Raw genomic sequence first — 72,089 nt, 5'->3', positions numbered from 1 at the left:
TCTGCTGAAACCTACAGGAGCGACAAGAGGGACGCTACTGAATCTCAACAAGCAAAACTTCACGGCCTGTGGCATCGGCTCTCGGCGTGGAGCTGACCGGAGCTCTGACCCTCTCTTTGAATCCACGTACGAATGCTGCCGTGCCGTGAGACAGGAGAGTAAGGATGCTGATGCAGCGGTGGAAAGCTCGTTCTTCCTGGCGTGTGGTGCCCACACGCACTGCAGTTGCGGGTTGTATTTCCAGCTGCTGGGCTGGCGTAGCTCTGCGGAGCTGCCTGCCTGCCTGCCTGCCTGCCTGCCTGCCTGCCTGCCTGCCTGCCTGGCTCTGCGGGGGCTCCCCCTCTGTCGAGAGCCTCGGGAGGGCTTTCCTCAGAGCTGGCCGTGCAAGACAGGCCAGGGGCAGGACAGGCATCCTCAGGGTTAAAACACACCCCTGAACAACTAGTCGGCAGCCACCTGCCTGCTGCCACCCGTGACTCCTAGGTAGCATCAGGTGGGGGCCTGCGGAGGTGGAGAACCGTGGCTGGGCTGCCATTAGCGGGCAAGGAAAAGCGAGCTGCAGCGTGGAAGGGAGAGAGGTTTGGGGCGCCACTCGCCAGGTATTGACATGTCGAGCCTGCGGGCGCAGCGGAGAAAATCAGGCTGCAGGAGAGTTCCCCCTGCACGAGGTCGTGGTCGTGGTCCTAAATGTGTGGTGCAAGTCTGCAAGGGTGCAGTTTCCTGCGTGAGCCGTGAGATGGCTGCGTACAGTGACCGAGAAAAAATTGTGGCTCTTGGTTTAAAACGCTCCCGTCTGTCCCGTGGGGATGAACAATCGTACTGATCTTGCAGCGCTGTTTGGTTATTTGGTGACTGGTGTCCCGGAGCTACTTGCTCTGTGATAACCATAGACTTTATCCATATGTATTTGAAGGGTCTGTAACGGATGGGGTTGTCCAAGGCTCGTCCCTCACCTCTCCAGCGATACCCTAAGTCTACATTAGCTGCTTTTTCTGGGTGTTATTGCCATGAAGGCACTAATCGTTTGAGAAATCCTACCAGGGCTACTGACATTAGTTTTAGATACTTGCCGGGTACGCTATACCTCGTGCACAAATGGGAAGGTATACTTCCTTTGGGGGAAACCACTGCTCTGAGAACGGGTTAAAATGCAAGAAGCAGAAGCGTAGTGCTAACTCTGTTCCAAAATCTGTGTACAAATGTTAATCGCATTTAGCGTATACGTGTACGGGTTTTGATCCTAGACAAGCTTAAGAATGTGCGTGCCATTACTGGATTCCTCAGTGAAGAACCATCTCTGCAGCCAAAACATTGCCCGTAACACGGTGATTAAATACTCTCCTGAAAGCCAGAAGGGTGCAGACTGAAGAGACAGGATTGAATCTGCATCCCCCTGTCCTGGTGAACTTCTGGGGGTTGCACTGCCTTAAGCATCCTCGGCTCGCGCAGAGCCGGAGAGCCAGGCATCTAGGTACAAACCTAAATGACTTGGAAGAACAAATCCGCAGGCCTTGACCTCGAAGGAACTTTTCCTCCTGAATCAGGTAAGCCTTTTTGCCAGCCATTTATAAATGAAGTGTGTACAAGTTTTCTGCAGATTTGGAACGTCTGAGTTGCATATTTGCGTGCTAAATTTAGACACACGAAACTAACTCTGGAAACCTAATAGCTAAATCTTTCTATGCGGTTGTGTAAAAGCCTCCCAACGCATCTCTGTTTACACACGTGCTTAATCTTCAGCATCTTTGGATGATGCTTTCAATGAAATGGATGACATTTTAGATCAGTTGAAGCCAAACGGGAGGGTTAGCACCCAGAGTCTTGCCCCGTGCAGAGACAAGTGTGAGTAAAAATAAACACAGTCTTACAGGCTGTTAATGAAAATGAGGGCAAGTAAGCAGAACCCGAATTGTACACTTTATTTGCCCGAAGTCCGAAAAAAAAGAATAAATGGAGATTTCTTGAAAAAACGTTGAATATTTCAGGGGTGTTTTTTGCTCTGCACGTGACTGCCTTAGAGATGATGCTGAGTCGAGCTGGCAATGTTTTCCGTACATCAGGTATTTCTTGGAGCGTGAGTAATGCCTGGCTTGGAAAGCATGCGTGCGCGTGCTCTGCCCGTTCGTTATTAAACACCGCCTCAAGCCGTGCTGGTCCCCCAATACACGCAGAGCGACAGTCACGCTTCTTTCCACCTAGACGGCCGCGGCACGGGAACAGAAAAGGGAGGCCTGGCTACTGTTCTGGTGACTACCTGCTGGCAGGTGGCAAGGTCCACGAGGTGCCTCGTGCATGGAGGTCCTGCAGCGCTGACCTGGCGTGCCTCCAGCCCAGATCTCAGGTCACTCCCGAAAACGGGCCCACGTGCCTCCGTCTTGCGCCGCTGAGCAAAGCGAGGCCCGAAGACCTGGAAAAACCTGAACGCAGAGCTTGCCTTCCGAGGCCCTTTCTGCCCGACGGAAGGCACAGAACTGGTGATAAGAGTGAAGAATTGCTTTCCTTTCTTTTCTTCCCAGCAAAAGGAGCGTCATAGTCGAGAGCTGGGCAAAAATGGTGGAGAAATACCCCAGAGGAAAATCGGGGGGGGGCGGGGGGAATTCCACCAAACTCATCCAATTCCAACGATACAGCCACATGCACAGCCGAAAGCTATTTGTGGCAGTTCATCAGGGTTCAGTGAATACCCTGTCGAAAAAACAGTCATACTGCCAGAGTTTTGCAATTGTTTTCCTTAATGGTGGCTTTGCGCCATAGGGGAGAGAATGCTTGGGGTGCCAGCTGGAAACAGGGCTCGCAGGGACAGGCAGGCTGCGTATCTCTCGCAGTTATTGAAGGAGGGCGCACAGGCAGCAGAAGTGGTTCATGAGCTGAGGAGCAGATGCAACTCCTCTTGTTACGCTGAGTCATTTTATTTGCAGAACAAAAGGTTATGCTTCCCAGGATTTTGAGTGTGACGTGGCTTGTTGTGGTTGGCAGCAGATGGGGATCAAGCACCTGAGAAATCTTGTCTAGGTAAGTGAAGCATTTAGAGAGCCAGCCAGGCTCTGTGCTTTGCACCTTCTCCCCCCCCGCCCCCGCCCCCAGTTCCTTCAATAAGCAGTTGGCAGGAAAACTAGCACTATTTGGACATGCCAGTGATATGGCAGGAGGAAATAGTTGTGTGTGTCAATAAGAACATTCCTTTCAGCTGGGAGTGTGGTATTACTGCCAGTTTACACACGGACAGCAGGGACACAGCCGTGTTCTCAGGCTCGCTCTCTTCCTAGAATTACAACCACACTTTTTACAAATTGTCTTCCCAGAAATATAGCGTGACAATTGTCTAGACTTGGGAAATAACCAGTAAATTCTGTGTTCCTACCGGGATTCGGCAGGCCTTCTGCCACCCCCTCGTGAGGTCAGGGGTACTGCCAGGCCACTCTGGCAGGGGTGACCAAGGGAAAAGCACGTGGGGACCGTGGGGATGCCATGGGCCTCTTACAGCATTCGTTGGCCATCTTGCCTCTTGCATCGCTCTTTATAGCTGTTGATAGTGCATATTAGCGGTTACCTGGTCTGGCTGGCTGTTTTAACTCCTGTTGGTAGAGATGAATGCGGCTGTAGGTGCCGTATTCAGCTTGCGTTGCGCACGGTGCAAGCAATGGAGAATCAGATCCCGTGGGACACAGTTGCAGCGGAGGACAGGCGCCAGAAACCGCCTGCCTGGATGCAAGCTCTGCTCCCTGGGGGCCTGCAGCCGCCTCTTCCCCGGGCCAGTGCCCCGCTCCGGCACTTTGAGTCTCAGCGGCTTTTCGCAAGAGGAGCAGGCAAAGGAAAACGCTCGGTCACAATATTGCAGTGCCCCTCCTTCCCCCAGCTTCTGCTGAAAAGCCAAATCAAAAGCGAAGTGTGAACGCTTCTTTTTTCCTTTTTTCCGCCTAAATACACACCTGTCTGGTTATCTTCGTTCTCTGTGACTGACGCTCACACGATGACCTCGGTGCCGCAGCCCCCCTTCTCTGCCTGTGCCCCCTGGAACCGGGACAGAACACCACCCCCCGCCTTCCCCCCCCAAAACGGCTGCACGGGGAACGGCGGGGGGGGGGACGGGGGACGGGGGACGGACGCGTTCGCCCTCGGGCTGCTGCGCGGCGCGCAACCTCCGCCAGGCGGCAGCATCCCCCCGCGCATCGCCCCGCGCATTTCCCCCCCCGCCCCCGCCCCCGCGCATCGCCCCCGCGCATCCCCCGCGCATCCCCTCCATATCCCCCCGCGCATCCCCCCATATCCCCCCGCGCATCCCCCCGCGCATTTCCCCCCCCCCCCGCATCCCCCGCGCGTCGCCCCCTGCGCATCCCCCCCCCCGCTGACTGCCACGGTGGCGAATGGTCTCGCTGGCCGGTACCCCGCAGGGTCCCCGTTTCTGGGTTGTAAAGGGACGATTTGTCCGGGATGGGTGCAGGGGACAAAGCCCGGCGTTTCCCGAAACGCCTGGCGCTGGCGTTGGGGGCACGACCCCGTGTCGATGCAGGGGATGGGAAGGATGTCACCACCAGCGCCTGTCCTGTGTCCTTCAATACACAGAAAATACGTCTTTGCTTTTCTCATCAGCCTCACCAGCAGCAGAAAGCTCAGTTTTTGAAAATTACAGTTTCAGAGAAAGCGTTAAAGAGGGCTGCTAAAAAAGAGGTACAAAAACTGGAGTGTTTGTGGAGACAGACTTGGGGGCACAGAGGCCAGTTCGTGGCAGCCGGCAGCAGGCACAGGCAGGGGTTGAGGCTTAACCACATCATGGTTTGTGGTGAGCTCGCCTGGCCAAGCTGGCTGCAGCTCAGCCTTTTTCTAATCAGTGTGTTCGCAGCCATAATTCAGTGTGTGTGGCCTTGAGAGGAATCTGTACCCACTATTGTACTTTTCTAAAGAAAAAAAAGATGAAAAAAATTGCTTGGAAACTCTTTTCTGCTTTAATTTTCCCCGTCCAGCACTCCTTGAGTCAAGTGATTTCATGGCATGCCTTGAAAAGGCTTCACACAGGCACAGGACACACCACCTGAAAAACGGGGTTTTCTCAGCTGGTCATTGCAGATGCCACACAAGCAAAGTCTGGTTTGTTGGAGGACATCATTTGTGCTCTGGCACTGTTTTGGACCCTTTTTTAATTAACTTCGAGGTAATTAAAAACACTTCATTTCTTCTCTGAGTCTCCTGCAGGGTATGTCAAATAAGAAGGAGGAGTTGAAGGACTAGGTGAAAATGAACAAGACTGAAAAAAAGTAAGCAAAAAGGGCACAAGCCCTACCTGTTCTTGTTCTCCTGTGGAGCAGCTATTAAGTGCTGAGTAACGTGGCTGGTATGTGAGGCAAAAGACGTACTGGTTTCGTCCTGGCTCTTTGAAGAATTGTTATCTGAAGGAATTCAACAAACCCTGGTTTAGGGTGGTTAAAACTTCTATTTGTCTTCTTAAAGAAATGAAGTCTTTCTAGTAATAATAGTGTATATATACACCAATCTTAAGTCTGTTAGTTATGATCATGAAATCCTGGGGCACTGATCTCATTTAGGTGCTACATTTTTGTAGATCTGTTTTACAGCTCTTGCAGTGGTTTGGTTACTTCTGCTTTAGAAAACCCCGAACTGAGATGTAGGAAGATTAAGGGAGTTTACTACAGATGACACAAGAAATCAGCTGGAGATCCCTGGACTCTACCTTCTTGACACTGTGTTAGCACCAGCTCGCAAGCCTTCCTTCCAGTAGACTTAAACCTTGGCTTTTTTTGTGCAGATTAGTTTCAAAATTTGTGGCAAAGCCTGTTCCATGTTTGTTCAACAGAACAAATAATCCTTATGTTTGTTTTACATATGTACAAAAACCCCCACCTTTTTTTTCATGTTTGCTTACGGGGCAAATGCCAGTGTTTTTATTTGGCCACACCGCTCAAGGCAGGAGCCCAAGCTAACCTTTTGTGTCTCTCCGTGGATTTCAGTGCAGGGGCACTGGGAATCCTCTTGGTCAGGCGTCTCCCCCTTGGCCTGGCTTCGGTCAGCCATTTCCTGTCCTCTGTTTCTGGTCCGTGTTTGTCTCGTGGAGAACATTTCCTGTCTTTTTGTTTCTCTAAGTGTAATAATGTTCCCTGGGTGATGGAGCATTTGCTTAATTGAATAATATTGCAGCTGAGAAGTGCTGGGGGTCATTTACCGCGGTGGGCTGCTGGAGGGCTGGAATTCAGTATATTTCCTCTTGCTTGTGTAATTCTATAGAAATGTCAAAGCAATTTCCTAGCGTACTGATTTCAGCTGGGATAGAGTTAATTTTCTTCCTAGTAGCTGGTACAGTGCTGTGGTTTGAATTTAGTGTGAGAATGATGTTGATAACACGCTGATGGTTTAGTTGTTGCTAAGTAGCGCTTCCTTAAGCCAAGGACTTTTCAGTTCCCCATGCTCTGCCAGCAAGCAGGTGTGCAAGGAGCTGGGAGGGAGCATGGCCGGGGCAGCTGACCCCAACTAGCCAAAGGGCTATTCCATACCATGGAACGTCATGCCCAGTATATAAACTGGGGGAGTTGGCTGGGGGGTGCAGATCACTGCTGGGGCATCGGTCAGCGGGTGGTGAGCAACTGCATTGTGCATCACTTGTCTTTTCTTGGGTTTGGGGTGGGGTGGGGTGTTATATTCCTTTTCATTACATCATTATTATTATTATTATTATTATTATTATTATTATTATTCTCAGTTAGTAGTGTATTTTATTTTACTTTAGTTATTGAAGTGTTCTTATCTCACCCCACGAGTTTTACCCTTTTTTTCCCCCCCTCCTCCCCACCGGGAGGGGAGGGGGGAAGCGGCTGCCTGGTGTTTGGCTGCTGTCCGGGGTGAAACCACGGCACCTAGTGACAGTGCTGCTGCTCTGCAGGGTGCTGGGAGGGGGTGCGAGCCTCTGCCGCTGCGTTGTCTTGCAGGCTTTCTGCACCCACCGTTTCTCGCCTTCAGCCCTGCCGATGCACATCGGCCGTGAGGTCAGCTGGGCTCTCTGAGCATAGAAGAAGAAAGGGGGCCCTAGGTTTTGTAGCAGGTAAATTGAACTGAGCAGGGTGAGGGGAAGGAAAACGTGAGAAAAATAAATGACACACACATCAAAGTAGTATTTCTTTTGACTTCTGTGCCAATAAATCTTTATATTTGTCTGTATTTCTGAGGGCAGCACAATTGTATGTAATACTGTTATGCAGTGTACATTTCTGAGAATTCTTGTAAAACAATCGAGTTGCACTACATTTTTTTTTCTGTTATGAGAAGCTGTGTTGCCCTGGTGTTATCACAGGCATCGTTTTGAGGAGAAACAAGGAGACACGGTCCCCTCCTCCTTTGCTTTGGAGCATAGAGAAGTTATTTGCAAATCAGTTTATAGTTGGAGCTGGGAGATCAAAGCTAAAAATAATCCTTATTTTCAAATGTATCCTCGCTTACGTTACTCAAGTAGAGAAGACTGGAAAACCCTCACAAAGCAGATCTGAAGTGTTTGCAAGATCACCTTCAGTGTCTGTAAATTGGTCTGATGTTGGGGCACCCTATCAATATACCCCGAAATCTGTGTTAATCTTTTTAACTGAAAAAAAGAAGTGGATATAAATGAGTAGGAACAAGGCTTGCACGTGTCAGTTCCGCCTGTCCGGGCTTTGAATAACGCTTGCTGCCAAATTTCATCCCGCTGGTGCTCGCCTGTTAAAAACAGACCCTGTTGTTCCGAGGACTTGCTGTCTGGCTAACCCACCTCCGGCTGCGTGCATCTCCGGCTCACCCAGACGTTTCCAAAGGACCTCCTTTCTGCAGCCGTGTCCCTTCTGCGGTCCTGGGACTGTCCAAATCCGGACCCGAGGCGGTGCTGTACGGTGCCTGCTCCAGAAAAGGGTGCAGGCAGATGGCAGAAGCAGCCTTGCCCGTGGCAGGTAAGGATCAGCAGCCCAGTGTCTCTCCCATTAGATGACGAGCCGGATGTTTGTTCTGCACGGCGGCTGCGGGATGTGCATTTTCCGGACAGATGTCCAGGTAACACTGCTGTCACCGATGCTGGGGCAGGGACAGCAGTGAGTAGGCGCTGAGAGAACATGCGAGGAATTTGCGAAATGCTTTAAAAGCTTTTGAAACATGAAGGCGGTTGTGTTGTTCTGTTTTGTTTTGTTTTGTCTCCCCCGTAGGCAGGCTCCACTCTTGTCAGGCACATCCACAAATCCCAGTCAGTGCTGAGGGTGTGCTAGGAAACCTTGCAGCCTCAGGCTCTGTTGACAGCATAATGCCACCGTGGTTTTGTTGCCAGTCTGATTAAACTCCTGAAAAAAGGGGTGGAAAAAACCCCCAGCATCAAGTAACTGGGTATGAAATGCCCATTTCCCTTACTGCATTTGTTGGGGTTTTTTTTTGCTGGTCCTTAATTATTGAAGCACCTGCAGAGTGATTTAAGGGAGTCCATCCCCTGGATGCTAAAGCATCCAAGCAGAAGGCAGTGATGCAAAGGAACACATCCAGCCTCATTGGGAAGCAAAATAGGAGATCTGCCTGTAAAGTGACTATTCCCTCTTTCTGAAAGGGAATGAGGAGCCTGGCTATCATCCTGGAAAACTCAGTGGACATAGATGCCAATTTATTTGAGTATGTCCTCAGATTGTTTGAACTTCATTGAAGTGCAGCTTTTGCAGGATTTTAATGCACTACCCTGCCTATGGTGAGAAAACTGTAGCCGTGCCCTGATGTTACTGTCCCTGGACCGTCGTGATGGGTGGCCAGGGACAGTCGCTCCCCTTGCTCCCGCCGTGCAGGCAGGGGAGGAGAGCCCGGCGTCTTTCAGTGCAGCACCCCTCAGGTACCACATCAGCGCAGACTCAGTGCCCAGCTCCCAGCTGTGATGAATCTGTGTTTGCCCCCCCCCCCCCGCCCCCAGCTTTTGATCATTCCCCCCCTTTTCCACTGCTGCTTATCTTGAAGGAAGCGCAGAGCTCGGTGGGGCGTCAGGAAAAGGGCTGAGACTAGTAGAATCTGCCTGATGTGTCAGAGAAATCCCGTTGCATCATCGCTGTGTGGCTCACAACAGGCTCTCTGCATAAAGAGTATGACTTCTTTTTTTTTATTATTTTAAATTTAATCTGAGTTTCAGGAATGACCTGTGCCTGAGACATTATCAGCGGGGAGGAGAAGGAAGCAAACCAGGTTTTTGGGGAAGCTGTCCACGGAGACACGACCTGCTGTTGTGCAACGAGGGGTTCCACCCGCTCCTGCTGCACAGCCCTCGTTAGTCAGAGCCCATCCTTCCCTGCCTCCACCGGCTTCTTTGATCCCTTGGAAAGAAAAACAAAAATTCCCCCAACTGGCTTCAGAGGTGGAGTTTCCTAAAAGAAAGCAAGGCTGAAGACTTCGGGTTGCTTTCATCCTCCTGTCAGTCTACGGGGTGATGTGAGTGCAAGGGACTCCAGCATCATCTCAAACGCCTCCCGCTTCCCGTGGTCCCTCCCCAGGGGTTCTTTCGCCCCAGCGCACGGTGGGATGTGCAGTCCGCCGAAATGCCTGCAGAGGGTTGCAGCACCCGCAGAGGAGAAGCTGTGTCCCCCCGAGGTCACACCTAGGAAACGTTTTCTGCTGGGGTCAGGCGCGATTCTGCTTTTTGACATGCGAGCAACACGGAGGCGCTTGGTGAGGGTTCGCTCTTTGCTTCCAGGCACAATAATCCTTCACAGGGCTGAGGCACAGGGTGTCCTCGGAGGCTATTTTGAAATGGTAAAGCATCGTCAAAAGGGAAGAAGGGGACGTGCTGTATCTTTTACAGAGAGATGATGTTCACACTGAGGATTTCATTGAGCTTTTTTTTTTTTAGTATTATAGAGATTTTTTTTGTGTGTTACAGCGATTTTAGTATTACAGAGAAAGTGACTTATTTTTAAGTATTTTTGAACGAAAAGGAAAGTTGTGCCTTACCAAGGTGATAAGCACTGTGTACGTACAGAAATTAGAAGCAACTCAGATTGTGCTGTTGCTTAAAGGCTGCAATTGCTGTAGAGATGGTGTGTCACTCAGCATCACAGTGATAAACATCTGTAACGTGCAGCTAATTAGGGAGTACAATCAGTGGCTGTGTCTTTCACTTTTAGCTGGAATCAGCAGGAAAATGTATGTTTGGCACAGTATGTGGTGAAGGTTGCAGGGGTTTAATCCCATTTCTCTTTGCTCCTCTATCGTGACTTGTCACAACAGAGGATACCCCTCCAGCAGCCCGTGTGGAGCGCATCAGGTTGGCCACAACTTTGTTTTAACAGCAGTTGTTTATGTAAATAGTCACTGAGATCTAGGAGTCAAGCTTAATCTGTAATTATCCTCGAACAACAGGGTACCCGCCTTTGCAGAAGAGGTACCGTATGCAGTAACCCGGCGGTTAATTACCGATGGGCTTTCCAAACCCCCATGCTCTCTCCCGTGAAGTTTCCTGGCGTGCAGGCGTCTCAGGGCTGGGCACTGCTGCCGGTTGCCACGGCTTGTGTTGACATTGACTTCCCCGCTTCCCGCTGGGGTTCCTCAGACGTGAAGAAGCAAAGCTGCAGTGCAAGAAGCGGTACAACGATTTCAGCGACTTCAGATTTCCTTTTGGCTGAGCCACCGCTCCGGCCGGAGCTGCGAGGCAGGCATCCCACCGGCGTCCTTGTTTTTCCCAGTCCTCTGCGCTTCCACATCTCGCTGCCTCGGGGTCGTCGTCCCCGCCGTGCCACACGCGACCTGCCGGGCACCGGCCTGGCGCAGCTGGCAGCGGCACGGCATGGCTGCCCGAAGCCTTGGGTGCCGGCAGCCACCTGGCACGGTGAGCATCGGTGCCTCTGGACGTGGCGGGAGCGGTGACTCAGTAGGCGACACAGTTCCCTCTGAGTCAGTCCCCAAACTATGATTCAGTTCCAGGGTATTAGGAAGCTGGAAAAACAAGGCATAGCTCAGAGATCCTGCTTTGGTCTTTGCGAGAGGCAAAGGCACTGAATTCCAGTCTTGGTTTATTTCTGATTCGCAGAACAAACTTCTGCCTAAAGTTGTCACGGAAATTCTGCGGGAATCTTTAAAGTTACTTTTCCTACAAATTTATACTCTGCTACATACGCCGAATAAAAATCTGATTTCTTCTGGACACACAAGATTGGGGCTGAGGTGTGAGGCAGGGAGAAGCTAACGGGTGAGCGCTACGTATTTTGTAAAGGCGAACTTACATTGGACTGAAGGTAGAGAAGACCAAACTGCAGCATTAATTTAAGGCACAGTATAGCAGGCGGCTCAGAAAGGACAACCGCATGCCTCTGAAGCTCTGCTCTTACACTACGTAATGCCGTGGCTCTGTTGAGGTTTGTACCCTGGATGCCATGGGAGGTGATGTACTCTTTATCAAAGTTTGCTTCCTATTTCAAGCCAAGCCAGGTCGCTGAGAAGCAAAAATTGTTTTGTTTTTAATGGTGCCGTAGTTCTGCGGGGCTCATTATCTATAAAGAAACAAGACAAAGCTATTGCCCCTGGGAGTTTACAGCATACTTGGGTCGTTAGATCTCCTTTCTCGAGCAGCGTGCAAACTGTAAGTATAGGAGGAGCACAGCATTAGGGCTAAGGTGGTGGCGTGAATCCTATTATCACTGCATCGTTAGGGCCGAAGCACCCGCTGTGAGGCTGGCATGTGATGCTGCAGCAACCTGAAGTGTTCGTGTTACCAACGGCATTGCTGTCTGATGTGTCTGTGCATAAACAGGAAGCGTTTTTTTGATCAGAAGAACCAAGCGCAATTAATAAATTAGGTGATTCAGTTCTTCCCTTTCGCCCGTGGCGGAGCTGCATCACGTCGTGAAGTGCTGCAGGTCATGACGCAGCTGAGGCAGGGCAAGGCGTGCAAATATTTTATCAGTGTGACTTTTATGTGTAGGAACTGTTGACAAGGATAAGCCATTTTTAATAATCACGGAAAAGCACCCTTGCCAAACGGCCCAGCAACACTCCTTTTGCCGCCCCCGCCTCTCCAGCCACCTCCACAGGGCAGGCTGAACTCCTCCCACGTTGTGCACCACAATTTGTGCCTCATTTTGGACTTTTTTTTGCCCAAGATTTTCTAAGGCCCGAGATTCACATGCAAGAAAGTTGCACTTGCTGTTCCTGAGGAGACAGCAATTTAATTCTCCATACACCCTATTGCCCTGCCAGTTCCAGCGCTTACTTACAGGGAGACCTTTGATGTAAAGTGCTTTCACGTAGCCCGGCCGCTGTCAGGTTGGATGTCAATGGGCAACTGGAGACCTGCGTGTTACGGGTGCAAGCAGTCATTCAGCTTTGAAATGTGAGCACACAGAGTTCGGGGAGATACAGCGAGATGCAGCTTGACCTCTGCTCAACAAACCGTGCTGTCCTTCTCCGAGAGAGCCTGACCTATTTTCTTTTTATATTGTGCCTTTTTGAAAAGCTCTGGCAGTCCTTTTTTGCAAGCACTGGGTCACTGACTCAAAACATTGTTGGTCTTAGAGGAAACTTTCTACGGGTAAGACGTTAGCCAGTTCTTATAGAAAATTTGAGATCCCAATGCTCTGGATCCAACGCCGCGTTTTGAACTGGAGAAATTTTGCCCTGACTATGGGGAAAAAGGCAGACCCAGCCTCACCAAATAGCTGTAGACTCCTCTTCTCTCTGCCAAAAGCAATCAGGGTCGGTGCAGAAGTACCTGCCTCCTCAGGAGGCACAGAGTATTGTCCAGAAAAAAGGGGCAGGCTGCTGAGCATCCCTCCCAGCACTTGTGCATGCTGTTACCACGCCAGACACGGCAGGAGCGAGGGTGAGGGCGCTGACTCAGCTATCCGACGTGGCGAGCTGTTCTTTAAGACTTGGAAAATACAGCGAATTTTGCATTGCAGATGTTCTTGCACACCTTGGTGCTTTGGGGATCCGGCAGAGATCAAAGCTGGTTTTGTAAGACTCCTGGCTCAGCCGCAGCCTGAACCTCCTGCAAATTCTTTCCACAAGACTGATCGTGACAGCAGATCTTTGGGTAGGAACAGGCTGATCTTTGCGATACCTGGGGAAAATGGAACCTTTTGATAGTCAGTGCTCAACTAATTCCTGATGAAGAACAATGATAAATGCTGTTACGGCGGTCTGCCACCCTACCCTGGAAAAACCTGCAAGGCTGCGCACGGCTGCCCTAATAAACACACAAAAAGGCTGGATTCTAGCGGGGAGCGTGTCAGTTCTCAGCAGTATGGTTCAGGAAAGCAAGCTACCCTAGTGTCACTCATGGGGGGGTGGCGGGGATTATTGCTGTGCATCTTTCTTGAACTCTTCCTGTGGCTATCTTAATTTCATTGCCCTTATTCCCTTTTTCCTCTGGTATTTTTGTCTCTTGCTATGCGCTTCTCAAAGTGCTTCATCCAGCAAAGCGGTGAATTGGACATCTCGTTGAATACTCCGTGGTACTACAATGAGCAGGGGGGGTTGTGTTTACAGGGGAGAAGGGACCCTTGCACTGGCACCAGCCCCTTGATAGAGGTTGTCTCCTCTGCACCCTTCTGCGTGCTGTGCGTGGATGCCTGGATGCTCACTGGTGTGCCACCAAAAGTACCTCCTCATAACTTTTTTTTTTTAATTGTTATTGTTTGTCTTCCACAGCTGAGGCAAGAGGGGAGGGAAAGGAAAAGTGTTATTAGCCACTTCTGACATACGAGGTAATCGGATTTGAAAAAAGTCAGGTTTGTGGGTGCTAGAATTAATGAAATCTGACTTCCTACTGATTTGTCTCTTGTGGCTGGTTATCATTGGAGCATCTAAGGAGGATGAAAGCTCCAATGAAAATTTTTCCTGTGGCTAAAGGAAATCATATGGGATTTTCCCCCCAGGTTTTCCCTCTGAAATGTCATGGGGCATGAGTGCGTCAGCGCACAGACGACAGCGGTTCTGTGAATGTCCCCAGTGATCTGTAGGAAGAAAATCATTTCTGAAACAATCGCCTTCAACAGGGGAGGGTCTCCCTGCACGATCAATTGCTCTTGTAGAGAAAGCATCAGCTTGGAAACAAGGGGAAGAAAAGAGATCGGGAAGAGGCATCATGTACAAAGGTCCTTGCAAGGTCTGTGCATTATGGCCCCTTCTCCTCCCCTAAAAAAATAGCAGAAGAAAGGGAAGATACCACTATAAATGTTGTTAAAATATGTTGACATTTTACAAAAATAAAGGCATTAAAAACACTCAAGTGCTTCAAAAGACACAGTTGTGGCGCAGGAGCAGCTCTGTGGCGGGGGTGCAGAAGGTGCTGCAGGCGCGTGTTCAGGGAGGTGGACATCAATTTGTATGAAAGAAAGAGATGCGCTTTGGATACAGGTGGAGCAGGGTCAGCTGGAGCCGTTCCAGGGCAGCCTGGACGTCCAGAGACGGCAGGGCTGGCCATTGGAAAGGGGTTTTGTGGCAGGTCAGCTCGCACGTCACGTTGCAGGGGGAAAGAAGCCAGGGACAGGTGAGATTATCTCCCTGCTTCCAGCCGGGGCATTGGCTCCTGCTGTGCTCAGTGTTTGCTTTGCATCAATAAGCGTCGGTCACCTCCACGGTGGTCAATATTTGCTTATCAAAGGCTTCCACTTTCTGTCATTTCAGAGGGATCCCTTCCTTCCCTTGGCTATGCACTCACAGAAGATGCCTGCATTAATATGGCTAACGCTTCGTTGATAACTCTTTGCTCTTAGCACTGTGGTGGGGATTTACGGAATTAATCAAGAAGCCCTATAAAAAAAACAAACCTGGAAGATACGGAGACGTTCTTTTTAGGAAGCAAAGCCACCTCATTTTAACTGAAATGCTAAGGAAGGAAAAAACAACTTCAGATTTTCTGTAATTAGTTGGGGATGGAGGGGAATTAAATTTAAGTAAAATCACTTCTCTGCTCAAGTCCGCCTCTTACTGTCAAACGCGATCCTATTTGCTTTCCATGGTATATATACACTTGTGACTCTCGGAGTTCACACTTGTTCATGAGGTTATTTCTCATAGCAGTGCCCCATGGAAGACTGGGAGGGAATCACAGCGATGGTCACCATCGGGAATGGTGCGGATACAACCTGCTCAAGTCCTTCCCTGCAATGCCAAGTTCATGAGGAGGACAGAAACAACCTGGGGCTGCGTTTGCTTAGGAAAACAACCTTGTCACCAAGAAAGACGCTGGGTGTCAGGTGCAACCTGAAGCCCCTCTGAGAGCATAACAATAATAATAATAACAATAATAATAATAATAATAATAATAATAATAGTAATAGAAAACCTAAAGAAACCGTCTTCAGCCTAAAAGCACAAAGACCAGTGTCTGGAGAAGGGGACCACCACAGTGCAAAGTCACCGCTTCTGGCTGGTGTTTGCAGCAGACCCAAGTGGGGTCAGCTCTCAGCATCCTCCACGACAGGCCCCGGGTGATGACAGCCTTTTAGCTTTTATTGGCTAGTTTAGTTAACATGCATTTTTATGTTAAGACATCATTGTTCCAGCTATACCTTAATTCTAACCATATGTGTTTCCACGGGGGAAGCAGCCTTGAGGAGTTTCAGAGCTCTGATCAAAAACGGCTGGCGGTTTCGGTCTGCTTTTCCTTGCCGAGTGCTTTACCTCAAAATGCCATAGTAGCAGAAACACTCAGGAATTGAGGTACGTTGTCTTGTCAGTCAAAGAAAACACACTGGGTAAGAACATGGCTCTATGCGCTTCATCATAACTGTAGCTTTTAACTCAAGCCCTCAGCTAATTCTCTTAATTAGTGTAGTCACAAAAAGATCAACGAGCAGGCACAATTCTAGCTGGCAGCACCAAAGCACAATGAACCTAAGCCCTCTTTGAATCATATAAAACTTTAGTATTGGTTGTGGGAATCCTTGTCCTCCTATTTTAACATTTCTCTTAGCAACACCTGGAATAAAACACTTGCAAAGGGCAAGGATATGATGTTTCCTTTTTTTTTTTCTTTTTTTTAATGTTGCTAGCACAATTTATGGATTTGCAGTGGGACTAGGATGGAAGGAAAAAAGAGGGGGAAACACCTCTAAACAGCAAAAAACCTCAAAAAAAAAATTCCTACTTCAAGTGTGCTTTGGGTGGCAGGTTGCTGATGTAAGAGGTTGTTGAGCAGAGCATCAGGAGAACAGAGGTGCAGTGCAGATCCTGTTGTTCACAGGAAAAGTTGGTTATTTAAGATGTGAATGGATACAGTGTGTGGTGAGTGAGAACTTCCTTTTTTATGAACAGTAATTGGCAGAAACTGGAGAAAAAATGCCGTATTTCTGGAAGGCACTTCTGATACCCTGCTCATAGGTGACTGTAGTGCATGGAAGGATTATGCATCTTTTCCTGTAGTCAGTCTGAGGCATCTGTTTAGGCAAGATGCTGGCTGATAGTCTCTGAAGATAGAAATCTCCTATTTAGTAACTAGTCTGCTTCCTCACAGCGCTTACCAATACAACTCCTACCCTTTTAGAAAGACCTAGATAAAAGATGAAAAGATGTCTGTTCACCATGTCTGTTCGGTTTCTGGCCCCATCACTGAGATTTGCTGCGTGAAGAGCTTGGCTGAGGCAGCGCTGGGTCCCTCTGAGCCATCTCCTTCCCTGCCATCATCCCAGCTGCCTAACACGCAGGTAGCTGCTCTGCTTTGCCTTTACCTCAGTATTTTTCACCCTTGTGCCCCGTAATTGTCAGTGCGTTGGATGCTCTGTGCACAATTTACAAGAAAGGGAGGATGAGAGGATCCCGTCCTCCTTCCCCTCTAGGGCAGGCTTTTGAGGAGAAGGGAAGACAGGCAGTGCCCCCGAGACCGTGGTCAGTGGCATCCCGTAGCCACCTTCTCAGACGCCCAAGCCCGAGTGTCTCTTGTTCGTGCTCTCTTCTACTCATGACAATTTTGGCTGGAGCCACCACACGGTCTGTCCTGTGCGTGACTTCCCGGTGCAGTGAGTTAGGGATGCTTCTGAAATGCTTTGTGGAGTGTTGCCTTGCCCGAGGACCTCGGTGCTTTGGGGGTCAACTTCTACAATTTGCTGTTTATCAATAGCTCATGTGTTTCCCTCATTTTCGTAGCACTAAAATTCCCACCGTCCTTCAGCTCTGGTCTCTGGCATGGAGGCTGAACCTCCTGTTGGGTGACCTGTGATTGCACGATACTTGGTCTCACCCTTCTGTTTTTGCAAACTTTAAAGAATTTCGTAACTCCAACAGGAGCGTGGCTATGGCCACAGCTAAGTTACTGGCACGAGCAAATGAACAGGTCATGTACAGTGCCTGTAGTAACCTGCTCCTTAGCTGGACGCAGTGGCATGGCATTTATAAGTGTGAGACATGAGCAACAGGCCACCCCGGCTGTACCACGATGCTGGTCTGGGATGCCAGCAAAACTTCTGAGCCAGGAAAGACACTTCCAGATGCAGTTGTGGTCCTTTTCTGCCAGACAGCTAGGAAGATGCTTTCACTGGGAAAGCACGCAGCAAGCCTGCTCTGAAACGCGACCATTGTTCCCACACATCACACCATTGTTTTGGCTGTCAATGGGCCTTGAAAGACGCTAGAAAGGACAACTTTGTCTGCATTGCTCCACAATTGTCTGCATTATCTGCATTTGCTCCTTACAGCACTGCAAGACATCCTAGGGGCCACCTAGCTTTTGCTTCTCGTGAAGCACTTGCTTTGTCCTTTCCTGATCTGCGAAATCGTCACTGGTTTCCAGTTCCCTGTTCTGCCCTTCTCATCCTGTGCTGGTTCTCCTAGCACTGTCCTGGGGGTGGAGGCGCTTTATGAACATCAGCCTCTCTGCATTTTTCATTGTCTGTCAGCCTTGTTCAGTGGTTTTGGAAGCAAGAGGCGTTTCAGCCAAGGACACTGTTAAGACTGTTTTATCTTATCTTCGCTGCCACCACTGTAAATCTGTGAGAACCTGCTCATCTTCTTTTTCCTAAAAGCTTGTCTGGTGAAATTATGGCCGTTTTGTGACAAAAGTGTCTGACTGCAAGTGATTTACTGCGGGAAGGGGTGGATGGATGGATGGTTGGTTAGAAATCACGCAGTGGATTGGCATTAAGTTTGCTGCAGATCACAGTGATAACAGCTGGCATCTTGTTTCTGGGGTTGTGACATGGTGTTCAGCCGTGAAGGGTTACCTGGGGATGGTTTGTGCCCATTTCACAGCAGTGGTAGCAGGGGAAGCTCTGCTAGTGGAGAGCAAGTAACACAGTGGTTAGCAGTCTCATATAGGAGAAGACCACAGTCTCTCTTAGAAAATGCTGCAGAAAGCGTTGTCAGCATGAAGGCAGGCGTATCAGCCAGTCCTGGTCTGCTCCAGAAGCCTCAGATTGCAAGACAGAGAACATAGACCCTTAAGGCAGCAACACTTCACCCAAGTATAGCGGGTTGTTTGGGGTGGAAGACTGACTTCTGGTCAAAGCTTTCTTTTTAAAAGGCTTGCAGTTATTCTTCCTCTCCAGGTCAGTATTTCTGGCTTTCCAGTGAAGACATGTCCTCGTAGAGTTTTTTACTGTGTAGGTTTAGTATTCAACGTTATTACTAGTAAAATGGCTGTTTTAAAAGCACGTATTTCATTAAGTCTTGAAGCTGTTCTTAGCCTGTGCACATGGCTGTCATATTCAGAAAGGAGAAGGAGGTTCAGGCTTAGTGAAGGAGGGAAAAAAAATCCTCCAGTACTGAGACCCTTCCCTTTTCTCAGTTCTGCTCTGCTCCCAGCTGCTCGTTCGAGCATAGCCGCCCGAGAAGAGCGGGGGGGATCGGTTCATCTCACCCCATCCCTGCTGAGCACCTGGAAGGTTGCTGAGCTGGGTGCACCCATGGCATCAGCAAAGGCTTGGACCGAGCGTGGCGTGCGGCTTTCTACAGAGGGGAATTACTCATCTGAGGTGTCTGCCCTTCGTAAGAGCAGCACAGCGGACAGCTTGCGGGATTGCATGACTCCGTCTCTGCACAGGCTGAGGAAGTGCGTAACGTGCAAGTGAGCTTTGATGCTTTTCTCCTCTACACAAAGCTGGAGCTGTGCACTCACGAGGATGCTTTGAGCAGGACAGAGCCTTCAACAGGGAGGGGGACCAGTAGAGCTGTGGTCTGCCGGACACCCGGCCGGCAGAGCTAAAAACGACGACTGAGCCTAACAAGGACATGGCTGCATCCTTCTTCATCTTGTGCAGGCTGCTGGCCCAGTCCCTTGTGGGTCAGGGAGGTAGACTTGGCTGGAGGAAAACCAGCCCTGATTTTGACTGTTGTGGCTGGCGGGAGAAGACTGGGTGTTTCTTAACCTAAAAGATTTTCCATGTGATCTGGAAATTTACCTGGGAGCTCCAAGGTGAAGATGAACGCGTGAAGTTCTCACTATTCTTTGCTCACGATAAAGACTCGGGGGCTGGCTATGGGCAGTAAGTGCACAATCAACAACTGCATAAATTCTTTTAAACGTCCAGCCATGCTCTGTTAACATGAAAAAATAGCTGGATGAGCCTGGACCACGACAGCCCCAACCTCTGTGAAGGGCAGAGAAGCTCCAGTTCATATGCGAGAAATTTCTAGAGACCGGGGTATCTTTTTATTTACGTACATGCCGCTATCTGCTTTTTCCTACACCGAAAATCATATCAGTGTCTTACCATCTAGCTGTTTCTGTGACACAGTAATTATTTTTCGAGCAGTGAGCTGAGGCAGTCGGAGCAGAACCAGAGCTGGCAGAGCCTGTGTTTATCAACCTGCCAGAAAATCCACGGTTTTACTGCCAGCTGTGCGTGCAACACACACAACCTGACAGCAACCCCAGGGTAAAGCTGAGGAGGGTCCTGCAACCCGCCTGTGGCTCCAAAACCAGCCTGGGACAAATAACACACCAGTGTGTTATCTGAGGAACTCCAGAGTGCTTCTCCTTGCCGGCCTTTTGCAACAACCGTACTCTGTCTCACCTCTCTGGCAAGAGGAACAGAGTTATTAAAGCAATGGTCAGCTGCGAGGCTGCCGGTCGCCTGCAGCAGCAGGTAGGGACCATTGTGTTCATAGGAGCAGCATCCCAACCAGCGCTGCAAGCTGTGATACTGTCCTGGTTTTGGCTGGGACAGAGTTAACTCTCTTCTTAGTAGCTGGTACAGTGCTGGGTTTTGTATTTCGTGTGAGAATGATGTTGATAACACGCTGATGGTTTAGTTGTTGCTAAGGAGCGCTTCCTTAAGCCAAGGACTCTTCAGGTTCCCATGCTCTGCCAGCAAGCAGGTGTACAAGAAGCTGGGAGGGAGCATGGCCAGGAGAGCTGACCCCAACTAGCCAAAGGGGTATTCCATACCATGGAACGTCATGCCCAGTATATAAACAGGGGGGAGTTGGCTGGGAGGGGCGGATCGCTGCTCGGGCATCAGTCAGCGGGTGGTGAGCAGCTGCATTGTGCATCACTTGTCTTTTCTTGGGTGTTATTTGGTTGTTTTGTTATATTCCTTTTCATTACTATTATTATTATTATATTTCATTATTATTATTGTTAGTATTATATTTTACTTTAGTCATTAAACCGTTCTCATCTCAACCCACGAGTTCTACCTTCTTTCCCGATTCTCCTCCCCATCCCACTGGGAGCCGGGGCGGGGAGTGAGGGAGCAGCTGCGTGGTGCTTGGCTGCTGGCTGGGGTTAAACCACAACAGATGCTCAATTCTGTTTTGCACCACAGGTTATCCCAGCCGTGGGCTGGTGGGGGACAGAGGAGCAGTGACAGGCTCCTGGCGATGCCAGCGGGGCTGCCGACCCCCCATCACCTCCCTCCTTCCAGGGACACTCTGCCCTGCCCCAGGTTCCAAGGATCTCGAGCAGCCTCCTGGCCTGCAGGGATGTTCCTGCTTTGTTCCCTAGCTGCTACCATGCATCAAGAGAGTTTGAAAGTTTGAAAAGTTTAATCATTAAAAAAAAAAAAACACCACTAAGCTCTTGATCACAGTTGTATCTTGCAGTGTGATTCCCAGTGAAGAATTCCACATTTTCTTAACGTTGCATTTTCAACCAGGCTTTAGAGGAGGCACTCAGGGAGATGCCTTTGGCACCTTGGGAGATGATGCAAGCCCACCCGTACATGTCGGTGGAAATGCCCAGCTGGCCATTAGCTCAGTGAAGGAGCAGGAGCAAGGACCTCTGCTCCGGGATGTGTGATCCGCACTGAGCTGGGCAGCTGGGCACGGCCGAGTTACAACCCTCGTACCGCTCCCAGCCCTCCGCTTTCTGCTGTGCTACTGATCCTTCTGCAAAAGGCTTTGTCTAAATGAAAATAAGAATACTTCTATACCTGTTCAACATCAAACTTTTGCATATAGCTTTCCGGAAGATGTAAACTTGCTCCAGGACTAGGGCTGAAATAGAAAACTGCATAGAAATACACATGCTAAAGGAGCACTTGGAGTTCAGGAGCTGGAAGTGTTAGATCCAAGCTATGCAGAGCCTACGTAATTATTTTTAACAGGGATGTACAGCATCCCCTTTCACCTTTCAGACAACTAGAACTGACTGGATTGGTGACTTTTTCACTGAAAATTTTAGAATTGTTTTCTGTTTTAGGGTTTAAGAGAGTGGCGGTTTCTTTTTTTCCTGTTTAGGGGGGCGTTGTTTTGTTTCTGGTTTGTTTTTTAGGGATCCAGATCGAAACGACAGCCAGAAATGCATGGGCCTATTAAGTACGTGGAAATCACACATCCTAAAGGCAGCTTATGGGCACAGTGCAACGTGAACCAGAATAAGGATATGTGCTTATAAAACATTTATCCATCAGTTTCATATTTATAACCAACAATTAGCTGTTGAGAGCGATGCAACCATCTTGTACCAACAGTTAGTGAGCAAGAGATAACCGATTTCTGTTGAAGAGAAGCCCTGGCGATTCAGCTAACAGCCAGACCCGAGACAGCACTGCCTGCTTCCTTCCCTGCGCGGTAGTGCACGTATCGGCCGTGGAAAAACCCTGTGGCCTGTGACGGTTTCCCAGACTCTTAAATTTGCTGGATATAGAAGTACTTTGCCAGGACTATGCCCTGTGCTTTGTAATAAAGCGGCACAGACAGGAGTCCAAAGCTTGGAAGAGTGAGAAAAAACAAGAAATGCAATTTAGCATGTGAACATTTTGCTCTTCTAGGTTAGAAATCGGTCCCAGCACCAGACGGCAAGGAAGACGGGTCACCTGCCAGCAGCATAGGAGAGGGAAGCGAAAGAGGCAGGATACTAAACTTGAGGCAAAAGGAGGGAGAGCAGTTAGAAACAGAGGACAACCTGCGGGGAAAATACCTACGTACGTCTGCTTTCAGCTCTAACTGAAGCAGCGCGCTCACTCAAACAGGCCGGCACAAATCAGCTCCTGTTCACCAGCAATCGTTTAATGCTGTCGTGGTTTAACCCCAGCCGGCAGCTAAGCACCACGCAGCTGCTCACTCACTGCCCCCCCACCCCTGGGATGGGGGAGAGAATCAGGAAAAAAACCTCGTGAGCTGAGATAAAGACAGTTTAATAGGACAGAAAGGAATGAAAAAAACAATGATAATGATAATAGTAATATGACAATAGTAATACTAAAAGAATTAAACTATACAAAGCAAGTGGTGCACAATGCAATTGCTCACCACTTGCCGACCAATGCCCAGTTAGTTCCCGAGCCGTGATCCACCCCTCCCAGCCAACTCCCCCAGTTTATATACTGGGCATGACGTCATATGGTATGGAATATCCCTTTGGCCAGTTTGGGTCAGCTGTCCTGGCGGTGTCCCCTCCCAGCTTCTTGTGCCCCCTCCAGCCTTCTTGCTGGCTGGGCATGAGAAGCTGAAAAATCCTTGACTTAGTATAAACACTACTTAGCAACAACTAAAAACATCAGCGTGTTATCAACATTCTTTTCCTACTAAATCCAAAACACAGCACTATACCAGCTACTAGAAAGAAAATTAACTCTGTCCTAGCCGAAACCAGGACAAATGCACGCCTTTCTCATTTCTCTGTCTGCACGTGGCAGCAGCACCCTTGCGTGCTCCGTAAATTAGCAGCAGGATGTTACCGCCGAGGCCGTGTCCCACCGATGGGCCACTTGCACATCAGCAGAATTCACCCTGTGCTCCCACAGTAAAGCCGCAGTCCCCACGGCAGCGGCCGTTGCGCTGCTTCGTTGCAGAGATGTCGGAGGGAGCCCAGACAAGGAAAGAGCAGTCTCAGGATTGCAAAGGTAAGATTTTATTGAGCTTAAATTGATGTAGAACGGAGGGGCAACAATGGCTCAAGTGTTCATTAATAAAACACCCCAGGATGTTTCACGTACAGAGTCTTAATACAGTTCGCATGGAAACAATTAAAAAAGTTGTAAAATACTCTCAAAGTCAGAAAGGGGGATTCACAGTCCTGTTTTAAGCCTTCATGTTCCCAAATATTCTCCTCCCTTGATCAATTTCATATCCTTCCCCAGAAGGTGGTCATGGAATTGCTGGCCACATCACTCCCCCATCAGGTACAGAAACAAATGGTAGTAAACTTACAAAAAGAACCATACTTCAAAGTAGCCATAGGTCTTTGCATGAATCAACATTTACGTATCTAGAAAGACTGGTTGTAACATCGCTATTTTAAAAAAACCTAACAAATGAGCAAAGTTACAATATCAACACTAACCCAATTTCTGTTTAAAACCTGTTGAAGTAAATTGCCTCCAACACTGGTCTACGTGTTTTACAAAACACTTCTAAAAGATTTGAATTTACTTTTTTTTTTTTGATAACTGACAAGGTGAACTGAAGACTTAAAAGCAGTCAAGTGAGTTGCTTCAAGTGACAGTTTAGAGCGTATCTACAATTTAAAAAAAAAAAAAAAAATTACTTCAGGCACAGTTTTGCTCCCTCAAACCGCAGCAAGATTGGAACCAATCCTCCTAACTTACGGTTTTTTTCAGCCAACTGGAAAGGGCTATTTCCTCCCTTTCAACCATGTGTGTATATATATTATCTTTTTTTTTTTTTTTTTTTATAAACTGTAGTGAGATTCACAGTTTCCACGAAGGAGACGTGCACCGTTGCCCCTTCTCTACATCAGTCCTTTACTTCAGATTTGTAGTAGCGTAACCCCAGCCAAGATGCCACCACGGGCAATGTGTGTTTCTCTGAGCAAGCAGGCCAGTTTTACAGGAAAGGCAACAATACAGTCAGAGGCCCTACTTCAACGGGCTTGCAACATCTGCTGAACAGGAGCGTCAACTCCAGGGCAACACGAGATAAGTAGCTATACAGCACTATTTTGCAATACATAGGCTGTCGGGTATACTCGCAAGGCTTCAGAAACGCTCAATGCAAATGGGCAAAACCTTCAGTTAAGGCCTTTACAGTAGCTTGTCAGGTCTGACGATGATATGCAGCGCTGGACCTCTGAAGTAGCACTAACCTCCAGCTGCAACATGCACACAGCCCGTAAACCAGAAGATGCATGCGAATACAGGTCAATGGTAAAAGGTGGTGGTGGGGAAATCAAAATAATAAAAAAAAAAAAAGAAAATCAATTAACTGCACTGGGTCTCAGTTATACAGCGACAGCACTACGCATGATCGCAACACATCAAGACAGTTGTAGCAGCATTGCGTGTCCCACAAGGGCCGTTCACGTCAGATCCAGGCACACCGTTCACATAAAGAGCACAGACCTGCCGTAAATGGGTCCCAGCGTCAGGAACTTCACATTATTTTAATCTGAACAGCCACTCTGTTTCTAGGTTGAAAGCTCACCACCCAGTGCAGCTGCAGCAGAACTGCAGTGAATTTAACAGCCCTTGCATTTATACCTGGGCATTACTGCCTGCGTACGCTCAGGACTGAATTCAGTCGTTAAACCCAGATGAACGCAGCTCTTAACGGGAAGCAAGGAGTCTTCTCTTCATTTTGCCATTTGAAATGCAGAGTTGGAAACAACTGTACTAATCCAAGGGACCCAAAGTCAACCTGGTCTCAGGTAGGTAGCACAAATATCACTGCCGTGCAACAGAAAGGGATGCACCTTGCTTGCTATTCCATCTTCATGAATGTAAAGTCTTTGAACCCACAAATTTAAGGCGAAAATTCAATTGCTCCCATTTACCTGAACGCATGTTTTCTGGCAGTCAAACATTTTCTGGTTTACGGTGATACACAACAGTTTTTTCTGATGCTGGAGATAAAGTCTGTTAGCGATACTACCAAAATTTTGGCAAAAATTCCAAAACCAGATTTGTAAACATAATGCTTCCCTTTTCAATTGGCAGCATTTTGAAAAGACAAACACAGTAAGACACACAAAGATTTTGCTCAATTTTCACCAAATAACCTGTGTTTTCACATGATAAAGTAAGCAATGGTTTACATCAAAATAAACCAAAAAACTGCATGAAATGAAAGTTTGTGCTGTTTGGTGATCACAGTATTTTTATAGTTAAATACATCTGTTCTTTGTTATATTCCCGGCACCCAGGAAGAAAAATCTTTAAATATATATTTCATGTAGGCAATAGCTTCTTTGCATATCTCTCTTCAAAAAATACTTTATAGTAGTATATAAATAGGTAACCTACATGCTTAATCTTATAATCTTGCCCCAAAACTATATATCTGTTTCATTTTTGTAAAGTATCAACTTCCCCAGTATTATTAAAGCTGACAAACGATTGAAATGGAAATGCTCTCATCTTCCACAATAGAAGTAGCAATTCTATAGGAAAAACCTACAGCAACACTCGTCAGTTGTTTTAACCTGAGCGTTTGGCCTACTTAGAGTAGCAGCTTTCCCCCCCCGCCCCCCATCACGCATGCTCACACCCACGCATTCTTGCACACACACCGTACAAGCACACACTTCCAGACACTGGTAGGCCACGTAGTGCTTCCCAGGTGCTTCAGCAAAGTGGGAGGCAGTGTAGCTAATAATTTAACTACACTAAATATACACAAGCAAACACCTTAAGGCAACCACTGCAATGAGGGGTTTAAGTTGCAGGGGTGAGTTTCCGTTGTAACAAAATGGGCTGTATACAGCACATATACATGCCTCTTTAACCCTCCAAAACAATGTGATTTTTTTTTTTTTTTTGTGCAAATTTCTAAACCTTCTACCATTTAAGGCAAAGAGTTTGCATTAACAAGAAAGGTCAGAAAACAGCCTTACGTTTATCGAAAAGCATTTCAATTTGCTACAATATTTTCTTAAAATATGCACAACTTCATAGTAGAGGTACTGGGTCCCCAGCATCTACCGATAAAATTGTTTCAACAAACATAAGTCTTGAAGAAAAGAAGGGACCAGAAAAAGCAGCTTCAAATATGCACATAAACAACATCAACAACAACAAAAGTAGTCAACTTAAGTTTGCTAATACTGAAACTTCTGTAACGCAAAAGTTTGATACTAATTTTTAGAACCTTAGAGCAACTAATCCTAAGTTTTAAATAAATAAGCTTCAGTTCATTCACATGTCCTGGTCAAAGCAGAAGACTAGTGCCATGACTGTGCTTGCCGTTGGTCAAATTCCCCTATTAGTCTCTTAATATGAGACAGCTTGTTGTGGAGATATTCGCATCTATACTTCTCTTCATAGTAGCTGGGGCTAGACTGTAAAGGTAAGATAAAAACAAAATTAGGGCATGAAAACATTTCTGCAGAGTTTAATATTTCATGTCCTTTGCTTAAAAATAGCCTTGAGCCGTTGTCAGTGACTACCACCTCCCACAAATCTGCTGTTACACATACCTCGTTTAGTTTTCGATACTCTTCTAAGACTTCCTCATGAAGGATCTTCAAGAGAAAAAACATGGAACATTTCACTACTACCAAAAAAATGCAAGTTTATGTAAACACTAAAAATACACTCAGTTTTACTCAAACAATTTTCTTATCCATGAGCCACCACTCTCCTGCATTGCAAAAATAAACCCCCAACCCCCCATATCACCCAAGATCTGCAATTAAACCTGCAAAGAGGCAACAAAAGGAGCATGTGTTCAAAGATTCCCTTTGAGAAGTCGCTCACGCTGCTGTGCATTCACAGACAGCTCAAAGAGGTGGAGTTTGAGGGCTGAACAACTTTTTGCAGTGTTTTGCCAAGCTTCAAAAATCAGAGCTAGCCCACGCAGGGTCTGAGCATGTATGCAAATTCTGCAAGGTGTCCCTTTGATTCAGCAGTACCAAGGATTTTAAAATATTCCTTCTGCTCACAAATACATTTGCAATCTGGCCAAAACCTAAATAAAAGCTAACCAAAAATCCTCAGCGTGCACACAGAATTAAAGAATTCTGATATTGAATGTGTGGAATTTGTATGTCCAAATCAGAGAAGTCCAGGCTGGAAAGCCAGAATATCAGGTTTTTAACACCCTTCTCTGCTAAAATCGTAGCTAGGATCAGCCACCTGGAAGATGAGTAAGTTGTGGCTGTAGGTTTAGTTAAGTGCATAAAATCATGGGAAATAGACAGTCAGGAAAGCCTTGGGATTACGGCCGCTGGTTTCCACGCGCTTCCAGTCTTCTCCCCCATCTGTGTAACTGCACCCCCTCAGCTCACCAGGGTGCTGAGGCAGTCAGCAAAGCCTGAGCCAGTCTGGCAATTCCTGCTATGCAACCGGTTACTCAGTCTCAGACATTGAACCTGGCAAGTCTTCTAAAAACCACGTCAATATAATCTAATAGATAAATATACTGAGGAGTCTGCCTGTGCTGAAAATGTGGACTTTTGGAAGGGATAAGAGGGAGATGAAACACAATCTTCACAGTTTTATCCTTCTTTACCTGATATTCTTTGGACCCTGGAGAAAGAAGCTTCCGTTGTGCATCAAGCTTCATGAATCTCCTGGTGATACTCTCTATCCGAGCATGCAAGCTCCTGTATTCATCATACTCCGCATTGAAGTCATCCTTGTAACTCTGGCGTTGCTCGTATGAGACTATCGCTATGTATTTTCTAATGGAAAAATAAGCACACGTGCAATTTTACACTAAGGACATTCCACAGTGAATATCAAGCGTAGTCACATAGTTAACTGATTTAAAGCTTCGGTGTCTGACTTTGCTTCTACATGTAAACACATGTGCGCCAAGAGAATGTACTCAGGTAATTACAGAAATCTACCATATTTTTGGGACAGTCATTTGCTAATATTTTACTTTTTAGAGTTTTTATTCAGCAGCTGCATACTAGAAAACATTAGCAGTCATTCGAATATAGAAGGACCAATAAATGCATCAGCTTCAGTGACAGAAGAGAAATTGCTAGATTATAATCTCTTTCTATGAAGGAACAGGTTAATTAAGTCATACTTACTTTTGAAAATTCATTTTCATTACATTTTTGGAAGGGACTGCATTTATGGAGTTGGATGCAGTTTAGGTTTTTGGCTACATTTGTGCCTATCTAACAGCAAAGCATAGTTAACGATAAAATTTGATTATTTTAGTGAACACCAGTTCCATTGTTGTCCGTTGAACTAATGCACACGCAATACAGCAACAAAAACAAATATGCAGAGAAGTCTGAAACTAAAAAAAGCCCATCACTTCACCTCCTACGGAGGGCAAAACCCATAACTGCTTAAAACCACTGATGCGGTTGAAACTTTCTTCATTCCCCTCTCCCTTAAACCAACATGAGCGGATTTAACAAGCTCATTATACAAATCCAAGGTGAAGTGGCAATGCGAGTAATAGATATCATTTCCCACCGCCGTCACACCAGGACACTTCTCATCCTCCTAGCCTAAAGACCTGGTTGTCTTTGGATGATACAGGCACCTCCACATGGGGAAGAATCCTTCAACCCACCCTTTGATTAATTTTAACGAGCAGTAAAAATTTAACAAGCTGGAAGTCAGTACCAACACAGATAACTTTTGCTGGTGATGTATCCCAGGCCAGATGCACCTGATTAGAATACTAGACAGTTTTTAAAAGAAAACTAAAGATGACTTCAACATTTTGTGAGGTACCTGTGAAGTGACAGCGTGCGTTACTAGCTTACGCACAGTTACATCCCACAGCAAGAGTCCCAGCACAGAACAAGAGCCCAGCAAAGCACTAGCAATGTCGGAGAGGGAAGAAATGACAGTAGAAGTGGGGAGAAACATGAATCTGGGTTTCTTCCTAGCTTTTGCTAAAGCTTTGCTTAAAAAGCCTGAGTTCCTTTGCTCTCATGGTCTTTATATTACGATAAAAAGTATCTTTATGCTAAAGCTGTGATTATACTCATGAATTATGTAGCACGTGGAGACGGAAGAGAAGCTGGAATAAACTACCAAAGTCCTTCTAACTGGATCGAATTGCAGGTGCTCTCAGGTTCCAATCTTCCTGTAATGATCAGGCAGATGCCTGAAACAGTGCGACCTAATTTTTTCCGGAACGCCATGGCCAGTAGATTATCTGTGAGATTGTTCCAGAGGTTGCTCCTTTCACAGAGAATTCTTCATTAAAGTTTTTACTCCCAATCAGAACTAAACCAACTCTATGAAATCTTGCATGAAGGCTTTTTTCTTTTGGTTTTAACTTTTAGCAGCAGCTGTTGGTGTCCAACTTTAATATTAGATTACACCAAATAAGCACATACCTTACTCCTCAGTATCACTGCCCTCAGCTGATTGGGAAGCAGACAGTGAAAAGCTGAATCTGTTTTCACCCAGCAGAGGCTGGGAATTAAATGTGGGTTTCAGTTCTCAGCCTAACATGTGAAGCACTAAACTGCTTCCCTGCAGGGCCAGACTTACTTTCAGCCTTTCCACGGATCATCGCTTACTGTATTAAATATGACACAAGGCACTACCACGCCGTCTGCTTTAATGCAGATGGACGACGCGCCAAATTTCAAGTGCAATGGGGAGGCCTGACCTCCCCTGCTGATGTTACTCCTCTGACAGAAGCTGGTGAACGTGGCAATTCGCAGCGTTTTAGCAGACAGACGCACTTCTCCCTCCCCTGCTGCACTGCAAATACAAGGGGGCTCAGCGGCACTGCTGCGGCTGACGCTGCGCAATCGCACTGCGAGGAAGTGTCAGGCTCATCCCGGCTTTACCTATCGCGGTGCTCCTTTCAGCTCTGAGCACTGAAGGCCCACCAAAACCTTCTCAAACTCATCCTTCCAACAGAGGAAAGAGCTTTAGATTGCTCCCCACTGTGTCCACCCCACCCCCCCCCAAAAGAGCATTTTATTGGAAATTCAGGTTGCACGGACCAAGTTATTCCAGTTATTCCACTGCAACCTCCTTCAACTTTCACATTTTCAAAAAAAGGCCACCAATAAAACAGTGGGGAAAAAGCCCAGACACTGGGCATTTGCAGAAGCTCTTTCTCTGTTTTACAACAGTAAAGAAAAATCCTCCTGATAGAAAAGTTTTAATAATCTAAAAAAGCATTTAGGCAACCAAATGATTCTGTTATTAGAGCTATTTCATTTTCAAGCAAGTTATTTAATACTTGTCATGGATGAAAAACTTTTTTTATATAGCAGGTAAATTTTAACTTTCGGGAATGGTCATCTGATGTGTGTCAACTTGTTAAGGAGCTAAAATTAAACTTACTGGGAAGTCCTTCTCTAATTTTATAGACTGCAATATGCCAGTCATTGCAGATATGTAACATTTCACATGCAAGCTTAATGCGTTTTTATCTTGCTTTGTAGTCAAAACTAAGCAACTAAAATTTAAAATCTGAATTGAGGTTTTTCTATTTTCTCTAGCTCTTCGGTCTGCAATTCTATGGTGAAATTGGATATTTTGCTGTAGCTTCAAGTTAGTCAGTGGCCATTTGATATCAAAGCTTTAGAAATAACTTTGATGGTTACCTCCTGTTAGCTGATACGTAGGCTTTGTCATGCTGGACTTTAAAGTCCGCTATCTTCCCTCCCCACCTTTCCAGCTTAGGTGCACCAAGCAGTGAAAACACAGGAAAGATGTCCCAATTTACGTATTCAGTATTTTAGCATTCAGCTTTCCTCCTGTATTGCCTCACCTCTAAAAAGAAAACAGCGCATCTTCATATTCCTTTTTTATTATGTTCTTGAAGAAGAATGAAATTAAATGTTTTAAGTCTTCTTCTAAAGTATATTAAAAATTCTTTTTAACACTTCTTTTCCCTCACAATAATTAAGGGACAACCTCAGAGTTTAAAACACGCAGGTACTCGAGTAAGGCAGCTGGGTGACTTAAAGGAACTTGTCATTATTCTAAAATTACATTTTGGTGCATTTTCAATTTTGTAGCTAAATGAGAGTTTTTATAGGTGATTTTTCAACTGCTTCAATGAGTGGCAAGAGACTTAATCGTTATTTTACTCACACGAAGTAGTCTGGTTGTTCACTTGTTGATGAAAGAGGATCTGTGGAGGCAGTGCAAGTTTCTTTAACTCCTACAGAAAAGGAGAATTTTGACACTTGCGATAAACAGATTTTTAATATAGCCAAACAATACCAACCTGATGGGCTTGAAAAAAATCCTTTAGAGTTTTATTCTCACAGTTAATTACTTGGAATAAGCTCTGTAAGTTAATAATAGGGCTCTCACAACCTTCTCCACAGTAGGCAGTACCAGGGTTTAGAAAGAGGGCATGGCTACTTTATTCTACAGGTTCTGTACTAACGCAGCATTAACCTGAGGTCAGCTTTTCTTATTTGAAGACATGATGTGGCATCCGCACAGCAATTCAAGTTATGCAGCAACAGATGTAGCTGCACAAAAGACGACAGCTTGAGACATATATATATATATATGTATATATCTATCTATCTCAACATCCAGGTTCTAGTGAGAAATAGAGTAGAAAGCTGAAGTTGTTTTCATGCCATGTTTTTATCCCTCCTTCCCTGCCAATTACGGATATCCAAAGTTAGATTTAATTTCAGCACTTTTCTAAGCAGGAAAGTCAATAGCATTGTATATGGGTTACTGGCATTCAGGCTTCAATAACCTGCAACAAAGACTTGCTCCTCATTAATGTGGCAATACTGGGTTTGAAAGTTATTTGCACTTGTAAATTGCTCTTTTGCTCTTTTAAATGGCATTATGAAAGCACAGTATGCTTAATCTCTAATCCCTCCTTTTAAAGGAATATTTCAGGAGCCCCCTATCTTTTTGATAAATAAGAAAAATAGCTGTCGTAAGAAAAAGTTCGCTGGTACAGGAAGGAACACCCAGTTATCTTGGTAATCTCTCTCTGCTTTTCATTTGGGGTTTTGTGGCAAGCTTAAAAAACACACAATCCTTTATATTCATTATTATCTTACATAGCCACTGTTTAAACACAGTACTTATGCTAAAGCTCAACCATTCTTGCCAACCTCTAAGCTATCTGTGCTTTACGTCATGGGGAGAGAAAAGAGCTATCATACAATGTTCTACTCGATTCTTTTGCTTTTAATATTACAGTTATTATATGGTATAGCAGGAGTATAAGAAGTGTAAAAGTGGGAACAAAATTTGAGAGAAATGCAAACAGTAATATTAATAGTCACAGTATGTACAATACAACTTATGTGAACAGTTTTGCTGCGAGCATTTCATTTCCAAAAATTCAAGTGTATTTGTTGACATGGCTCGGTCCATTTGAAAGCTTCAGTGTAAGCACCAACGTGAAACGTAGTACAGATTTTTCCTTTCCTAGCTGTTCATAAATTTGTTACTGGCTGCTGGAGAAAGATGCTCACACGTTTATAAATTCAAGCATGAATATTTTCAAAGCAATCCCAAGCCACATGGGCACAAGTGTAGTATGTCCAGGGTAAATGTGAAAAGACCATCTCAAAGCACCCTTATCGACAAGCACGCCACCACTTCAAAGAGGCGCCCTGCATACTCTAAAGTCACCTCCGGGAAAGGGCTAAACCTGACTTCTAATTTGTGAGTCAAACCTCTGAAATTAGACAACGCACAGATTTAACAAAGGAACTGAACTCTGCCCTATTTTGTGTGTGTGTGTGAAGAAATCAAGTATTCCTTGTGCGTTTCTGTTTAGCTTTTCAATGCCATTTTACATGTGTACCATTTCTACATCTTTTGAAGTCATAAATTCTGCAGCTAAGATGGAGAGGAGCTCACAGCACAGTTCAAACCAAAACTCTTAGTAAACTGCACACCAGTTTATGTAGGTTTTAGACTTTCCATGAAAAGGTTGATACACAATGAAATACATTTATGTCTGATCTATGTGTTTCAGTAAACTAGTATGCAATAAACTTGTGACAGGTTTTTATCTTCAGCGCGCAGATTTTAAAACTTGTTGATGGAAAAAGTGGAGTAAGTTTCACTGAACTGTCAGTTTACTGGAAATCAAGCAAAAAAAAATCCATTCCTTGTGTTTTTTCTAGTACCTAGCTCTTCCTTTTAACCAGTTTCTGCCCAACAGCAATCCATTTAAGATTTCTTTGTCCTAATGATTTTTGTACTACAGAGTGAGAATTTTTAAAAATTAATCTAATTTTAGATAAGGTTGCAGCAGAACAGCTTCTGGGTTTTGTTGGTTTTTTTAAACTAGCAGTTACAGTGTAATGCAACAGTAGAAAAAAAAATATTGATTCTTCATGACCATAAAGTAGGGATAATGGCAAAGCACTGAATATATAGCAAGTGAAAACACAGACCATGTGCGTGTCCAGTCCCTTTGCAGCAGGGTCACCCACACAGTTGTTAGGAAAAGCAGCGTATTAATACCTTCACCTGAATTCGTACGGGAGGATTTTTTCAGCTTGGCAGTTTCTTCTTTTCTAAGGTCTTTCTCCTCCTTGCTCGCACTCGTAGCGTCCTGCATTTCGCTTTCGTCCTCCTCCGTATGCTCATTTACCTCCTCGGGCTTTTGGTGCAACACCACATGCTCCTCACCTACGGACTTGGGAGGCTCCACCTGCACCGCGGCAGGCACCGGGATTCCCAAAGGAGTCTGTGAGGTATATTTTTGTTGCTGGTCCTCAGAGATGCTACTGTTATTTTGACTGAAGCTGTCCACCGGCAGGTCTTGCGTCCCCGCCCCTCAGGGGTGCTGGGGGAGTTGGAGCTGGCAGTTTGAGGAGGGTTGGAAGTGGGAAGGAGTGTGGGAGGCAGCGGCAGAGGAGCGGGAGTAGCGGCGGCTGCAGGGGGGGGAGGCGGCGGAGGGGCGGCAGTGGCTTTCTCGCTGGAGGCAGGCAAGTGGCCACTGAACGACGGCCACTGGACTCGACTGCTCAGGTGAGATATCCTCTGCTTTTTGATCATTAGAGGATTGATAAAATCAGCATTCGAAAGCCGTTTCTGTAATAATAAAAACAAAATTTTTAAAAATCAGCAGAATTAAGTTTTGCTCCCATTCTGAAAAAGTGGCACTTCTGAACAGGCAATTGGTTGAAACCACATCTTTCTTATCTAAAGATAGCTGTTGAACAAGGAAGTACTGCAGCTAAATACATGGTTTATTTCATTCTTAGTTTCTAATCTTATGATTTAGCAAGTTGTTCTTCAAATCTACAGCTAGAAGGCTTTGGGAGAAAGATTCTCTCTTCAGCAGCTCTATCAAAGGCTTCACCAAAACGAGGAGGTCAGGTCGGTATTGTTTAGGTACCGATTTCCATTCGGACATACCGGGTTAAGAGTCAGCTTTTGCTGTCACACAGCCATGAGATTCACTACAGCGGCCCCGGGAAGCACACAGCAGTGTGCTTATCAGAGAGCGTGAAGTGCAAAGCTGGTAAAAATAGGTAAACCCCCCAGTTTTGCTACAGTTGTCGTTCCAGCTGTTCTCCGGCTGAAACGTGGGTTCTCTAGCAACCATACACTGCTCATGTTGACATACAAGCAGCAGCTTGGACCAGGAGTGCCAGGCATGGCTCTGTGCCACCCTGTTGAAATAAATCCAGATTCTGTGTGTACGGAGGCAGGTGTGAAGAGGTCCCTGGGACCTGCACCATTTCATGTTCTGAGATGGAAGAAAGTTAGGGAAAAGCAGAGGTGTGCCCTCCCTCCTCTATTTAAATGTAAATATCTCAGTGGTGAACAACTTTCCATACTTCCCAGCTTATTGTTGTACATTGTGTGCACTGAAGTGCAGCTGTAGTCACAGAAAGTATCAAACTTTTCCTTAAAGTAAGGCCTTTTATGTGGAGTTTTCCAAGCTTCTCAAAGGGTTTGCATTGTCCTCTTGTATTGATAGGAAAACAGGACATATGCATTTTAAGTCTCAAAAGGCTGGGGGAAGGCTGACGTACCCTGCTGATTCAGATCTGCCTTTTCACACCTGGGCTACCCTGAATCAAAATGGGTGCTTAAATGATGCCTATAGGGAAGAAAAAAAAAAATCCTCCAAGCAGATCACTGTTGTAATTTGTCCTTATTCTAGACTTTCCTAAGCTTTATATTTAAACAGTAGCACAGGTATGTTTGTGCATATTTTATGTATTATAACTACCATATCACAACGAACCTTGAACTCATGCAACCATGTAGCAAAAACATATACGTATCTTGTCTTTAAAAGACCTTCCTATGCACCAAGAAAAACAAGTTACGTGGCAATACAAAACAGTTTTAAGTATTTAACCAGAAAGCACAGGGTTGTGTAACAGTAATGGGTAACCAAGAAGTTCAGCAGGCGACTTTAAACTCTACAGGCAAGTTTAGGCTTCTGCAAGGTCAATGTGCTATGGATGGGCAGTTATGATTTAGGCCAACGCGTTGGCTGTTCAAACATGACAGGGGTGGTCTCTCTCAGAGATCTAGGTGTATTTACAAAATACTGTGTAGACAGGAATTGTTTATTTTTCTGAACACTTTAATAAACATTCTGAAATACAGAACACTACATATAGCAGCCCTTAAGCTATGTGGCCATAAGTTTTTTGCAGTCTTTGACTGTGCAACCACCTTTAAAAAAAAATATAATCATCCAATCAGAAAAAAATGCTTCAGTTTTTCATGTGTTAAAGACAATATTAGTGCTTCACATACAGCTTTTACACCAATATAAAGTGTGATAAATCTTAATACACTGTAAATAATGTTACAAAAGATACAAAATACCTGAGAAGAAGTTGATGGAGCATCTTTATTAGAAGTTACAGGAGATTCCGAATGGCTGGTGCTGGTGGCATTCTGAGATGAATTTAATTTTCTGTAAGGATGACCCAACATTTCAGGTTACAAGGCAAAAATGTCTGTGTCATAGTTCTTTCATTATAGGGAAGACAGACATTCATTTCCCAGAAAAAGTTTTTTAAATGGCTATTTTCCTTCCCCTAGAGACTGAACTTACCTAGAAAGTATTAACTCCAATGACTGTTTATCTATTTCATTGTATCCAGGCCAATCTTTTTGAATTTCTTTAAATACATAATCCTTCAGAGTGTAAGAATTATCCTTTGGATTCAGGTTGGCTACCTACAGGCAGACATTTAAGAAAATAAATGTTCATTATACCTAAATGCAAACTACAGAAATAAGATTGGTACTGCAAAGCTAAATCAAAGCTAAAAATGGAATCACGCACAAGTTTTCCAGGTTTTTTAGATGTGAAGATCAAAGTAGCTCTCACGTAATGAGCACCAAGTGTAAAAAACGTAGTCAATTTGGGATGTAGAAATTTGGATCGAAGAAAATCCCAAACTGCTGCAAGCATGTATGAAACGTATTCTATGAAAGCCTCTCTCTGCACCATGTATCTGGTTTCTTCTCTTTAACACAGCATTGAAAAATCAAGGCAAACATGCCAAAACTTTAAACCTTCACTGCATGAAATACGTGGAGAGGCCTAGTTTTTTATTTTTATTTATTTTTCTTTTTTAAGAACTGAAGAACACTATCTCCACATACAAATTCAGATTTGTCCAACGTCAGGAGGACACCTGCTGTTCTTTTGTTTTACACAGCTATACTGCGACGCAGAGCACAGACTGTGCCTGGAACAATGCATGTTTTCCATCATCCCATTAACGATCACAGTATGTTGTCATTTGTCTTGATAAACAGAATTGCTTTTCTTTCTCAAGTGCCTGAGCCACAATATAGCTTTCTACTGAACAGTTGTACGCAATAACCTAACTAGCACTAAACTTCTTTTAGTACAAAGATGAATTATTCAGCTATCCCATTAGTTTTAAGCCACATCAAAGTTTTACCGATTGGGAAAAAAAGTAACTGCACTCATATCTAACAAGTTATATTTTGAAAACAAGAGTTAGTGCTAAAAAGGTTTAAGGAGAGGTGTACAGGCCCAGATGCACTCTTCATCTTGCAGACACAGGGTTCATTACAGCAAAGTATTGTCATGAGAAGGTCATGTGCATGCCTTGCTGTATACCTCTGAAAATAAAATGGGTTTATATCTTCCTTAAGAAAAATACAAAGTATACTTAAGAAGTTAAAGTGAGCTAGTAAAACCTTGAGACCATCGACACCTGAAGTGCTGGTTTAGACTTGATCACCTGACATCTGTTCAGAGTTTCAGAGAAAACCTCAAAGAAAAACAATCTCCATCAATTTGCCTGACACAAAATGCTGAATAACTCATTAACACACCACGACCACTTTTCACAGTTTTGCCTATTTTTCCCTCCAAAACATGATAAATACTGCTAATTCATGTCTGTGTGCATGTCTGTCTGTCCCCAGCTTAAAAAAAATTTGAAAGTAAGAAAGATACCCTGAAACAGTAATTCACTTGTTAAAAACAGAACTAAAGCTGTATTCTAAGAGAAGCAAATCTGTGCATATTAGATCTTAGCAAGTTCAAGCTGCCGGTTTTAGATTTGTACAAAAAAAACCCTCATTATGAAGCTACGAAAAATGTGAGCAAGGCTTTTCAGGGTGTAGTGCTGCTAACATGACTGTTTCTGAATTCAAACCAGTACCTTGATGTAGTTCACACCACATACAGGAAGCAGACTCCAACAAAGTCTCCTTAAACATTGCCAAGCATAAGGGGACAGGAGAAAATTTTTGCACCTTTTATTCTCTCGGGAGCCGAACTTTTGGAATTTTATAATCAACTTAAAGTATAAATTGACTACTTCAATTTGTATGTAAGAACACGGCTCTCGTTAAATTGTGTATGTCTTCAGGGTGAAAAAAAGCTACCATTGCACTCGGCAAACAAAGCAACAACACTTAACATATTAAAGGAATGAGTTTTTAAAATTCAGTGTAGGATCAACCAAAGCTGTATGTGTTGATTTTTACTCACTTTAATACGTTCGAAAACACTTTTTTCCTAGCTAAATAGGAAATATTCCTACTTTACATATCAATACATGCATAATTCAGCCATAGTCTACGGGTACAGGGAGTATTTAAAAAGGGAGGAGCCACTGCATCTTACAATACCTTTCAGAAGCCTTTTCTGAACTGTTTTAGTAGAAAATTAATAAGTGACACTCTTGAACACACAGCTTAAAAGTTTTACCTATACAACATTATAGGCTTACTAACAATTTTGATGGATATGATAAGGAAATACAAATGGAACTTAACTCAAAGGAGCACTGGAAAAGCTACTGAATAAAAAAAGGTTTCAAGTAAGATAAAGACACAATCCACATGATAGCAAAGAAACACTACGCTCAAAATCGGACTGCCACCTTTTTCATTTATGATTTGGCTGGGACGCCCTTCCCTGGATTGCAATTCTAACAGATCCTAAGAGAATCCAAGTACCATTTACAGGCCACCAACTACGTTCAAATGAAATACTAACCTATGCGATTACCAAACTTCTCTCCTCAAACTTGTCACAAGAAATATTAAGTACTATGACAAACTATTTCACACAATCAAGAGAGCGCATGGTCAGTTTCTCTTGATTAAGCAGTTAAGCAGTCCAAGTAAAAGAGAGAGAAAAAAAAAAGATATTAGGAGCAACAAAGCTAGAAATAGTTAATTATTGCCTGCCATTCTAGCAAAACAAAAACACTCCCCCAAAATTTTTTAATCTTTGTCTCCTTTCCTCACGTTGACTTGCAGTTTGGGGCATCTGTATAAAGTTTACTGAAAAACTTAAACAAGGAGTATTACGTAAGTGTTTATTATTCTCTAATTTAAACACTGGAGTAACACAGCTCAAAATTATGATTAAAAGAATAGCAGGAGGGAAAAATTGCTGGCACAAACTCCATGATCTCACCTGCTGAAGGATAGTTCCAAGGGAATTCTTGTCCTTTTGGTTGACACCATCTCTCTGCAAGCGAGCAAGTAACTCTGGTTTCTTGTAACTCTTCAGTGCCAGTAAGTGAATCACCCTGTCCCTGTACGGTCGCTGAGAAACACTACTGTGTGTGTGAGTCCTCCGTATCGTGTTTGCAGGGTTCATGGGTGTTGATCTCTTCCTCTCGGGCACAGCATCTGGAATGCTTTGTGGTGCTCTTCTGACCGGTACTCTTCTTCCTAAAGTAAGAGTGGGGGGGGAAAAAAAAGGTAAAAGAGTGACATGGCAGGTTGGGAGAAGACAAGAAAGTTGATTTAAAAGAATTTACCACGCCAGATAAACTCTAAAAACTGTATTTAGTTAGCATTTCAAGATCTGCAAGAACACAGGTAGTGAAGATGCATTGAGCTAGGCATTAACAAAGAAATAGTCAATATTAAAAAAAGCTGGTAAATGAGTGACACCAGTAGGAAGACTTTACTGATTATTTATATAGATGGTGCTTTTATTATTTTTCCAGTTTATAAGCTCAAGCACTGAATACCCAAAATCAGGCATCTTTTTTAGAAGAGTACTCTAAAGTATGATGCAGAGGTCTTCCATATAATTAAAAGATTCCACATTAATGCCTAGGGAGACCAACTCTACACAATTGCATCACTGCTTAAACAAACTACCAACACTTGGTGCTAATCACTTGAGTAACCATAAGTTACACCACATTTTAAGCTGAAATGTTCCCTTATTAAAATAAGCCCAGGTGTGTCAGAAACAATACACCAAAAATTTAACAGTGCTTGGGACCAAGGCCAGAGAAGTTTTAAAATATGGCCTGCACAGCATTTTGGATCAAACTCTATAAAAAGACATGTTTCTCAACTGGTGGAACAATGCAAGTGTTTGCAAGCGATGCATCCAGAATTTTAAAATAACACCACCCAACCTGAATCTCAGTTTTCCAGAAAAAGACCCAAACTTCTCTACTCTGTGTTTTTAAATACCATTCGCTATCAGACAGAAAAAAAAAGATTTATCAGAATATTACAGAAAATCATTGTAGTAAATACTGTTTGCAATCCAACAGAGGATGTGACACAAACCAGGCATTTTTCTGAAACCAACAACTCATGTTTGGTACATGAGGGAGACTTAATGAGTATTGGTGAGAAAATCTGGAGCTTGCTCTCTTCTATCAGACACACAGAGACTGAGCTGTGCTTATGGACCGCTTGTCCTCAGGAATAACAAAAATTTGTTTCCATTTTGCAGCGGAGGCCAAACCTTTATAACCTTTCCACCCTGCATGTTCCCTGGACATTGCCCTTCTGGTTTTCAAGAACAAACCTAATCATGCAAGCACACACAGTTACATTTTTAGAACAGTATGAACTTGCCAGTTGTTTATTGAACGCATTACAAACGTTTTGACAAGTTAAATTCAATGTAGATACACAAACCCCTGGCACAGCTGATAGTGTAAGCAGCATTCAAACAAAACACCTCCTAAAGTCATGTCTCTGAATCACTTAAAAAAAATTAACTGAAAAACATAACCAAGCATTAACATGATTAACAACCCCAGTTCCTAATTTATACTGCATGAAGCATGTTGCAAAGTCACCCCCGTGCCCTACCAGCAACTAGACCTGTCCTACCTGAGCTTCCTCAATGCCAGTATGAAACAAAAGTACCCCCAAATATCATAATTGTCCTACTGCCAGTCTTCAGACCCCATTTATTTGATGCTAAATACTCACTTAAGATCTATTTAAACCATCAACAAGAATCACACAGATCATTCACATGTAAAATAGAACTTCCCCAATGAGAAGTTTTGAAATATATGAAAGGGGCTCCTCTCACGCTGCCATTAAAGAGCAATTTAGACAATACAGGGCAAGCAGTCCCAACTCCATGTCCTGGTATCAACCTGTGCCGAGCTCCCTTAGTGTCAAGGCCACAGACGCTTGGTTTTGTATCTCTAAAAAGCCATGACGATGCCGGCTTAAAATGATCTGCAGTAAGTTGAGGCATAGCAAGCATTGCACCATCACTGTCAAGGACATCCGTGCTGGTGGAGGACTGCAGCCACAGCCAAGTGAGAGCCTGTTTTACGTAATGAAGATGGATGTACCTGGTTCAGCTCACTGCTGCAGGCAGGACCGCAGCTGCCTGCACCACTGAGTGCCTATAAGGTGGATGCTCACCTTGCGTCTATCTGCAGCCATCTCCAGGCTCCTCGGCGAAACGGTACTCAGAACAGTTTAATAATGAATGATACCACCTAAACGCTTTTTGTTTCGTGGAAAACAATGAAATCCATGGGAAGGTGCCAACATTACCTTACTTTAACTTCCCCCCCCAAAATATGGTCTTGTGGTAACAGTTGCTTATTAATGACCAAGACATAAAATAAATAAAATTTAATCAGCATTAGCAAGTGTGAAAAGCAAAGTTTTTCATATTACGCTTATGAATTTGTATATGAGACTTCCTCAATGTTAGTTTTTTTAGATTACAAATTAAGGTTAATAGTTTAGCACAGTGTTTAGGTACTCAAAAGTCCTGTTACAAAAACAAAACATTAGCTACTAAACCAGAGAATTTAAGTGCCTGGGGTAGTAAAAACCCTCACCTCAATGGTCAAAATTTCAACCAGTCAAGCAATATGGGAACAGGGAAGGACTGGCAGGCTTTCTGGGGGAAAAAAAAGGCTAATGTCTGAATGCAGCAACAGGAGACTGCAAATCTGTAACATGAGGGCAAGCTACCTACAGCTGAGATCTCTGAACACACCACCTTTCCCAAGAATACTCTGAAAAGATGAATTACTGAGTTTAAAAACTTAGAGACATCTAGTAAAAAATGAAATACAACCATACCTAAAAATGGTCCACCAGGTTTAATAACCTTTGCACTTCGATTGCGCGACTCCTCTTCTGCCTGGGTCATGCGCTCTCTGGTCGTCAGATAGGAATCACTTGTTGCACATACTGTAATTTTATTCTGTATATATCCCAGGCAACTGAGTTGCAAGGCTCCAGAACTATAAAAACATTGAAAAAGGTTGAGCCCAAGCACTAGTTCAGGTTTAGAAGTATGGTTGTACCAGGAACTTTAAAACCTGTCTTAACAGGTGAAGAAAAACGTTTTCTAGTTCTGACAGCGAGCTAGGGCGTAAATATATTTCAGATCGTCTCTACACATCCAAATTGTATCAGTTTTACCTGTCGGTGTAATTACAATTTCCTCACATAACCATACGTGAGAGGCAGGCTCAGGGCAGTGCCGGTGGCTGTACTGGCAGCTGCGGCCATGACAATTAGAGGGACCACTCGGGCAGGTACACTGGCACCCTAATGGCGGGCAGGTCCTGCCCCGGAGGCTTTCCACCGGCCGCCCGGCTCTCAGCTCACCACACGTCTCCTCTCCTCCGCCTGAGGCGGACGGTGGTGGCCCTAGACCCTGCGAGGCCCAGCCTCCCTTCGAGGCCCACGCCCTGGTCTCCCCCCATCTTGCTTTCAAAGATGTCCGCCCTCCTCGTCGCCCGCTCGGTGCGTTCGACAGCGCCGAGGAGCGCTTGGCGGGTCCGCCCGCCGGCTCCTCTGAGGACTCGTGTTCGAGCAGAGGCACTCGGAGGAAACCCCGCGTGAGGGGAAGGACGGCGAGGTCTCCTCGGCGGCGTCAGGGCGGGCGATGGGCTTCAGGAGGCGTTTGTGGAGGAGCCCGGCCCTCCGTGGTCAGTCCAAACACGCACCTGCAGTGCACTGCGCCCAGCCAGGAGGGCACCTCGACTGACTAACAGCGGCTGCCTTTAAACCGGATTAATTATCATCGCTCTTAACGTGGACACTGTGCGGCACCCGCCATTGCAACAGCTCTGACCAGAGAAAGGACACCGGCTTCAGCTAACCCGGAACACTTTAACCACCTTAAAACTCCCCATCAAGGCTCCACGAAGAAGGGTCAAGCATCTCGTGTCCCAACTTACCACGTCATTTCTCAAAGTCACAAAGCTGGACCAAGCCACCGACCGGTATTTCAAGATGATACAGCTACAGTTTTGCCCATAGCCTAGAGCTATGTATTGATTCCCTGCTCTGAAATCACTGCCTTTACAGCAGAAAAAAGGTCCTTCTTGCCATCTAAAGCACAGCTTTTACCCATTGCCCATTTCCTTGAACATCACTGCCTGCCTTTATGTGCTTTTTCACCACGGGAACGGCCGAGCGCTGACCGAGACGCTGTGTAATCCCGCTCCTCGGGGTGGATGTTTTCAAAATCGGAGCCAGTTTTGAAGCTAGACCTGCCTTGAGCACAAAATTAGACTAGACACCCTGCAGAGGTCCTTTCTGGTTTTATTTTTTTTAAAACGACTCTGCATGTAACACTACACAAGTTTTGCATTAACTTTGCAGGCACTTTGCACAAACTGAGAGCTGGCTACAAAGGACCTCGCGAAAGCTCGTCTGAATTAGATTTTGAAGAAGATTAGTAAAACCACATTAAAACTACCTAGGCATGCTATTCAGAATTATTCAGAGCTAAAGCAGCTTAAATTTAATCTTACTTAAAAAATACAGTTTAATTCAACTGAAGGTGCTCCTTCCCAAAGGCGAAAGTGCCCTCAGAGATGCTCGGGAGAGGCAAGCCAAGAGCGGAGGCAGGACCTCTCACCCCCGGCATGCACTCCTGCCGCTTGCTTTGTGCCAGCCCTGGCAGCTGTCTGACCCCTTTCAGATCCAGTTTAATAAAAAAGAAAAAAAAAAGAAAAAAGAACCAAAACAAAACCAACAGAACCCAAAAACCCCACACTGCCCCAGGCTCCCCCAGGTCTGCCACTAAACCATTCGGCTTTTTGCCAATCCCATCAGTTAAGTGAGTTCACTGAAAGGCTGCATTGTAGTAGAAGAGACCTAACGCAAGGGGAGAAAGAGGAGGATGAGGGTGCTGAGAGATCTCCTGTTAGGCAAAGAGCTATTAAATCAGCTCATTTTCTTATTGCTCCCAAAACCCGCTATCTAGACTAATCTCTGTTTTGAAATTGAGGGCAGAAGCTCTCCTGTGACCGAGAACCTGAGCAGCACCTTTTGGAGACGTGTCGGTGTGCCTGTTTGCAATCAGCTTCCCAGATCAATACACAAACTCTGCCTGCGATGTCCTAGTTAATCAAATGGGACAAACAGTCATTCAACACCACTGGACTACATCGATACTACGCTGAACTTAGTATTCTAGAAGCTGAAGCAAACTTAATGTAAAAGCATGGTATTTTCTTGCCTTCTTGGTAGACGTTAACACTGTTCACTTTGACTCAAAGGACCAGGACAAGGTGCTGCTGTATTACGTTTGGATTCTGAAACACCATGGTCGTGCAATTATGGATAAGGTCACTGATTTATGTGGTTCTTAAAATAAGACAACTATCCATCAGGGCCAGCATGCTAGCATGCTGCCAGCCATAATCATATTTACATATGGTTGTAGAATGGATCTGGTCTAGCTTGGACGATGCTGAGCTCCAAATGCTTTTAAAAATAGCACTAAGAGGTGAGAAAGTACTCAAAAGGTTACTTTTTTAAGAGCAAAACCAAAAAGAATTCTATGTAAAAGCAAGTATTTATAATTAGCAAGAAATCATGCTATTCCTAGGAATTAATTTTCTACTGCAGCTCATCACTAGGAGCATGCTCGTGTTAAAGGTTTTCGCTATATGCTCAAAGCCACAGAATCTACTTAAATTTGCCATGAAAGGAAATGTTAAGTAAAACTTACCTTGTGTTCATTTGCTGGACACAGTCAAAGCTTCCCTGAGGATTATCTTTGCCAACATTTGACAAGTAGAAGTTAAATGTATGCACTTCATTTGGCACATCAACTTTGGGAATTTTAATAAGCTAAAAGGAAAAAAAAAGTTTATGTAAAAACTTCAATCTACACTCCTTTGCTTGTGATTAACTAGGACCATAATTTTAAATAAGAAACTGTATTTCGAAAGTTTTGATACAATTTCAGTCACGTCACTAAAAAGGCTGCTTTGGCACAATTCTCCTCTGAAAGCAGCGCTGGCTACATGTCTGTCACAGCAGTAACTGCACTGGAAAAGCTACAGTCGCTCAGCCTCTAATTCAGCAAAGCATTCAAGTGGCAAGTCATCCTTTCCCATTTAGTGGAATTAATATGCACGTGCTTAACTTTAAATGCAAGCGCCTGAGTATAATCAAACGGACCGAAGCTCCGCTGACGAAACAGACGAGAGCAATTGGCACGGACCACATCGGGCACTGCCCCGACTTCGTGATTTATTCAGTCCTAATGAACCATGTATGGGAGTCAGCTCAAAGACAGAAAAAAAGCCAGCAACACCCAAATTACAAGAGTAAAACTTCCTAAACTATAAAAGACGAATTTCAACTCCAACAGGCGCTAAAAGCCTTTTTCTTTTACTCAGCTCTAGATGCAATTATTTGCATAAATGTGAAATGTAAATAGTTTTTTGTGAGTTTAGTCAGATGCAACAAAACTTGATTTCCTTGGCTGAACTAATCATTTAGTACAGAATGTGCTGCATTCTGCTGGAGCTTACAAATGTAAATATGAGAAATCATTAAAATGTTTATTAGCATAAGCACATTTTTCAATGTGCTGCTATACAAAACAATACCAAAGCACAAAAAACCTACTGCCATCCAACTACTTTATTCTGGAGGTAAAATCAGCTTGCAGTAAATCTAAAAAGCTGTTCTTCTGAAATTTGCTTGAATTTTTAATGATATTAAATACAACTGACAAAGTATGTAAAAGCAATATTCAACTGTCTCTTAGAAATCTTTCTCTCAATATTTTGTTTGTGAGATTGGCCAGTCTTCATAAATGTCAATGTCATTTGCACAAAGCGCTACTACAAAACAATGCCATTACCATTTCTATTTTAATCATCAGTACCGGCAGAGCTTACCAACAGCTTGGGGCAGTGACTGGACATGAAGGAGAAAGACAAGTCACCTGAACACCATATTCTTTTACTTAAGCTTAAAGTACTAGCATGCTTAAAGGAGCAATCTATGCATTTTATAGAAGAATGGAAATAAATCAGGTAAGTTACCAAACACACAATCTTGGATTATATATGAAGCTTTACCTTTTAATGATTATGAAGGTTACTATAGAGTAACCATTAACCTAAGATGACCATAGGGGCCTAAATGACACTAAAATTCATCTACATTCTATAAAATTAACTACCACTGATTGAATGTTTCAGCATACTGGTTTCACTATAAATACAGCAGATGTGTATGTATGAATTTGACAATTTGAATTTCACCTACTGTACAACAGGTAATGTATTTGTAGCTTAATATACTTTTTGGAAAACCAACAAATATATACTATGACCAATCTTAGGCTGGCCCGCAATAAATACAGCCAAGCAGAGGGAAGCAGGCAACTGTTGCTGCGTATACTTGGAACAGCAACAAACGTGTTTTTAAACGTGCTCTAAGACCAGCTTCTGTCTTCATGTTATTGCATCAAAACACATTGAGCCACCCTATGGTTTAATACTCACGGCAATTCTTCCCGAATTTTAAATACAAATATTAGGTACAGAAATTCCTAATGTTTCAGGTGATTTCATGTATATACATTCTTTAGGCTGATCAATGGAAAATAAAGATTTGCTCAAAATAAGCTCAACTTGGGACGAGCTCTGAGGGAAAAGACGCATTTTAAGTTATATTAAATGCAATCAAATCAGATAAGCCTATTTCCCATATTATGGTTCAAAAGTGAAAGCCGAAACATTTATGAAATGGAATGAAGAATAATTATTGAATCTGCAGGTAATACAAAGCTGGCAGGGACAAAATGCACAAGGATGGAGTTAAAATTGCTCGCCAGAGGTTTCCACCACGTTTGCCCGCTCCCACCACCACATCGCACACCACGGCTCCAGAGAAGCACGACGCTTCAGCAGCGAGCCACGCAGCACAAACTCCAGCCCCGGTGCACTGTCCTCTACCAAATGCCACCTACCAGCTTTGACCTGCAGAGATTTCAAGGCTCCCTCCTTGCTTCTCTGCAAAGATGACCTCATCCCCTGAGAAATCAAGTAAACTTATTTTACGGAGGCACACTTGCAAAGCATGGGGTTCTTGCTAGGCAATACACAGTCTAGAAAGTATTCCTAGGATATTAAACATTTTCAGCAACCTAGAGAAAGCAATACTTGAACCGGATAAACTTGCTGACAACAGCTAGGTTTGCAAAAAGTACTGTCACCTCAAACCCTTAAGATTAAGTTTTACTGCTGTTGACATATTTGCCATTTCTTTCTGTATCTTGCAAGACAAAATAACACCTTCAAGTAGTTTATAGACTCAGCAACTTCTGCAAATAAGCCTCCTGTTTTGAATAAACAGTCCTGTTTTTACACCTTAAATTTGTATTATATGGTTCTGAAAAGTTCAATAGGCAGTTCAAGGATTTTTGGCTTAATCAGCATTAAGATACTGCATTCGGCTTGAGATAAACATAGTGGCAAAAAGTTTGTTTTTCCTATTTGAGCAATACTTGCAGAAGAAGGTCAAGAAGCCTTTATTAAGAAAGTACATATTGCAACCACATTCATCCATAACAGAAAATAAACTTTTGTTTGCATCAGGAAGCAGCACTGCAAGCCCGTTGTCAGCGCATTTGTTTCAGAGAAGCTGCTTTTGATTTGTATTCAACCTCCCACGTGTAAAGAGCATCCTGGCTGGTACGTGGCATGCAATACACTGAAAAGGAATTTGCCATATTCTCTTACAGCAAAGAGGGAGATTTCTGAACAGCAAACACCCACCATTATTTATACCTGATCTACACTCTTCTCCCAGAAATATTGAAGTCCTTGCCACAATCCTTCACTAGATCTACTGTATCCTTACCAGCAGCCAGCCAAATAGGGCAATGAGAGGAGATGAGAAACCTCTGAAGAGAAGCTGCCTGTTTGGACACCTTATCCAAAGAGGCACCCCGGTCGTGTCCAGACGAGGGAAGAGGACGCCTTGAAAGCAGGTGTATATGAACACAGTTCACAACAATCTCTCCCTCTGGTTTAGGCACCATCCTAACAAAATGAACCATGCACCTTTCCCCTAACGTCGCCCAACGTCAAACATGTTAACTAACTGGTCTGAGTTGGCAAGTCTGCAGCCTATATACTTCCCAGAATATGTACTAGCATGGGAAGGCAGGGCATCATTTTTCTCCTCACGTGCCCAAAAACATTTATCCGTGCACCTACTTCTTTCCCCATTTACGCGAGAAGCCCGTCACGCGAAATACTCTCCCCACCGCCAGAAAACGCACCCACATAGGCAGCTGTGCTAAGCCCTGTGCCAGCTCCCCCGTACATCCCACCCAACACGTGCAGACCTCGCTGCTCTTCCCACCGCCCGCCTTGCCGCTCAGCAGCCCTCAGGCAAGTGACCCAGTTCCAGCTAACACCCAGCTCGGGTCTTAATACCTGTCTTAGCTGCTTGCTTCTAGCTAAGCCCGCAACTGATAAAACACTCGAAGAATATCACCGCTCTGTTTCATAAAATAACTTAACACAGATAAGTTGCGATGGGCGAGGATTTACGAAGCAGTAAATAACACCCACTCATGCCTAAAAGTCTTAGCATCCCTGCAATGCTATCAGTACCACCCACACGTGCTTCTCCTGCACGGGCAGGAAACAGTATCAGGAGAATACAGGCACTGAAGGGGAAGAAAAAACAAGCTAAGATGCACCTAAGGCAGAACAGGTGAACGCTCAACAGTTTTCCCCACCAGGTTTGACCAAATTTTCTGCTCCGCAGTGACCAGCTGTTTGTTTCAAACTCTTCCCTTCGACATTTCCTCTCCCCATTACTTCACAGCTGCCTTCTCACACGGCTTTATCATCTGTACCATCACCCTCCTTCTTTTCCGGTTAAGAAAAAAGAAAGTTAACACCCCACCACCACCCCCGACCTTTAGTGAATCCACTGATTAATAGGCCTTGTCAAAGGTGATGTGTGAAAAAGGTGGTGTCAGAAGCCACTGCAGAAGGGTTATTTTCCAGTTCTGGAAACTGAGAACTTGCTTGTTTGGCCTACAGAATTTGCGTTATTTTAACAGAAGCATGCAGGAAGTCTTACCATTAATGTCAAATGCATCTCTCCAGGCTAATGGAGATGCAGAAAGCCTATTTTCTAGATCCATGCTGAAAAGACAGGAGTTGCTGAGCAGATCATTCTTAATTGATGGCAACTGCAGGAAATTTGCTCTTTCTGCCTCCGCTCTAAGCTTGCATAGAGAAAACAATTTCATCTATGTTTACATACAATTCTAAGATAAATTTAATCAACCCCCACAATCTTCCCTCACTGCCAGATTTTTCACCTGAGTTATGTAGTGGATGATGGGATAAGGGACCTCCTGCTTTCAAGTGCCTGAATCTCCAGCACTGATGTGACTTTTTAGGACACAAATATTAGGAGAGACTTTAACAACACTAGTGTCAGTTTAATATGACAAGGTGTGCTCTTACAACACAGCGAAACCAACCTAATGGGTGGCTGCCAGCAAGAAGCCTGGCTCCACGAGCATGTTCCTGCTGCTTTCCCTGGGCCTGCCACAGCATTTGACTGTGCCTTGCAGAAAACTACAGAAGAAATTAAAAGAAAAAAAAAAGAAAAAGAAAAAAGTTTTCTTCTAGGCCATCTTCATGAACAACAATGCACAGCGATGGCATTTGCAGAAGGGTCCTCCTTTCCTCGAGCATCACTAGCTAAAACACAAAGCAACAACTGCTTTGTTGAAGTTCGGTTTAGCAGCAAGGGGCAGAGAGAAGTGTCGGTAAGTACAGCAGTGCACAGGACAGTAAGGACAGCAAACCTATTTATCTATACACAGTGAAACTTCTGACGATGCCAGCTTGGATACACTAAAGGAAATCCCGTGAAGGAAGGACTGAGTTGGTACAGGGTCCTCTTGAATTTAAAAAGAAAAAAAGGTCTTAGCACAGGACACAGAAAACAGCAGTGGAAGAACAGATGTTCTGCGCAGGTTAAGTCTTAAAATTTTTACACTTTTGAAATTTGAGACTTTAGGATAAAACGGTAAAGTTTTGTTTCCAAACAGCTTGCAGTAAGAAGAGAATGCAGAGAGCACTTCTAAATCTTCTCAAACGAAAATAAGCTTCCACTTCTAACTGACAAAAAAAAAAGTCAAGACTTAAAACAAACTCAGATGAACTCTGGAAAGCTCCGATCAAGCGCCTGTGCAACCTGGGGAAAGCCAGGCAGATGAGGGCATCAACAGAAGCGTGCTGCGTGGCACACAGGGGTACCCTGTTCCTGCCTTTCGCCCCTTTGCAGGGGGAGTTTTCCCAGCAAAACCCATGGCTGCAGACCCTTACACGTGCACCAGCACACCGGTCCGACATGCACGTGGAGCGGCGTGCTGGGCTTTGACTCGGACCCAGTGTCACCACTGGCCAGGCTGGAGCACTTCAGGATGAGTGTCGAGCACTCTTGACCCTCTGCAGCCTACTTCAAAAAAATCACTTTAAATTCCACGTCCTCAAACTGGCTTGCAATTTCTTACCATCCAATGGATTTAGTAATAGAGAATATCCACTAGAACAACTCAGATCCTTGACTTTAATCCCTTCCTCTTGGTAATTGATTTCCGGATCTATCATTACCCTCTCTCGCTCTGACATATCATCCTCATTGGCTCTCTAACGTAACAACAGTTTTCATAATCTCCTCCTGAAGCTCCTGTGCAGACTCAGTCTAATTTCTCTGGCTCGTAGCTTTTTGTCACTTCTGTCCTCCTCTTTTCCATCATTCCCGCTGACACCATGCGCTGTTATAGCACCTTCAACACAGGCCAGACATATTTTGCTCTCCAAGCCTGAGTCACTTAATCTCTTCTCTTTCTGAACACATCTACCCACGCTCTCCTCTTGTTCTTCCGCGGTACGACATCATGTCACCAGGTTGACGCGAGCACTGTATTTTTAGGTGCCGCCGCTCAGCAGATGTGTTCAAGTCCTCTCTCTCCTTTGTCTCTTCTCAGAATCTTTCCAACCTTACCATCTCACCAGTGGTTTTCCCCCAACGCCTTACTTGTAAGGACAGGTTTTGGTACCTTACAAGCCTGAGCTGGAATCTGCTTCCTGCCCTGTGCGGGCATCCATACCAGCACCCAGCTCACACCATAAGCCTCCACAACAAGACTAAAGCATTTAAACTAGCAGTTGCAGGGCCCTTCAAGTTAGGCTCCTACTATTTTTTTGAGAGACATTTCTGATTAATCCATTTTCTGAGCTGAAGTTTACTCACAGTTTCTTTAGAGCAACGCTTTGTTTGCCAAGGGGCAAACCCCTGCTACTGGGGAAAGGCACTGTTCTGCTCAGCAGGGACATTCTGCCATGTTTCACGTAACTTCCACTTTTACAAATCCCAAGAGGGACAACTTTTACCATAGCATCATTTGGATCTTTGCTACAGTAGCTTCTGCCCAGGTAAGCTTGCCCCCAAGCTTAAAACTTTGCTCCTTTGTCTGCATTAATGCAGACACCCAGCCTGCACCTTCAAGGAGACAAAAGTGCTCCAGAAACCTACTTGACCAATTTGGAACTTCAAAAAACTGCTCTTAAACATGAGAAAAATCTCAGCGCTGATTTTGTTTTCGTTTTAATACTAGCAGTCTTTTTGCAAAATGCCGTTTCCTTCAAGTACTAAACCTCCTCCTCCTCCTCCATTAGATCTACACTACAGAACATAAGTGGCCAACGTCCCTTTCAAAAAGGAAATTAAGATGCCTTTCTACAGAAATAATGTGACTACATATGGCTGCCTTGCAAAAAAAATTAAATATTTTACTACATAAAAACCATTTCAAATGTATACATTTTACTCATTGTGCTGACCTGTAGACAAATGGATAACCTGAAGGGAGAAGACTTTTAGTTTCATTCTCTGCCTCTCCTTCCTTTTTTTTTCTCTCTGGCCTTTTTTCTAAGAACTTAATATTTGCTCCCCCAAATCCATGCAGTTCACCTTCATGCACCAGTTCACCCGTGTGGACCCGAGCGCTGGGCACCGTCCTGGATTCATTGCCACCCAGCAGGAATTTGTCACCGACCTGCTGCAGAAAAGCTCCTCACTCGGGGGCTGCGACCGCTGCCCCTGACACCCACGCTGCTGCACCTTCCTCCGGCACAAGGACCAAAAGTTTGCACAGGGACAGAGAGCAAGGCAAGCAACTACTGTCCCTAAACTGGAGCCGGAGGACTCAGCGTGATGCTGAATTCCCCCAACCAGGCGACTGGTTTTGTACGCTTGCTGGAGGAAGGCGAGATCGCGGTGGCTGCCCCACGGCAGCCGGAGGCACGTGCATCGCAGCAGGAGATGGAGGACGTCGCCGGCTGCAGGTACGGTGCACGCGTCGCAAATTTTGTCTCTATATAAGAAATGTATTTGCAAGTTGCAGGACACAGCAGAGACAGTTAAAAAACACAGGAGGGAAGCCACAGCAGGGAAAGCGCGGTTGTTTGAAACATTATCACTGCAGAAGTACGCTGGACTATAAACAGACTTTTTTTTTTTTTCCCCTTTAAACTTATCCCTACTGCATTACAAGTCAATTGCCAATATTCACATGCCTCAGGGATATTGTATCTAGCACAGCATATCTGCTACATTCTCCAGGCTGCCTAGGTGTACTCCAAAATGTTTAATTACAAGGTATTTCTTAAAAGCTAATCTGTATCACCATAATGATCCATTTGTTGCAGTCCTTCCGTCTCCTCCAGCTATCTCAGCCACCAGCAGATGTTATCGTCCAGACTGTTTGGGAGTAAGGTGTTCCCGGAGGAAAAGTTCTCCCTTTCAGGGGCCGACCTGTGCTCTGGTGCAGAAGTTTAACACTCACAGATATTTCATTAATTCACAAATCACAGAGTTCTTAGCTGTGTTTAGCGCAAACTGTTCCAAAGCAGTTTCAGTGGTTCTCGTACTGAAGAGCATCTAGAGGCTAACTATGCAGCACGCACAGATGATTTATCATCATACCGAACACAAACCATCTTACTGCATCACTGGATTTGCTATTGCGCCTTCTGAGATCATCTATATGCTTCTAACACTTTTCAGATCCCTTCAGAGCAACTCTACTGTACAACAGAAAAAAATTAAGCTTGGTTTTGGTTTTTTTTTTTTTGCAAAGTGACTGCAGAACCCCTTTGACACCAATCTTAGCTTCTTGTGAAACATATACATGAAATAAAAGCTCCTCCCTTGCCTCTCCTAGCGTAAGGCTCCTTTTCTCAATTCCCACATCTAACACAACTCTAGACAACCCCAAGCCAGAAAGCGCCTTTAATTTCTCCACTCCAGCCCTTCCCATCATCCATAGAGGACTGGGACTAGAACGTCTGTAACTACAGATGGAATATTTAAAAAAAAAAAACCAAAAACCAAACCTTTTTTTTAATGCTAGTATTTTATCCTCAGCTGGGAGTTAGACAGTTGCCTGAATTGCAGAGGAAGTACTCTCAAGAGACAAATGAAATCACTATTTGTTTTCAAGCAGCATTTAAGGAAACGCCTCGCTGTTGCAGCTAACCTGCAACGCCTTGGCACTGACAAACGCACCTTGAGCGCTCTTCACTCCAGAAACCTCCAACTGGAAACCAGTCCAGAAGAGGAATGCAGGCCTTTCAAAGGGCCAGGTCAGTCCTCTGCCATGCAATTTGCGTAGTCTGGAAATACTCAGAATGTGGCTGCACAATATACACAAATAACGAGCTAACCATTTCCCTCCTGCTGCATGTACAGTAGTAAATGTCCTGTTTTAACTTACCATCTGCCTTAATGACCTTAAATTTCTCTCCCTATTGCAGAGACTTAGGATCTAGGCATCTCCTGTAATAAATTCCTTAGTTTGCATTTCCTGAATTACGGACAGATTTTAAAAGTACCGTAAGAGATTGTTGCTTCTGCAGCAAGAAGCAAAGTCCCTGCAGATGTTTCCATCTCATAGACCACGGGAGCAGACCTTACTGTTAAGTTTCATAATGAAAAAGCACATACCTGGATTAACTTTTTAATAGAAATAAGGGTGACACCATTGTAAGTTAACAGTTGGCTCTTCAGCAGTCTTGTGACCCCAGATTTTGACAGCTTTTGATAAAATCCCCAGATTTTTTACAGCTGAGAAACAAAGTCTCCCCCAGCCTCGTAACATCTCAAACCTCACATACTGCTGCTTTAAAGCTGCTATTAGAGCACATGGGAGAAAGCAGCACGTGAACTTTTGCAGAGAAAGAGAGGGTGCAGGGTAGATAAAGCGTGCTGGTAATTTTTCTTTCACAGCGTACTACTTGCAGAACTTCACGCTAACAGCTAGGTTAATTATTTATACTCCCAGAGCTTATTTTGAACTCAGCTCCTGCTCCATCCCTTGCAGCACTCGTGCGCCTGCCGCCACGGCCGGCAGGTCAAGAAGCCGATCGGCGGGGCCGGCTAGTCCGTTTTACTGGATTACTTCCCAGCCAAATTAGCAAGTATGACTTCCCTCTTGATGGCAGCACGAATTCAAATCGATCTGTGCTCCCAGCCACTCTCTCCCGGTACAGCTATTTTGGCTGATTCTCTTAACTAAGATGGTTATTCATTCTAGCAAGGAAATTCCTTTGCCAATATAGTTTAAATATTTGCCAGTATAGTTTAAATTGCGAATAACCTATAACGAGAAAGGATTTTCTTACAAGTGCAGTATTAAGAGACTCTTGTCTGCACAAGTAGCTTTGTTACAGATATGATTCTCCCAGCATCTGAGTACCCTGCAACTAAACTTGATACTAGACCAGGACTGTAGTTTCACACCTGCGGGCAGGAGTACCTCCTCACACCAGCATAAAGACCTTACCCATCCTTCTCTCATCCCTTCCCGGCTATCTCTACACAAGCACCACGCAGCTACATGGAAAACTGGATCAGTTAATGGATCTGAATTAAGGCTAACAGCACAAAAGGCACAATCCATACTTCAGTCTTTAAAAATGACTCTTTAGCCATCCCTTAAAGTTTAAATATTAAACCCAAAATCTTAAATCATTCTACTTAGAGATCATAGCCTGTATTTAATTTTACCTTCAGCTTTAGTTCCCCAATTTGCACCACTGATTGATTGTTTAACAAGACCTGTGGCCTTTAGGAGGCCAAATTTCCTCATATTTTCCTTCAACTCTTCAACAGGCCTGAAATATTCTGTTTTATTAGAGTTTCAGAAATGGGTGAAGAACCATCAGTATCTGTGGTATACAAAATCCCGCCCCTCAAAACAGCAGTTCTGCTTCACACCTTGAAACCAACCACTTAAAGTCCATTTTAAAATACTAAATTTGCACCATGCAGTTGATGACTTACAAGTTATTCCCATTGCTTTCAAATTTAGGCTGAAAGGTGACAAAAGCAAGATAAAAAAGAAGCATACCTAAAGCATGATTCTCTTCCGCTTTCAGCTACAACTCTTAAGTAAACATACAATGAAACATAGCTGGCATTAAGCAGATCTTAAGAACGTCTGTAGGTTTGGTTTTTTTAAGTAAGTGAAAGTGGTTAATCTACACTGCATTTATTTTCCAATTTAACAAGAGTACAAAATACTCACCCCTTGAGATCCTTGAAACTGAACTGAAGGTTGAGAAGAAACATGGTCCTACGAGAGAAAGAAAATAAGTACAATGTCAGCAAAATGACAAACCTCCGCGCTCCGGCAGAAGTTATTCCGCTGCAGAAAGAGAAGGTGGATGCGCCCACAGCAAACCGGAGGGCTCCTCGTGCCCGTACCATGATGCAGACCCCACCGGGCAGCAGCGGCCAGGGCTCCAGCAGCAGGTCCCGGGCTCCTCGCAGCACCAAGGGTTTCCTCCGCTCGGTGCCGAGAAGCGCGAGAGCCGGTGCTTTATCGCGCTCAGCAAGGACACCGGGGCGCCACGGGGAGTCCGAGAAGATGCCGACAGTTGTACAACGGTATCTGCTGGCCCTGAAAGGAAAAACAACCCCTCCTTCTGCCCGAAGTACCACTGAATGTGGGAGTCCAAAACGGCACGCTTTCCCCCTCCCAAACCCTGCCCTGCTGTCCCGGTCGCTTACGGATTGGGATTGGCTTCGTTTCTGAAAGGACTATTCAATGACACCATTTTTACATGTACTTGAGTTCTGGGTATCAGCTCGAGTTGCGTGATTAACACAGGCAACCTGCCTACTCGAAAGGTCTTGATAACGATGGCTTTCCTCGTTAGGACAACGCTCAGGCCCCCGTCGCTTCCCACTGTCAGAGATGACCATCTGTTTGCCTGGACCCCCATGCACGCACCAGTACTGCCAGGAGCACTTGCAACGCTGGAAACCAAGCCTCCCACCGCAGCACCTTTCGTGCTGCTCCCAGCAGTGCGGACAGCCCGGCTGTCCTCAGCAAGGCAGGGACTAGCACCCCTTTTCTGCTCTTACATTCTAAAGTTGAGCTAATTAACCTCAGCTAGCACATGTCTTAAAGACGAAAAGAGATTCAGAACAATCAAACTGGCTCCAAAAAACTTCTGAGCTCCCCCAAACAGTCCTCGCTTCTTCAGCCAAGGGAAATACGCAATATGGCCAAAAATAACAAAAGCCACCTGCACCTTGTCTCTGTCATTTCACAGCACCAAGCGCAGCCTGTTCCTGACCTGCGAGGATGGAAGTGTCCTGCGCTGCTTCTGTGCTGACACTGCAGTCCATGAAGACTTGCAAATGTTAAGGGGGGGGGGGGGGGGAAACAACAACAACAAAAAAATCAAGGAGCTTGCTAGTTGGAAACTACTTTTCTCTGTCACAAGCTGGCTTCTGGTCAGATCTGCTCCTCGACACAGCCCAAACAGCAACACTACCAGTACCAGCAAGAGCCCACTGATAAGAATATCCCGTTTTAGCAGCAATGCTGACTTTGCTCAGCTTTACTGAATCCTGAAATTATGCTGCTGGACACAAAAACATAGGGCAGCTATGCTGACTAGCTCAATTTGCTAGGCTTTGTCCACAGGGTACTGCAGGGAGTTTGCCAACCCACTGCAAACACTTCAACCGAACAAGTTGCACCAAAGGATGAAATCCTAATGAACACAGACTTTATTCCAGCAAAAGCAAGTGCTTATGGACCTAAGCTGTAGGTGCCACTCAGGACTCGGCATCACTGGAAAGGCGAGTTAGATCCAACCCCTGTCCTCTCCTCCCTCCAGCCACAGGTTCCTCCTCCTTCACTTGCACTTGTCTCGCCCTTTTGCAATAAAATCCATCTCACTCATCCAGCAGAAAACTCCCCACGCCGGGCTTGACGATGAGCTGATGCTGCTCACACAGGTGCCAGCGAGAGCTGGAGCCGGCGGAGGGCAGGCAGCAGGAGTGCGTGACTAAGCTGAGCCTCACCGGTGCTCAACATCACCTGTGAGCATCACTCGATGCCGCAAAATCCCGGAGAGGGGCTCAGGCAGAAATAATACCACTGGAGAGCCGGAGTTCCCACACAAATTGGCGGTGGTGTTTTTAAAAATTACTATGCTTTTTTTTTACCACGATCAGAGGCCTATACGCTACCTCAAGTTATGCAGCAGGCAACAAGACGCACAACCTTAAGCCCTGAAATGGCTCGCTGCAAATTCGTCTGCTCCACAAACCTTCTGACTTAAAGCCAGAAAGCTTTAGAAGCGAGATGAGTTTGAGATTACGAATGTATCTATCTGCTTAACCAGCACATACAAGTAAACTCATTTAAAAATGCAATGAGTTACATATGCAAAGTCTGGCGCATAGTTATGAATCCTAACCCTTGTCTGAGGTTTTCCAGAATGAATTTTAATGCTCCACGCAGAAATTAACGTATGAAGGCAATTCACAAAACACCGATGCAATGATTGCATAGGACCATGCAGCAGCGATCACCTTCTTACAGCGACTCACAGAATTTGACACAAGCTGGTTTTTCAGCCGGAGAAACCGTGCTGGCGTAACCAGCCACCTCTCCTGCTTCAGTGCGAGAAAATGCCATTAAAAAAAAAAAAAATCTGAATTTAGCAGGGCATCAAGCAGAAAGGTCTCACCTACCTGACGGCAGGTGGTCTGGAGCAGCAGGCTGCTGTGGCAGGGAGCAGGGCAGGGGACCTTGGCCCTCCAGCCAAACTTTCTGCCACCCCCCACGTCCGACGAGCCGACTGCTCTGAACCACCACCACAGGGACCTCAGGCTTCAGCACGGATGCAGGAAGCGCTTCTCCAAACCCCCCTTCCCTCTGCTGCCCCAGGATCACCCAGTTTTCCTGCATTTCTTTTCTCGCAGCGAAGAGCGTGAAGTTTTGGAGAAGCGGCTCTCTGAGGGAGACCAGGAGTCCCACCAATTTCCCATGCCCATGCCCCTCGTAATTCCCTACCGCCCGCCCTTGTTAGGATTGTTAGAGGGTGCAAGCCTCACTAGCCCTGTTCTGCATCCATTTACACACTTGCTGTCCACGAATTAGTCTAGTCCCTGTCCAAACTCCCTGGTACTGCCTGCCTCCCACCTCCTATGACAGCAAGGTGCAGAAGTCCACCATCCAACAGGTGAACAGACCCACCTGCTTTACTTTTATCTCTGGTTCCATCAGCTGCCCTCTCGCTCCAGTACTGCAAGATACGGGCAGTATCAGCTCTACCATCACGTCACCTACGATTCCCCGAGCTGCAGCCCCGTATCCTTCAGTCCCCAGTGGAGAGCCCCAGCCTCCACGGTCTCTCCTTGCAAGGCAGCTGCTACAGCTGGAGAGAGCGAGCAGAGGACAGTTCTCCTCCCTCGCATCCCTCACAAAAGAGGATTGCACAGGGGACTTGAAAGGTGGGTGCCCAAGAGCTTTACACAGCACCAAAGGGACCCTCTCCATCACCCTTAATGCCCTCCCAGATGGTGCCCAGCTCTTTGCTAGCTTTTCTGGCTGACGACGCACACTGAACAAATGATTTCCAAGGACTGGACATAGCGACTCCAAGATCTCTCATTCTGGAGCTGCAACTGCCCATTCCAACTTTCAAGTCATGCAGAGCTTATTTTTCCCCTACATGTTACTTTACCTATGGTGAAAACCATATATCTCCTTTTTTGCCACCGATCCAGATTAGCAAGGTCTTTCCCGAGCTCCTCAGCACCACTTTCTCATCACCTGAGAAATCCAAGTATTGCCCCCAAGGTTTGACATCTCAGTACCTTCTCCAAGCCACTGCTGACCATGTTAAGTGAAACTGGCTCCAGGACTGACACCTGGGAAATCAGAGGTGGACTCACTTCCACCCTGAAGAGCCACCACTAAGCCAGACCCATTTCTGCACACTGTTCCTCTGGTGCCGATCTGACCGGCATCACCTCTCACCTAACGTGTGAGCCAACCCCTCTTCCCAATGCACTCTCACCAGTTTGGCCAGTTCAGCCCAAAACTTCTGGAACAGTGCAAACTTGAAAACCCTACGATCCCACACCTGGGGCATAAACTCCAGAGTCCCGCCTAGTTAATCCAAGGAAGTGATCCTGGAAAAACTGCTAGCACCCGAAACAGCTGGAGCAACGCGTGCATCGCCTTGCTAAGGAGTGGGAATAATCAGGCATCAGCTCAGCTGAAAACCAAGCTACAAACAGGTCCAAGCACACTTCACTTCAGTAATTACTCTTTATTTACATCTGAAGATTTTATTTAAGATAAGGAATAAGTTCTCCTTACACAGGACTGGTTAAAAAAAAAATTAGCTAGAGGACCTGTGACAGTCAGGTCTTAAATCTCTAATTTGTGGGGCAAAAACTCAAGAGCTAGCTGGCTTTCTTCTCCAGGTCCACTATTTCGCTTAATAGTCTTTGGGCAGGGACTGCGTCTGCTCGCAAGACTCGAGATCTGCACGCACACATGGCACACTGCAAATAACTCAGATATTTATAAGGCACCACCCTTGTACATGAAGCTAATTATCTACTGTTTTTCAGGCACGTTGACTCAGAGTGAGCAGAAGATGCCTTCCTATCAGCACATTAGAGATTGTGATGTATAATAAAATTTTTCATACGCTTCGATAATTTTTGAAGAGCTATGTATTATGCAGGAGGCTAGAACAAGGTACCGGTGCTCTCTGGCAATGTCATCCTAAGGATTTCCCCCCTCCCCTCCTCTCAGCAGCTTCTCTTCCCTGCCTCGGGGCTTACAGCCGCCCACTGAGCCCAAAAAAGTTATTTGTCAATTCAAAGCACGGCTGTGCCTCAGCACAACTTATGCTGAGGAATTACAGAGATCTCCTCGCAAGGAGGAGAAAAAGCATTTGGAAGCAAAGACTACCTGCACTGATAAAGTCCATTAAATTACTACAGACAGCGTACCACCACCACGGAGGATCCCTCCTTACGTACACACTCCAGCGAGCGCATCAGTCACATCACGCTTCCCAGCGGCCGCAAGGACCGAGGAACCAAAGCAGCCAGCCAGGCTGCACTGAACGAAATTGCCAACTCTGACCTGCAAACGTGTAATATATTGAAACAACCACGCTGTGGGGTGGCAGAGCCATTTTCATACATGGATATGGAGATACAACACGAATTTAGCCTCCTTTGGTGTATCCATTCTGATTAGTTTTGGAGTTACATTGTTTTGTTGGTGTTTGGGTTTTTTTTTTAAATATACAATGTCTTCACGCCATCTGGACAGTCCTCTGTAAGCAGGAAAACCCAAAACATTGAAAAAACCTCAGCACAGGGCTCCATGACTCAGTTACTATACAAACCCTAAGGGACACAGTGTTACACCAAGAGTACTTCACAAATACCAGTCCATTTATCTTCCTACTCACCATAAGTAGGCATTACTACCATTTTACAAGCGGTAACAGAAAGAGGCGATTACGATCTGTGTTACCTGCTGGTTCTGGGTGTCAGATGTGAAAAACCCAAGTTCTGATTCTCACTGAAACTCGTTGGCACTTGATATTTTCACCTGTAGCTCCTGGTTCCCTCCACTGTACCCACGAACAGCGCACAGCCGTGGCAGTCTACACGAGGGATGCTGCCAAAGGGAGCACTCGACCATCCGGTGCCAAAACCGGACTGCCAGCACTGGCACCAGGACAAGGTAAGCAGAAGCAGCGTGCAGATGCAGAGGAAAATGGGCCTCCTTGGTGCATCTCATCAGCTCGCCCCATCTCCTGGAGCCACAGCACTGATGTTGCAGCCCTGGGGCCGGACAGGAGCAGCCTTGGGAGAGGGAAAACGGTGGAGGTGCTGGCTTAAAAGGTGGGACTGCCCTTCCTAGGGAAGCTGACAAATAGATCTACTTAGCTGTATCAGAAAACAAAGTTGTATTCTTGCTGCATGGCCATCAACTGGTCAACAGCCCATGGTGCCTGAAAGAGGAAGGTCCGGCTCCTTTCTCTACCCATTCCCTCCAGCACTTGTGGGTCTCTTCCATAACCTCATTCAGCTCGCTAACCTAGAGGAAGACATTCCCAAAAAATAGTTAAATGAGTAGTTTTCTCCAATGGGAAGACGTGGAAGAGGACTTTCCCCTGTCAGGAGTCATGAAACCTCAAATCAGTTCAAGCCATCTCCAAATTTCACTCTGGACGTTCAGCTCAGTTGTGTCTCCGGTGATCACCTGTGCAGGGTGCAGGCAAGGCACTGCCATCAAGCCATCACATTTGCTAGGACAGTGTTTAACTGCCCTAGGTTTTTCCTGCAGTCCCGTGTCTCATCAGCCACAACCTTCTGACATCTGAAACAGGATACACACCTTAGTCACTTCATACCAAACCTCTGATTTATCCAGGGCAGTCCTGTGCGCTAGACGAGGTAGGAATTCTGCAGGAAGGTAATGCATCAACACCACTGGAAGAACTACAGCTACCACCCAGCTACCCCAAAGAAACTGAAGGGATTAAGATTTTTTTCCCCCACTAACAGATTTGTTTGAAATTGGACTCAGAAGTTAGTGACAACACAAAAACACAGGGAGTGATGTCACCCAGGCCTTCCTGCCATAAGAAAACAGGTTCAAAAGAGCTTGCAATCAACCAGTCATCGATGAAAATGCATTTATAATGAATACTTGTATTGCTCGAATCGATTAACTCTGTGTTATCAGTTACATCATACATTAAGATACAAGCAGTCTTAGATTTCAAGAAATCAAACGAAAACAGACACACAACCTACCATCAACTCTCCATCAGTATATTTAGACTGGCAACTGGGAGGCAAAAACACAGAGATGTCACATAGGCACATCCCTTCTTTTGCACAGAAGTGAACATCACTCCCCTGCAGTTTGGATATCGGTGGCAAACATGCTAGTGGCAGATTTTCATTTATGTGCCGACAGCAGAACAGAACAACTTGGGCTCTCCCAGCTCCGCTGTAGGCTCTGGAAGTGCCCGGCAGGAACCAGACTCTCCTGCACGCTCCTGTTCCTAGGATGATCTTCAGTCTCTTCCCTCAACCTCTTCCAGCCATGCTTTTGCTCGCTGCTAGCTCACTTCACCCCATTCCCTTCCATGGGAGACAGGAGGGACGATAACCAGCCGACCTCAACCCTTGGCTGCCCACTCAGAGCTCCTAATAATTCTTGCTCACAGTCTTCACCATCACTCCCAGTTAACCCCAGTCTGCTCTTCTCTTTTCCTAGGGCTTATCTTCCCAGTCTTCCTGTGTCACCACCTTTAGTTCCCCCTCCAGCCAAGTCCCACATTGTTAACCCCCCAGCCGCTCATCTAGGGTAGCATCTCCCCACCGCAGGTGCCAGAGCCCATCCTTACACACCTTAATCCAAATCCAGCACAACTGTGGGGACATGCAAGCTACCGTTTTGAAAAGACTAACAAGGTGTCCACCTTAGAGCTGGCCTCAAAAGCAAAAAAGCGAAACCTAAGACATCTGCCCCATCTGTGAGCGGAAGCGCATCCTCATTCCCAGCAGGACACTGCCAGAGCTCCCTAAAAGGCCAAACCTTTCAAACAAATGAGTTTCCTAACCCCCAGCCCAAACCCTGGCCATCTGAGGCTGATACAAGCCATGGGAATATTCGACCCTGGTAAACGAAATACGGCAGAGCCCTGTGACTCCATTCCAATTGCTTAGAGTGGGGAAACATCAGGCAAAGATTGTGTTTCACATGCTTACTGACTCAGCAGCTCTGCAGCTGGAACATCCCAATGACTGCCTGAGGAATAAAAACTTAAATGCAAAACAGATTCCTAAGAGTCACAATTATCCTTTGGTTTGAAAAGCTCAGATTCTACAGGCCAAAACCTTTGCTTTAACAGCACGCAGAATAAAATACACACGTCCAGCTGCTTTTACCTCGAGAAGCACAGCTGAAACAGGACTGTAGACGGACATTAATCCTGCAAAAAGCCACATCAGTTGACGGCAGCGCTGTCCCCACAGCTCTGCAGACACTACTCAATGCAGTATTCTCTGATCTGCTTCAGAGTAGTCAGCAGATTAGGTCAGGCCACCACCAGCGAGAGTGAAATTATATGCTGTAGCCAAGCCAGATGAGAGGCTCTGTGTGCACCAAGGTAAAACGACTCCATTTCTCTTTAACCTGTTCTCTTTATACTGCTTCTGAGGATCATATAGTAAGCCAACTTCACAGCTAAGCCAGTAAAAAGTGATTTTTGTCTTTTTGCTGGGCTAAGTTTCTGCACAGAGGGTGGAGGTGCATGCTATAACTTGAGCTAATCTAATCAGTTAGCTGCCACTGAAAAAGGGAGGTTCTGCTCCCACCGCTTATCCTGGCCACGTGCTCTCTGTGCCCTCCCACCGCGTTTAACTCTCATGCTTCTCCATCCAGCACTAAACCAGTGTGGAAAAAGAAATAAAAGAACCCCACAACCAAATAAATTGGTTCAAAAATGTCCCAGAAGGCAATACGAGGGATGGAGGGAGATGATGTACCAAGGCCAGCAAAGCCTCATCCGGCAGCAGCGAGATGCCAGAGCAGCCGAGCCCTGGAACGCGGTCCCACCGGCAGGCACGGCTCTGCCCGAGGTGGGCAGGGACGGCTCAGCCTTGCTTTTAGAGCAGGACCCCGGACATCTCACCTGCCAATGGACATAGATACCGCACCAGGGCAAGTCATCCTGCACTTCTCGCTGCTCTCTCCTGCGGAGCGGCTGCAACTCTGGCCTCTGAGGGCAACACACGGCACTTCACCGAACTAAAGCCAAAGTATTGCTCCCTACTAAATAGAACTTGATTTAAAAAAAAAATCAGCCATGCTTTAAATTAATACTGCCACAGATGATGCTCAAGGATCTTAAAGCACGCTGATCAATATTGTCAAAGGAAATCTAGGCAAGAATGCCGTCCATCATCCGAATCCAGTTGACCCCAGGCCACGATGATGGAGCGCATAAAGTGAGTAGGGAATCAGGATTTGTCCTCACCAATGCTAAGCTGCAAAGATCAGGCCTGCCAAAGAGATACAATCTCTGTTCTGTGTTTCTGAAGGTGGAGGTGAAGTTAAATGTTTTTAATGTAAGAATTTAAGAGTCTTGAGTTTTCTGTAACTGCCATGCCAGCTAAGAAAACCCTGAGCAGAGGTAACAACAAGGAGCGAGTGCTTCATTCTTTATGCAGACTTTAAATTTGAACGTTAAGCAATTAAGTATACAGAGCCTGATTACATGCTGCCTAGGTTCTACAGGTGGTGGGATAAGTAGGTCATCAGAGGGTTATCCTGATTTCTCACCTCTACACGCTTTCTGCGATACAACTTGTATTACACAGATAAGATCTTCCGGCACAGAACAGAAGCAGCAGTACAGCTGTAGGTTACCTTCCTTGCATTCCCTTTATTGCATTCCCCAGTTCTGATTTTAAGCCAATGCTGATTTTAAGCCTTCATTGCAAATTTTTCAGCTGCACAGTCAGAACTGAAATGGGTCAGCAACGCAGCTGAGCATTAAGCTAGGGAGAAGGAAGGTATCACCAGCTACAGACCATCAATCCTGTCCTCCTCCAGCACCGGACAGACATGTGAGCTAGCAGATCACAGCCGGACCTATTTAAAATGGAGACAACAGAAAGAAATAGCTTCTTCTCCCTCCGTCATTCCTCCCCTTGATGCTGATATTCTTGTCAAATATTAATAAAACAAACCAAAAAGCATCTGCAATGAGATAACTCTGAGGATCACTTCCTGAACAGTGCCACAGGAGGTTTTCCTGCCAGTGCAAAGTTAGAAATGTGTGATTTGGCTGAATAGTTTAAAAGATGACCCTTTCCAAACTCAGAAATCCCAGAGGCTAGAACAACAAAGCTTGAAGTTTTTATGTTGTATTATTCTTCCACTTGCCACTGCTCAAATGGCACATTCAAACTCCAGCAGGACCTGATTATGGAAAGCAGACATGCAGGAAGAGTTAGAGTCTCATTTACAGTTAGGGAGATGAAGAAATAGTAAACACAGAAAAGAATTGCAATTATTTTCTTGATCATAATGACCACAAATAACTCTTTATTCAGGTTGCAATATCCTGATGATTAGGCATGTAGTACTCATTTTTCATGCAAAATTACCTTAACTTGGAAATTGATCCTGGTTTAGAAAAAAAACACAGGTAAATAATTTACCCAAGTTGTTTCATAAATCAGAAATAATTAAACCTCTTCCGAGATGTATTTACCTGCAGTAAAGAAAGCAGCTTTATTACAGTCAGCACAATTTCCAACTTGTCATGCGTTCAAACATGCAGAAGTGTCTGATTTCAAACCGCAACATCACCTATCGCACTTCCACAAGGTACGCACAACCTTTCGGGATCTCCGCTCCCAACTACAGCGTGAAATACCCAAGACGAAGAGCCAAGCTCCTCAACGCTCGGCTCCCATCACAAGGGAAGTGCTCCGATCCCAGAAGCGCGTCCCACCTGCACCCCACCGGCTGCGGGAAGGCATCCCTTCCCGAGAGCACAGAACTCGTTCGTCCTGAACTAATGACTTTAGATTAGCTGCAAGCATCCCGGCACCACGAAACGCGGCTGCAACTGCAAATATCAAATACCTGAGTCACTTTTAAACGCGGCACGGACGCACGCTGGCTGCAAGCCTTTCGCAGCCCTGCAGGAGCCCCTGCCACTGCCCGCTTGCCGGGCTGCTTCACCCGCCGTGACAGCGCAGCGGCGCTTGGCAGGCGACTCGCACAAATACAACGCACAGCGATAAATTCATTAATTTTAGCCAGGAGGCACGCCGAAGCGCTACTGGAAGTTTACGAAGCGTCCCGGCGCAGAGAACGTGCAACAACCTCCAACTTCCACCGGGCGCTTCGGACCCGTTCTCCGTGGGGCGCCTTCCACCGGGACGGCTGCGTCCCCAGGAGCCCACGGAGCACGAGTGGGGACCCAGCCCTGGGCGGCCACGGCACCTGCACACCCACCACCGCGAATATTGCGGGAGGGACCCCCACGGGAGAAGGGGGGGGGGGGGGAGGGGGGCGCGGCCGAGGCTGCCCGGCGAGCCCCACGCGGGGACGCACACACGGAAAAACACGACAACCCAAAGCATGCAGAGCCCGGCGCCCGGCCACCCCTCACCTTGCAGCCCTGGTAGCTCTCCAGCGCCCGCAGAGCGGTCTCGGTCAGCTTGACGTGCAGCACCGTGAGGTTCGGCGCCTCTCTCCCGCAGGACACGCCGTACCGCTCCCCTTCCCGCAGCTCAGCCATCTTACGCGCCCCTCAGCCGCTGCTCCCGCCGTCCCCACCGCCGCCGCCGCCGCCACCGCCGCCGCCGCCGCCCGCTACGGCCATCCCGCCGCCGTCCCCGCCGCCGCCGCCGCCGCTGCGCGCAGCCGCGTCGCGCCCATTGGCCCAGCGGGGCGGAGCCCCCGGTGAGGGGTGGGGCCGGCGCGCGACGTCACTGTGCAGGGTGCGGGCGGGAGGGGCGGGGCCTTTCAACGGCGGCGGTGGGGCGGCAGTTCCTGAGGGGCGGCGGCGGCGGCGGGAACGGGCGGCTGAGGGGGTCTGAAGGGGGAGTGCAGGGTGCGGGGGGTTAACGAGGGTGCCGTCCCGCCGGTGCGGGCCCTGAAAGCCTCCGGGGCCCGGCTGGCTGCCTTTCTGCCCCCCGCCGAGGCCTGCGGCCCCCCGGGGTCCTGAGGTGGAAGACGGGGAGCCTCGGGAGGGGCAGCGCCCGCCGTGTGCCCGCCTGCCCTCGGCCTTGGGGAAGAACGGGCCGCCGTTCGTGCAAAGGAAAGGCCGGCCTGCCCGTTTCGTACGCTTCGCCTTGTAAGGAGGGGTGTTGGCACCTCAGGGTCAGTCTGCCAGCGTCACCTGCAGCACCGCCATCGCTAATTATTGCTTTTTTTTTTTTTTAATAAAAAAAGAGTACACTGGCCGTTCAAATTGTCAAAGCCGCTTTCTAATGTGAATCGAGGATAATGGAGCACTTTGGTAGAAAACTGCTCGGCTTTATCACGTCAGAGGTAAAGGAGCAGCTTAATATCACCAGCCAGAATAGCCTTTCTAGCAGAGGCCGGTCCTAACTTAGGTAAGTCACTAATCTGTGAGGATCAGTGCAGGTGCACGATCATTCAAATTTCATCTATTTGACGAAATCCCCCTGGGTCTTTTCTCAGAGTTTCCTAAAAAGAGGCAGGCCAACGGCATCCAAAGGCTCCCACGGGCTCTGCAGGAGGAGCTGACATGAAAGAGCAATAGGTTTAGCACCGACCAAAATTATAGGCCCGTAGTTCTGCTGACTGCAGGTTGCCATTTGAGTTACTTACATGCGTGGAAAATATTTTATAGGCAGCTTAAAATAGTTTTACTTTCGTTTTCCCCGTACCCAATCTTACTTCTGCTCTATGATTCATCTCAGTCAGCTGGCACCAAAAAAAACCTTGTCCAGCCTTTACAGGGTTAGGGTTTAAAAGCATGCTATTTAACACGTGTTGACTGTTATCTTCCAAAGCACATTTTTCATGTCACAAATTAAAATCTTGTCTTTACCTTCAAGACCGTGTCCATATCTGCCCGGGTCTGGCCTCCTGGCTGCCGTGCTCAGATTATAATTTACTGTTTTGGTTTTCATCTCCACCAGTTTTGTTCTTTTCCTCCACTAGAAGTTGCTCTTTCTTCTATACTGCACTAAACCAAAATATCTTTCTGATAACGTGTACACACACACACACACACACATGTATATATATACACACCTTCGTATATGCATACATACATATATGTACATACACACACATCCTCATACAACCCCCTTTCTTCAGGTCGTTTCTCAATATATACCTGTTTAGCTTCACTTTTTTGTGATGATTATTTCCTGGCCAAACTAAGCAAATATATAATAAGAAAAAAGCTAATGGTAACAATCTCTTGACCAGATAATGCATAATTCTACCCATACTGTGTCATTTCTTATTTAGGGAAGGCCTAAGTAAGTCCTATAAATGTTATACCTATAGGTGTGTCTATGCAGTGTTCTATTGCAATCAAGGTTACCTGTCTATGTTTTTTGGCAAGACTGGTTCTCTGGAATGTGAATCTTTCTTAACGTGACTGCTTTATTATATAAATAACAACATCTCGGGGACCGGTAGGGTATGGAGAGCAGACATCGGTGATTTCTTCAGAACGCCTCGATGTGTAGGTCTTGAAGTTTTCACCAGGTCATAATATATGCAGCAAGTGGTAATGCAGAGTCTGTACAAAAATAAAGACAAGAAAGTAGAAGGAAAAATGTTTGTGTGAGAGCCTTGAAGAGAGCTCACGCTTTTAGTAAGCCAGTGCATTCCTCCTCCTCTGAGCTCTCTGTTCCCTTAATACAGCCTGCCATTGCTCAGCCCTTCAGCGAGTTTTTTGCTTTCCTTCTGTTTGGTTTTTTGGGGGGTGTGTGGCGTACATAATAATTTTCTCCACGTTTTCAAATACCAGGGGAATGAAAAACTGAGAATAGAGCAGTCTGCTTCAGCTCCCGACTTTGAGACTTGTCCATCCGTTTCCCCTTTGGTGAGCTCCCAAACGCATCACCGCAGGAAGAAGGCGGCAGATCCTCTCCCCCGCCAACAGCCCCAGGAAAAGCAGAGAGAACCTCGTCTGTGAGACACACAGCTAAGAGCTTTAGTAAAACAAGCCAAAGGTTTATAGTGGAAAAATAAACACCTTCAGCAATTGCAAAAGCCAAGCCTAATTTATGCTCATTTCACCCCCTTGCGGATTTTCTTTCTGCTGTTAGTTTTCATGTGTGAGAACATGCAGAGTGTAAATAATCTTTTGTAGGAAACGAAACATTTCTGGTCATTCGGTCAGCTTAGGATCTGGTCCAGCTCCTGTTATTATCAGGATCAAAGTGAACAAGGGTACAATATGAGACTCGCAAAAAAATAAAGGACAGCTTACCGGGTTGATGACGGTATCGCAGCTCTTCGGTTTTACGAAGTGAGATCATCGGCCCTAATTCCCAAAAACAGCCCCCAGAAGAAAACCCTGCGTGCATCCCGTGGTAGTCAATGGCCTTACGTTCTCTGTGCTGCAGATTTTGGGGTCTTTAGGACTTGCCTATATAGGGAAGAACCTGTAGTCTTGCCAATGGATGAAGTTGCACCTTTTTAATTAAAGGTGTGATTGCATGCTGAGCTACTTAAACTGGTGCAGCTTTGTAAGTGGACACCTTTGGGCTAGTGACGGAGGTTTCTTTCACAGTAAATTGTTTAAGCTTATCTTGCAAAAGTGAATTAAGAAATGTTGACACAAACTGCCTTAGTGGCAAATGATAAGTGAAATAATTTCTTCCACTGGCACAGGTAGATATGGAAGGCAGCTTTTTTTTCCCCCGCTTGTTTAACATGCAAATTCCATGCTCAGATGAGCTTCAACATTTGTGCAGTTTCTAGGTCTTCTGATAATTAGAGTTTGTTCAAACAGCGTTCTGCAAGTGTCAAGGTGAGAAATCTGATTTCATCTTAAAAAGCTTAAACTATTGACTATCTTTCTGATAGTCGCTTTCTATAAGCAGACACTAGTATCTGTATGTAAGGTTTGGGAGGGGGTTGTTGTTGTTAGAAGGGGAAAAGGAGAGCGTTTGAAGGAAAGGAGCTGACTGTACTGCTAGTTTTGTATGCTATTTCCTCTTCCATCGTCTGCTTTGCCCTAGAAGAGCTGCTTGGAGAAAGGAACTGTAAAATAAGAAGCTTGGTAGCTGGGCAACGGCGTCATTCCTGCCTTGCCTATTGAGGTGTGACAGAGCAGCGTATGTGCCGAAAGGAGGCAGGGGGTCCATATGGAAAAAAACAGATGTGGTTCAGAGGTGCACAGTTGTGCTCATAGAAAATACAACAACCAAAGGGAAACGACAGATAAAAGCGGACTGTTTTCATTCCTTCTGCTTTTCCTGTATTTCATTCCATACTGAAATAAGCAAAAACGCTTTGGAGTTTTTCAACACTGTAGTGCATTTATATGTGCACACACATAAAATTAAAGAGCAAGCATTAGCAACGATTTTAAAGCATATGGCGTGTTAGCTTGCACAGTACTGTGGTACGTGATTTAGCTGACAGGGGGTAGGAATCGGGCTATCGTTCCTGTGATGCCGTTGCCAAAAATCAGCATTGCTTTGCTCTGCGTTCAGGAAGGGAGGAAGGAGATAGCGATGCTTTGGAAACCCTTCGTTTCTGGCAAGGGTTCCTCCAGAGCCCTGCACTGGCGAGCAGACGGCGGCTCAGCACCCCTGAAGTGCCACTGCCTCAAGAGAGCGGAGCACCGGGGACACGGGGTGGGCTGGTAGGTGCCTGATGAAGGCGACTAATTGCAAAGGACTTTCACAGCTACCAGTTTTTGGCGTGATCTTCCTCTTGCTAATGTCAACGGCAGGACGTCGGCACGCTCCTGTTCAGTAGGATCAGATCTCACAGGTGGCTGCCATGACCCAGCTTGTGGGGTTTTGAGGTTTTCTTTTTTTATGCTTGGTAATTGATGGTACTGTAACCAAAGTTCAGATGGCTTCAGTCCTGCATGCTCTTCTTGTGGTGCAGAATCGAACCCACTGAAACACGTGGCCAGCTTGGATAAACAGGACCCCTCAAGTTCTTATGGCTAGCACTTCCTCTAACAAACATGCTTTCAAAAAAAATTAAGTAGCCAGCGTTTGGGGAGAAACAGCCAATTACTGCTGCAAAGCAGCCAATTGCATTATTTGTTCCTTCTCTAATGCACCATGAGCTCTTTGTAGTTTATGGAGCAATGGAGGCGGCAGTGATAATTCATGCAGCTGGAAGAGCGGCGAATGATGTGGGCATATTTTGTGGTCTGTCAAGAAAAATCTCCATTTCCTCATTATACAGGTTAAAAATATGCTTCCAGAGATAGTGGAAACAAAATCTTTAAGTGTACCTAAGAAACGGTTGTACTTAGCTTTCGCTAGTCTTTGATAGTAAATTGGTTATAAGAACGTCAAACTGTTGCTTTAAAATTCAGTGCAGTATTGACTTTTTAATCTACTTAACCACTTATGTGGTTCTTGCACTGCATTCATAAAATGTCGGTGTAAGTTAGTGAAATACTGTCTTATCATACCAGCTATGCCGAATTACATATCGTACAGTCTCTGTTTTTACAGCGATCACTGTAGTCCCTGATCCCTGTTCTACATGGAATCGTTCATCGCTGTAGCAAAAAGTGAAGCCTTCCCATCCCTTCTCGTGAACCCCACAACAGGTATCACGTAGGGTCCAGATGAACAATTCCTGTGCAGTCCTAGTCCTTTGTACAGCTGCCTTCTGCATCTGCCTAGTGCCAAGGTTGAGCTTGCATAATTTCTGGTTTGTAGATCATTTTTGCTACTACTCAGTGGCTGTGCGAGACTGAGAGGCGTATCATTTTCAAAGTGCCCAGGTGGATTATT

The 72,089-nt window shown here is 45.6% G+C and overlaps 1 protein-coding gene across 1 annotated transcript; it reads right to left on the bottom strand.

Annotated features, from left to right (window-relative positions):
• Positions 1-25,800: 25,800 nt before the first annotated feature.
• Positions 25,801-66,904, bottom strand: ELL2 (elongation factor for RNA polymerase II 2). Its single transcript, XM_050913022.1, is given in 13 exon segments — positions 25,801-26,599; positions 26,738-26,782; positions 27,772-27,943; positions 31,302-31,368; positions 33,669-33,980; positions 33,983-34,241; positions 36,003-36,093; positions 36,235-36,359; positions 39,097-39,356; positions 42,000-42,163; positions 44,893-45,014; positions 55,816-55,863; positions 66,776-66,904. Coding segments are annotated over 13 exon segments (1,911 nt in total). The 3' UTR covers positions 25,801-26,482.
• Between the last annotated feature and the right edge of the window lie 5,185 nt (positions 66,905-72,089).

Source organism: Gymnogyps californianus, chromosome Z (genome assembly GCF_018139145.2).
Source record: "Gymnogyps californianus isolate 813 chromosome Z, ASM1813914v2, whole genome shotgun sequence".
Lineage (NCBI taxonomy): Eukaryota > Metazoa > Chordata > Aves > Accipitriformes > Cathartidae > Gymnogyps > Gymnogyps californianus.
This window is presented reverse-complemented; position numbering and strand designations above follow the sequence as displayed.